Consider the following 72,089-nt stretch of genomic DNA (forward strand, 5'->3'; position numbering starts at 1 on the left):
TGAGGTCCGAAATCGCAGACAAATTGAGGTAATAATAGGAAATATATGCAGGACAATATAAGATATATGTATAGCTTGGAAATTGTAATCGTTGATCGCTCGCTCCCCTCGCTCGTAAGAATCTAGTGCAACCTCACAACCGATCCGACACGTTCGCAAATTTGAAATTAGTCGACTCCTTATCGGATAACGAACGCAAGAGGGATTGATTTAAGGTTAGGCTATAGTTTTCAAGCGAGCGCAGCGAGCGAGGGTCGCGTAAAGGTGTGTCACAAAGCAACGGTTTGGCACTTAGGGACATTGAAATATTCGCACCAGCCCGAGGAGTCGGAAGTCTTTATCGCGTTGCCTACTGACAAAAGTTTACAGTTTATCAATAGTTTTACATAAATAGTAATATTTCCACATAGTACGGTGCAACGTAAGGTCCGAAATCGCTGACAAATTGAGGTAATAACAGGAAATATATGCAAGGCAATATAGGGTATATGTATAGCTTTGAAATTGTAATCGTTGCTCGCTCGCTCCGCTCGCTCGTAAGAATCTAGTGCAACCTCACAACCGATCCGACACGTTCGCAAATTTGAAATTAGTCCCCTCCTTATCGGTTAACGAAAGCAAGAGGGATTGGTTTTAGGTTAGGCTATAGTTATCGGGCGAGCACAGGGAGCGAGGGACGCGTAAGGGTGTGTCACAAACCAACGGTTTGTCACATAGGGTCATTGAAATATTCGCACCAGCCCCAGGAGCCGGAAGTCTTTATCGAATTGCGTACTGACAAAAGTTTACAGTATATCAATATTTGTACATAAATAGTAATATTTCCACATAGTACAGTTGCAACGTGAGGTCCGAAATCGCTGACAAATTATGGTAATAACAGGAAATATATGCACGGCACCATAAGGTATATGTATAGCTTGGAAATTGTAATCGTTGCTCGCTCGCTCCGCTCGCTCGTAAGAATCTAGTCCAACCTCACAACCGATCCGACACGTTCGCAAATTCGAAGTTAGTCCCCTCCTTATCGGTTAACGAAAGCAAGAGGGATTGGTTTTAGGTTAGGCTATAGTTATCGATCGAGCGCAGCGAGCGAGGGACGCATAAAGGTGTGTCACAAACCAACGGTTTGGCACATAGGGACATTGAAATATTCGCACCTGCCCGAGGAGTCGGAAGTCTTTATCGCGTTGCCTACTGACAAAAGTTTACAGTTTATCAATAGTTTTACATAAATAGTAATATTTCCACATAGTACGGTGCAACGTGAGGTCCGAAATCGCTGACAAATTGAGGTAATAACAGGAAATATATGCAAGGCAATATAGGGTATATGTATAGCTTTGAAATTGTAATCGTTGCTCGCTCGCTCCGCTCGCTCGTAAGAATCTAGTCCAACCTCACAACCGATCCGACACGTTCGCAAATTTGAAATTAGTCGCCTCCTTATCGGATAACGAAAGCAAGAGGGATTGGTTTTAGGTTAGGCTATAGTTATCGGGCGAGCACAGGGAGCGAGGGACGCGTAAGGGTGTGTCACAAACCAACGGTTTGTCACATAGGGTCATTGAAATATTCGCACCAGCCCCAGGAGCCGGAAGTCTTTATCGAATTGCGTACTGACAAAAGTTTACAGTATATCAATATTTGTACATAAATAGTAATATTTCCATATATTACAGTTGCAACGTGAGGTCCGAAATCGCTAACAAATTAAGGAATTAACAGGAAATATATGCACGGCACCATAAGGTATATGTATAGCTTGGAAATTGTAGACGTTGCTCGCTCGCTCGTAAGAACCTAGTCCAACCTCACAACCGATCCGACACGTTCGCAAATTTGAAATTAGTCGCCTCCTTATCGGATAACGAACGCAAGAGGGATTGGTTTTAGGTTAGGCTATAGTTATCGGGCGAGCACAGGGAGCGAGGGACGCGTAAGGGTGTGTCACAAACCAACGGTTTGTCACATAGGGTCATTGAAATATTCGCACCAGCCCCAGGAGCCGGAAGTCTTTATCGAATTGCGTACTGACAATAGTTTACAGTATATCAATATTTGTACATAAATAGTAATATTTTCACACAGTACAATGCAACGTGAGGTCCGAAATCGCAGACAAATTGAGGTAATAATAGGAAATATATGCAGGACAATATAAGATATATGTATAGCTTGGAAATTGTAATCGTTGATCGCTCGCTCCCCTCGCTCGTAAGAATCTAGTGCAACCTCACAACCGATCCGACACGTTCGCAAATTTGAAATTAGTCGACTCCTTATCGGATAACGAACGCAAGAGGGATTGATTTAAGGTTAGGCTATAGTTTTCAAGCGAGCGCAGCGAGCGAGGGTCGCGTAAAGGTGTGTCACAAACCAACGGTTTGGCACATAGGGACATTGAAATATTCGCACCTGCCCGAGGAGTCGGAAGTCTTTATCGCGTTGCCTACTGACAAAAGTTTACAGTTTATCAATAGTTTTACATAAATAGTAATATTTCCACATAGTACGGTGCAACGTAAGGTCCGAAATCGCTGACAAATTGAGGTAATAACAGGAAATATATGCAAGGCAATATAGGGTATATGTATAGCTTGGAAATTGTAATCGTTGCTCGCTCGCTCCGCTCGCTCGTAAGAATCGAGTGCAACCTCACAACCGATCCGACAAGTTCGCAAATTTGAAATCAGTCGCCTCCTTATCGGATAACGAAAGCAAGAGGGATTGGTTTTATGTTAGGCTATAGTTATCGGGCGAGCACAGAGAGCGAGGGACGCGTAAGGGTGTGTCACAAACCAACGGTTTGTCACATAGGGTCATTGAAATATTCGCACCAGCCCCAGGAGCCGGAAGTCTTTATCGAATTGCGTACTGACAAAAGTTTACAGTATATCAATATTTGTACATAAATAGTAATTTTTTCACACAGTACAATGCAACGTGAGGTCCGAAATCGCTGACAAATTGAGGTCATGATTGGAAATATATGCAGGACAATATAAGATATATGTATAGCTTGGAAATTGTAATCGTTGATCGCTCGCTCCCCTCGCTCGTAAGAATCTAGTGCAACCTCACAACCGATCCGACACGTTCGCAAATTTGAAATTAGTCGCCTCCTTATCGGATAACGAACACAAGAGGGATTGGTTTTAGGTTAGGCTATAGTTATCCATCGAGCGCAGCGAGCGAGGGACGCATAAAGGTGTGTCACAAATCATCGGTTTGGCACATAGGGACATTGAAATATTCGCACCTGCCCGAGGAGTAGGAAGTCTTTATCGAGTTGCCTACTGACAAAAGTTTACAGTTTATCAATAGTTTTACATAAATAGTAATATTTCCACATAGTACGGTGCAACGTAAGGTCCGAAATCGCTGACAAATTGAGGTAATAACAGGAAATATATGCAAGGCAATATAAGGTATATGTATAGCTTGGAAATTGTAATCGTTGCTCGCTCGCTCCGCTCGCTCGTAAGAATCTAGTCCAACCTCACAACCGATCCGACACGTTCGAAAATTTGAAGTTAGTCCCCTCCTTATCGGATAACGAAAGCAAGAGGGATTGGTTTTAGGTTAGGCTATAGTTATCGGGCGAGCACAGGGAGCGAGGGACGCGTAAGGGTGTGTCACAAACCAACGGTTTGTCACATAGGGTCATTGAAATATTCGCACCAGCCCCAGGAGCCGGAAGTCTTTATGGAATTGCCTACAGACAAAAGTTTACAGTATATCAATATTTGTACATAAATAGTAATATTTTCACACAGTACAGTGCAACGTGAGGTCCGAAATCGCTGACAAATTGAGGTAATAACAGGAAATATATGCAAGGCAATATAAGGTATATGTATAGCTTGGAAATTGTAATCGTTGCTCGCTCGCTCCGCTCGCTCGTAAGAGTCTAGTCCAACCTCCCAACCGATCCGACACGTTCGCAAATTTGAAATTAGTCGCCTCCATATCGGATAACGAAAGCAAGAGGGATTGGTTTTAGGTTAGGCTATAGTTATCGGGCGAGCACAGGGAGCGAGGAACGCGTAAGGGTGTGTCACAAACCAACGGTTTGTCACATAGGGTCATTGAAATATTCGGACCAGCCCCAGGAGCCGGAAGTCTTTATCGAATTGCCTACAGACAAAAGTTTACAGTATATCAATATTTGTACATAAATAGTAATATTTTCACACAGTACAGTGCAACGTGAGGTCCGAAATCGCTGACAAATTGAGGTAATAACAGGAAATATATGCAAGGCAATATAAGGTATATGTATAGCTTGGAAATTGTAATCGTTGCTCGCTCGCTCCGCTCGCTCGTAAGAATCTAGTCCAACCTCACAACCGATCCGACACGTTCGCAAATTTGAAATTAGACTCCTCCTTATCGAATGGCGAACGTAAGAGTTATTGGTTTTAGGTTAGGCTATAGTTTTCAAGCGAGCGCAGCGAGCGAGGGTCGCGTAAAGGTGTGTCACAAACCAACGGTTTGGCACATAGGGACATTGAAATATTCGCACCTGCCCGAGGAGTCGGAAGTCTTTATCGCGTTGCCTACTGACAAAAGTGTGCAGTTTATCAAATTTTTACATAAATAGTAATATTTCCACATAGTACGGTGCAACGTAAGGTCCGAAATCGCTGACAAATTGAGGTAATAACAGGAAATATATGCAAGGCAATATAGGGTATATGTATAGCTTGGAAATTGTAATCGTTGATCGCTCGCTCCCCTCGCTCGTAAGAATCTAGTGCAACCTCACAACCGATCCGACACGTTCGCAAATTTGAAATAAGTCGCCTCCTTATCGGATAACGAACACAAGAGGGATTGGTTTTAGGTTAGACTATAGTTTTCAAGCGAGCGCAGCGAGCGAGGGACGCATAAAGGTGTGTCACAAATCATCGGTTTGGCACATAGGGACATTGAAATATTCGCACCTGCCCGAGGAGTCGGAAGTCTTTATCGAGTTGCCTACTGACAAAAGTTTACAGTTTATCAATAGTTTTACATAAATAGTAATATTTCCACATAGTACGATGCAACGTAAGGTCCGAAATCGCTGACAAATTGAGGTAATAACAGGAAATATATGCAAGGCAATATAGGGTATATGTATAGCTTGGAAATTGTAATCGTTGCTCGCTCGCTCCGCTCGCTCGTAAGAATCTAGTGCAACCTCACAACCGATCCGACACGTTCGCAAATTTGAAATTAGTCGCCTCCTTATCGGATAACGAAAGCAAGAGGGATTGGTTTTAGGTTAGGCTATAGTTATCGGGCGAGCACAGGGAGCGCGGGACGCGTAAGGGTGTGTCACAAACCAACGGTTTGTCACACAGTGTCATTGAAATATTCGCACCAGCCCCAGGAGCCGGAAGTCTTTATCGAATTGCGTACTGACAAAAGTTTACAGTATATCAATATTTGTACATAAATAGTAATATTTCCACATAGTACAGTTGCAACGTGAGGTCCGAAATCGCTGACAAATTAAGGTAATAACAGGAAATATATGCACGGCACCATAAGGTATATGTATAGCTTGGAAATTGTAATCGTTGCTCGCTCGCTCCGCTCGCTCGTAAGAATCTAGTCCAACCTCACAACCGATCCGACACGTTCGCAAATTTGAAGTTAGTCCCCTCCTTATCGGATAACGAAAGCAAGAGGGATTGGTTTTAGGTTAGGCTATAGTTATCGATCGAGCGCAGCGAGCGAGGGACGCATAAAGGTGTGTCACAAATCATCGGTTTGGCACATAGGGACATTGAAATATTCGCACCTGCCCGATGAGTAGGAAGTCTTTATCGAATTGCCTGCAGACAAAAGTTTACAGTTTATCAATAGTTTTACATAAATAGTAATATTTCCACATAGTACAGTTGCAACGTAAGGTCCGAAATCGCTGACAAATTAAGGTAATAACAGGAAATATATGCACGGCACCATAAGGTATATGTATGGCTTGGAAATTGTAATCGTTGCTCGCTCGCTCCGCTCGCTCGTAAGAATCTAGTCCAACCTCACAACCGATCCGACACGTTCGCAAATTTCAAGTTAGTCCCCTCCTTATCGGATAACGAAAGCAAGAGGGATTGGTTTTAGGTTAGGCTATAGTTATCGATCGAGCGCAGCGAGCGAGGGACGCACAAAGGTGTGTCACAAATCATCGGTTTGGCACATAGGGACATTGAAATATTCGCACCTGCCCGAGGAGTAGGAAGTCTTTATCGAGTTGCCTACTGACAAAAGTTTACAGTTTATCAATAGTTGTACATAAATAGTAATATTTCCACATAGGACGGTGCAACGTAAGGTCCGAAATCGCTGACAAATTGAGGTAATAACAGGAAATATATGCAAGGCAATATAGGGTATATGTATAGCTTGGAAATTGTAATCGTTGCTCGCTCGCTCCGCTCGCTCGTAAGAATCTAGTGCAACCTCACAACCGATCCGACAAGTTCGCAAATTTGAAATCAGTCGCCTCCTTATCGGATAACGAAAGCAAGAGGGATTGGTTTTAGGTTAGGCTATACTTATAGGGCGAGCACAGGGAGCGAGGGACGCGTAAGGGTGTGTCACAAATCATCGGTTTGGCACATAGGGACATTGAAATATTCGCACCTGCCCGAGGAGTAGGAAGTCTTTATCGAATTGCCTGCAGACAAAAGTTTACAGTTTATCAATAGTTTTACATAAATAGTAATATTTCCACATAGTACAGTTGCAACGTGAGGTCCGAAATCGCTGACAAATTAAGGTAATAACAGGAAATATATGCACGGCACCATAAGGTATATGTATAGCTTGGAAATTGTAATCGTTGATCGCTCGCTCCCCTCGCTCGTAAGAATCTAGTGCAACCTCACAACCGATCCGACACGTTCGCAAATTTGAAATAAGTCGCCTCCTTATCGGATAACGAACACAAGAGGGATTGGTTTTAGGTTAGGCTATAGTTATCGATCGAGCGCAGCGAGCGAGGGACGCATAAAGGTGTGTCACAAATCATCGGTTTGGCACATAGGGACATTGAAATATTCGCACCTGCCCGTGGAGTAGGAAGTCTTTATCGAGTTGCCTACTGACAAAAGTTTACAGTTTATCAATAGTTTTACATAAATAGTAATATTTCCACATAGTACGGTGCAACGTAAGGTCCGAAATCGCTGACAAATTGAGGTAATAACAGGAAATATATGCAAGGCAATATAAGGTATATGTATAGCTTGGAAATTGTAATCGTTGCTCGCTCGCTCCGCTCGCTCGTAAGAATCCAGTCCAACCTCACAACCGATCCGACACGTTCGAAAATTTGAAGTTAGTCCCCTCCTTATCGGATAACGACTGTAAGAGGGATTGGTTTCAGGTTAGGCTATAGTTATCGGGCGAGCACAGGGAGCGAGGGACGCGTAAGGGTGTGTCACAAACCAACGGTTTGTCACATAGGGTCATTGAAATATTCGCACCAGCCCCAGGAGCCGGAAGTCTTTATGGAATTGCCTACAGACAAAAGTTTACAGTATATCAATATTTGTACATAAATAGTAATATTTTCACACAGTACAGTGCAGCGTGAGGTCCGAAATCGCTGGCAAATTGAGGTAATAACAGGAAATATATGCAAGGCAATATAAGGTATATGTATAGCTTGGAAATTGTAATCGTTGCTCGCTCGCTCCGCTCGCTCGTAAGAATCTAGTCCAACCTCCAAACCGATCCGACACGTCCACAAATTTGAAATATGTCTCCACCTTATGGGATAACGAACGTAAGAGTTATTGGTTTTAGGTTAGGCTATAGTTTTCAAGCGAGCGCAGCGAGCGAGGGTCGCGTAAAGGTGTGTCACAAACCATCGGTTTGGCACATAGGGTCATTGAAATATTCGCACCTGCCCGAGGAGTCGGAAGTCTTTATCGCGTTGCCTACTGACAAAAGTTTACAGTTTATCAATAGTTTTACATAAATAGTAATATTTCCACATAGTACGGTGCAACGTAAGGTCCGAAATCGCTGACAAATTGAGGTAATAACAGGAAATATATGCAAGGCAATATAGGGTATATGTATAGCTTTGAAATTGTAATCGTTGCTCGCTCGCTCCGCTCGCTCGTAAGAATCTAGTGCAACCTCACAACCGATCCGACACGTTCGCAAATTTGAAATTAGTCCCCTCCTTATCGGTTAACGAAAGCAAGAGGGATTGGTTTTAGGTTAGGCTATAGTTATCGGGCGAGCACAGGGAGCGAGGGACGCGTAAGGGTGTGTCACAAACCAACGGTTTGTCACATAGGGTCATTGAAATATTCGCACCAGCCCCAGGAGCCGGAAGTCTTTATCGAATTGCGTACTGACAAAAGTTTACAGTATATCAATATTTGTACATAAATAGTAATATTTCCACATAGTACAGTTGCAACGTGAGGTCCGAAATCGCTGACAAATTATGGTAATAACAGGAAATATATGCACGGCACCATAAGGTATATGTATAGCTTGGAAATTGTAATCGTTGCTCGCTCGCTCCGCTCGCTCGTAAGAATCTAGTCCAACCTCACAACCGATCCGACACGTTCGCAAATTTGAAGTTAGTCCCCTCCTTATCGGTTAACGAAAGCAAGAGGGATTGGTTTTAGGTTAGGCTATAGTTATCGATCGAGCGCAGCGAGCGAGGGACGCATAAAGGTGTGTCACAAACCAACGGTTTGGCACATAGGGACATTGAAATATTCGCACCTGCCCGAGGAGTCGGAAGTCTTTATCGCGTTGCCTACTGACAAAAGTTTACAGTTTATCAATAGTTTTACATAAATAGTAATATTTCCACATAGTACGGTGCAACGTAAGGTCCGAAATCGCTGACAAATTGAGGTAATAACAGGAAATATATGCAAGGCAATATAGGGTATATGTATAGCTTTGAAATTGTAATCGTTGCTCGCTCGCTCCGCTCGCTCGTAAGAATCTAGTGCAACCTCACAACCGATCCGACACGTTCGCAAATTTGAAATTAGTCGCCTCCTTATCGGATAACGAAAGCAAGAGGGATTGGTTTTAGGTTAGGCTATAGTTATCGGGCGAGCACAGGGAGCGAGGGACGCGTAAGGGTGTGTCACAAACCAACGGTTTGTCACATAGGGTCATTGAAATATTCGCACCAGCCCCAGGAGCCGGAAGTCTTTATCGAATTGCGTACTGACAAAAGTTTACAGTATATCAATATTTGTACATAAATAGTAATATTTCCACATAGTACAGTTGCAACGTGAGGTCCGAAATCGCTAACAAATTATGGTAATAACAGGAAATATATGCACGGCACCATAAGGTATATGTATAGCTTGGAAATTGTAGACGTTGCTCGCTCGCTCGTAAGAATCTAGTCCAACCTCACAACCGATCCGACACGTTCGCAAATTTGAAATTAGTCGCCTCCTTATCGGATAACGAACGCAAGAGGGATTGGTTTTAGGTTAGGCTATAGTTATCGGGCGAGCACAGGGAGCGAGGGACGCGTAAGGGTGTGTCACAAACCAACGGTTTGTCACATAGGGTCATTGAAATATTCGCACCAGCCCCAGGAGCCGGAAGTCTTTATCGAATTGCGTACTGACAATAGTTTACAGTATATCAATATTTGTACATAAATAGTAATATTTTCACACAGTACAATGCAACGTGAGGTCCGAAATCGCAGACAAATTGAGGTAATAATAGGAAATATATGCAGGACAATATAAGATATATGTATAGCTTGGAAATTGTAATCGTTGATCGCTCGCTCCCCTCGCTCGTAATAATCTAGTGCAACCTCACAACCGATCCGACACGTTCGCAAATTTGAAATTAGTCGACTCCTTATCGGATAACGAACGCAAGAGGGATTGATTTAAGGTTAGGCTATAGTTTTCAAGCGAGCGCAGCGAGCGAGGGTCGCGTAAAGGTGTGTCACAAACCAACGGTTTGGCACATAGGGACATTGAAATATTCGCACCTGCCCGAGGAGTCGGAAGTCTTTATCGCGTTGCCTACTGACAAAAGTTTACAGTTTATCAATAGTTTTACATAAATAGTAATATTTCCACATAGTACGGTGCAACGTAAGGTCCGAAATCGCTGACAAATTGAGGTAATAACAGGAAATATATGCAAGGAAATATAGGGTATATGTATAGCTTGGAAATTGTAATCGTTGCTCGCTCGCTCCGCTCGCTCGTAAGAATCTAGTCCAACCTCACAACCGATCCGACACATTCGCAAATTTGAAGTTAGTCCCCTCCTTATCGGATAACGAAAGCAAGAGGGATTGGTTTTAGGTTAGGCTATAGTTATCGATCGAGCGCAGCGAGCGAGGGACGCATAAAGGTGTGTCACAAATCATCGGTTTGGCACATAGGGACATTGAAATATTCGCACCTGCCCGAGGAGTAGGAAGTCTTTATCGAGTTGCCTACTGACAAAAGTTTACAGTTTATCAATAGTTTTACATAAATAGTAATATTTCCACATAGTACGGTGCAACGTGAGGTCCGAAATCGCTGACAAATTGAGGTAATAACAGGAAATATATGCAAGGCAATATAAGGTATATGTATAGCTTGGAAATTGTAATCGTCGCTCGCTCGCTCCGCTCGCTCGTAAGAATCTAGTCCAACCTCCCAACCGATCCGACACGTTCGCAAATTTGAAATTAGTCCCCTCCTTATCGAATGGCGAACGTAAGAGATATTGGTTTTAGGTTAGGCTATAGTTTTCAAGCGAGCGCAGCGAGCGAGGGTCGCGTAAAGGTGTGTCACAAACCAACGGTTTGTCACTTAGGGACATTGAAATATTCGCACCAGCCCGAGGAGTTGGAAGTCTTTATCGCGTTGCCTACTGACAAAAGTTTACAGTTTATCAATAGTTTTACATAAATAGTAATATTTCCACATAGTACGGTGCAACGTAAGGTCCGAAATCGCTGACAAATTGAGGTAATAACAGGAAATATATTCAAGGCAATATAAAGTATATGTATAGCTTGGAAATTGTAATCGTTGCTCGCTCGCTCCGCTCGCTCGTAAGAATCTAGTCCAACCTCCAAACCGATCCGACACGTTCGCAAATTTGAAATTAGTCTCCTCCTTATCGAATGGCGAACGTAAGAGACATTGGTTTTAGGTTAGGCTATAGTTTTCAAGCGAGCGCAGCGAGCGAGGGTCGCGTAAAGGTGTGTCACAAACCAACGGTTTGGCACTTAGGGACATTGAAATATTCGCACCAGCCCGAGGAGTCGGAAGTCTTTATCGCGTTACCTACTGACAAAAGTTTACAGTTTATCAATAGTTTTACATAAATAGTAATATTTCCACATAGTACGGTGCAACGTAAGGTCCGAAATCGCTGACAAATTGAGGTAATAACAGGAAATATATGCAAGGCAATATAAGGTATATGTATAGCTTGGAAATTGTAATCGTTGCTCGTTCGCTCCGCTCGCTCGTAAGAATCTAGTGCAACCTCACAACCGATGCGACACGTTCGCAAATTTGAAATTAGTCGCCTCCTTATCGGATAACGAAAGCAAGAGGGATTGGTTTTAGGTTAGGCTATAGTTATCGGGCGAGCACAGGGAGCGAGGGACGCGTAAGGGTGTGTCACAAACCAACGGTTTGTCACATAGGGTCATTGAAATATCCGCACCAGCCCCAGGAGCCGGAAGTCTTTATCGAATTGCCTACAGACAAAAGTTTAGAGTATATCAATATTTGTACATAAATAGTAATATTTTCACATAGTACAGTGCAACGTGAGGTCCGAAATCGCTGACAAATTGAGGTAATAACAGGAAATATATGCAAGGCAATATAAGGTATATGTATAGCTTGGAAATTGTAATCGTCGCTCGCTCGCTCCGCTCGCTCGTAAGAATCTAGTCCAACCTCCCAACCGATCCGACACGTTCGCAAATTTGAAATTAGTCCCCTCCTTATCGAATGGCGAACGTAAGAGATATTGGTTTTAGGTTAGGCTATAGTTTTCAAGCGAGCGCAGCGAGCGAGGGTCGCGTAAAGGTGTGTCACAAACCAACGGTTTGTCACTTAGGGACATTGAAATATTCGCACCAGCCCGAGGAGTTGGAAGTCTTTATCGCGTTGCCTACTGACAAAAGTTTACAGTTTATCAATAGTTTTACATAAATAGTAATATTTCCACATAGTACGGTGCAACGTAAGGTCCGAAATCGCTGACAAATTGAGGTAATAACAGGAAATATATTCAAGGCAATATAAGGTATATATATAGCTTGGAAATTGTAATCGTTGCTCGCTCGCTCCGCTCGCTCGTAAGAATCTAGTCCAACCTCCAAACCGATCCGACACGTTCGCAAATTTGAAATTAGTCTCCTCCTTATCGAATGGCGAACGTAAGAGACATTGGTTTTAGGTTAGGCTATAGTTTTCAAGCGAGCGCAGCGAGCGAGGGTCGCGTAAAGGTGTGTCACAAACCAACGGTTTGGCACTTAGCGACATTGAAATATTCGCACCAGCCCGAGGAGTCGGAAGTCTTTATCGCGTTACCTACTGACAAAAGTTTACAGTTTATCAATAGTTTTACATAAATAGTAATATTTCCACATAGTACGGTGCAACGTAAGGTCCAAAATCGCTGACAAATTGAGGCAATAACAGGAAATATATGCAAGGCAATATAAGGTATATGTATAGCTTGGAAATTGTAATCGTTGCTCGCTCGCTCCGCTCGCTCGTAAGAATCTAGTCCAACCTCACAACCGATCCGACACGTTCGCAAATTTGAAGTTAGTCCCCTCCTTATCGGATAACGAAAGCAAGAGGGATTGGTTTTAGGTTAGGCTATAGTTATCGATCGAGCGCAGCGAGCGAGGGACGCATAAAGGTGTGTCACAAATCATCGGTTTGGCACATAGGGACATTGAAATATTCGCACCTGCCCGAGGAGTAGGAAGTCATTATCGAATTGCCTACAGACAAAAGTTTACAGTTTATCAATAGTTTTACATAAATAGTAATGTTTCCACATAGTACAGTTGCAACGTGAGGTCCGAAATCGCTGACAAATTAAGGTAATAACAGGAAATATATGCACGGCACCATAAGGTATATGTATAGCTTGGAAATTGTAATCGTTGCTCGCTCGCTCCGCTCGCTCGTAAGAATCTAGTCCAACCTCACAACCGATCCGACACGTTCGCAAATTTGAAGTTAGTCCCGTCCTTATCGGATAACGAAAGCAAGAGGGATTGGTTGTAGGTTAGGCTATAGTTATCGATCGAGCGCAGCGAGCGAGGGTCGCGTAAAGGTGTGTCACAAACCAACGGTTTGGCACTTAGGGACATTGAAATATTCGCACCAGCCCGAGGAGTCGGAAGTCTTTATCGCGTTACCTACTGACAAAAGTTTACAGTTTATCAATAGTTTTACATAAATAGTAATATTTCCACATAGTACAGTTGCAACGTGAGGTCGGAAATCGCTGACAAATTAAGGTAATAACAGGAAATATATGCACGGCACCATAAGGTATATGTATAGCTTGGAAATTGTAATCGTTGCTAGCTCGCTCCGCTCGCTCGTAAGAATCTAGTCCAACCTCACAACCGATCCGACACGTTCGCAAATTTGAAATTAGTCGACTCCTTATCGGATAACGAACGCAAGAGGGATTGATTTAAGGTTAGGCTATAGTTATCGATCGAGCGCAGCGAGCGAGGGACGCATAAAGGTGTGTCACAAATCATCGGTTTGGCACATAGGGACATTGAAATATTCGCACCTGCCCGAGGAGTAGGAAGTCTTTATCGAATTGCCTACAGACAAAAGTTTACAGTTTATCAATAGTTTTACATAAATAGTAATGTTTCCACATAGTACAGTTGCAACGTGAGGTCCGAAATCGCTGACAAATGGAGGTAATAACAGGAAATATATGCAAGGCAATATAAGGTATATGTATAGCTTGGAAATTGTAATCGTTGCTCGCTCGCTCCGCTCGCTCGTAAGAATCTAGTCCAACCTCCCAACCGATCCGAAACGTTCGCAAATTTGAAATTAGTCCCCTCCTTATCGAATGGCGAACGTAAGAGATATTGGTTTTAGGTTAGGCTATAGTTATCGATCGAGCGCAGTGAGCGAGGGACGCATAAAGGTGTGTCACAAATCATCGGTTTGGCACATAGGGACATTGAAATATTCGCACCTGCCCGAGGAGTAGGAAGTCTTTATCGCGTTGCCTACTGACAAAAGTTTACAGTTTATCAATAGTTTTACATAAATAGTAATATTTCCACATAGTACGGTGCAACGTAAGGTCCGAAATCGCTGACAAATTGAGGTAATAACAGGAAATATATGCAAGGCAATATAAGGTATATGTATAGCTTGGAAATTGTAATCGTTGCTCGCTCGCTCCGCTCGCTCGTAAGAATCTAGTGCAACCTCACATCCGATCCGACACGTTCGCAAATTTGAAATTAGTCGCCTCCTTATCGGATAACGAAAGCAAGAGGGATTGGTTTTAAGTTAGGCTATAGTTATCGGGCGAGCACAGGGAGCGAGGGACGCGTAAGGGTGTGTCACAAACCAACGGTTTGTCACATAGGGTCATTGAAATATTCGCACCAGCCCCAGGAGCCGGAAGTCTTTATCGAATTGCGTACTGACAAAAGTTTACAGTATATCAATATTTGTACATAAATAGTAATTTTTTCACACAGTACAATGCAACGTGAGGTCCGAAATCGCTGACAAATTGAGGTAATAATAGGAAATATATGCAGGACAATATAAGATAAATGTATAGCTTGGAAATTGTAATCGTTGATCGCTCGCTCCCCTCGCTCGTAATAATCCAGTGCAACATCACAACCGATCCGACACGTTCGCAAATTTGAAATTAGTCGCCTCCTTATCGGATAACGAACGCAAGAGGGATTGGTTTTAGGTTAGGCTATAGTTATCGATCGAGCGCAGCGAGCGAGGGACGCATAAAGGTGTGTCACAAATCATCGGTTTGGCACATAGGGTCATTGAAATATTCGCACCAGCCCCAGGAGCCGGAAGTCTTTATCGAATTGCCTACAGACAAAAGTTTACAGTATATCAATATTTGTACATGAATAGTAATATTTTCACACAGTACAGTGCAACGTGAGGTCCGAAATCGCTGACAAATTGAGGTAATAACAGGAAATATATGCAAGGCAATATAAGGTATATGTATAGCTTGGAAATTGTAATCGTTGCTCGCTCGCTCCGCTCGCTCGTAAGAATCTAGTCCAACCTCCCAACCGATCCGACACGTTCGCAAATTTGAAATTAGTCCCCTCCTTATCGAATGGCGAACGTAAGAGATATTGGTTTTAGGTTAGGCTATAGTTTTCAAGCGAGCGCAGCGAGCGAGGGTCGCGTAAAGATGTGTCACAAACCAACGGTTTGTCACTTAGGGACATTGAAATATTCGCACCAGCCCGAGGAGTCGGAAGTCTTTATCGAATTGCGTACTGACAAAAGTTTACAGTATATCAATATTTGTACATAAATAGTAATATTTTCACACAGTACAATGCAACGTGAGGTCCGGAATCGCTGACAAATTGAGGTAATAATAGGAAATATATGCAGGACAATATAAGATATGTGTATAGCTTGGAAATTGTAATCGTTGCTCGCTCGCTCCGCTCGCTCGTAAGTATCTAGTGCAACCTCACATCCGATCCGACACGTTCGCAAATTTGAAATTAGTCGCCTCCTTATCGGATAACGAAAGCAAGAGGGATTGGTTTTAAGTTAGGCTATAGTTATCGGGCGAGCACAGGGAGCGAGGGACGCGTAAGGGTGTGTCACAAACCAACGGTTTGTTACATAGGGTCATTGAAATATTCGCACCAGCCCCAGGAGCCGGAAGTCTTTATCGAATTGCGTACTGACAAAAGTTTACAGTATATCAATATTTGTACATAAATAGTAATATTTTCACACAGTACAGTGCAACGTGAGGTCCGAAATCGCTGACAAATTGAGGCAATAACAGGAAATATATGCAAGGCAATATAAGGTATATGTATAGCTTGGAAATTGTAATCGTTGCTCGCTCGCTCCGCTCGCTCGTAAGAATCTAGTCCAACCTCCCAACCGATCCGACACGTTCGCAAATTTGAAATTAGTCTCCTCCTTATCGAATGGCGAACGTAAGAGTTATTGGTTTTAGGTTAGGCTATAGTTTTCAAGCGATCGCAGCGAGCGAGGGTCGCGTAAAGGTGTGTCACAAAGCAACGGTTTGGCACTTAGGGACATTGAAATATTCGCACCAGCCCGAGGAGTCGGAAGTCTTTATCGCGTTGCCTACTGACAAAAGTTTACAGTTTATCAATAGTTTTACATAAATAGTAATATTTCCACATAGTACGGTGCAACGTAAGGTCCGAAATAGCTGACAAATTGAGGTAATAACAGGAAATATATGCAAGGCACCATAAGGTATATGTATAGCTTGGAAATTGTAATCGTTGCTCGCTCGCTCCGCTCGCTCGTAAGAATCTAGTCCACCCTCACAACCGATCCGACACGTTCGCAAATTTGAAGTTAGTCCCCTCCTTATCGGATAACGAAAGCAAGAGGGATTGGTTTTAGGTTAGGCTATAGTTATCGATCGAGCGCAGCGAGCGAGGGACACATAAAGGTGTGTTACAAATCATCGGTTTGGCACATAGGGACATTGAAATATTCGCACCTGCCCGAGGAGTAGGAAGTCTTTATCGAATTGCCTACAGACAAAAGTTTACAGTTTATCAATAGTTTTACATAAATAGTAATATTTCCACATAGTACAGTTGCAACGTGAGGTCCGAAATCGCTGACAAATTAAGGTAATAACAGGAAATATATGCACGGCACCATAAGGTATATGTATAGCTTGGAAATTGTAATCGTTGCTCGCTCGCTCCGCTCGCTCGTAAGAATCTAGTCCAACCTCACAACCGATCCGACACGTTCGCAAATTTGAAGTTAGTCCCCTCCTTATCGGATAACGAAAGCAAGAGGGATTGGTTTTAGGTTAGGCTATAGTTATCGATCGAGCGCAGCGAGCGAGGGACGCATAAAGGTGTGTCACAAATCATCGGTTTGGCACATAGGGACATTGAAATATTCGCACCTGCCCGAGGAGTAGGGAGTCTTTATCGCGTTGCCAACTGACAAAAGTTTACAGTTTATCAATAGTTTTACATAAATAGTAATATTTCCACATAGTACGGTGCAACGTAAGGTCTGAAATCGCTGACAAATTGAGGTAATAACAGGAAATATATGCAAGGCAATATAAGGTATATGTATAGCTTGGAAATTGTAATCGTTGCTCGCTCGCTCCGCTCGCTCGTAAGAATCTAGTGCAACCTCACAACCGATCCGACACGTTCGCAAATTTGAAATTAGTCGCCTCCTTATCGGATAACGAAAGCAAGAGGGATTGGTTTTAGGTTAGGCTATAGTTATCGGGCGAGCACAGGGAGCGAGGGACGCGTAAGGGTGTGTCACAAACCAACGGTTTGTCACATAGGGTCATTGAAATATTCGCACCAGCCCCAGGAGCCGGAAGTCTTTATCGAATTGTGTACTGACAAAAGTTTACAGTATATCAATATTTGTACATAAATAGTAATATTTTCACACAGTACAATGCAACGTGAGGTCCGAAATCGCTGACAAATTAAGGTAATAACAGGAAATATATGCACGGCACCATAAGGTATATGTATAGCTTGGAAATTGTAATCGTTGCTAGCTCGCTCCGCTCGCTCGTAAGAATCTAGTCCAACCTCACAACCGATCCGACACGTTCGCAAATTTGAAATTAGTCCCCTCCTTATCGAATGGCGAACGTAAGAGATATTGGTTTTAGGTTAGGCTATAGTTTTCAAGCGAGCGCAGCGAGCGAGGGTCGCGTAAAGGTGTGTCACAAACCAACGGTTTGTCACTTAGGGACATTGAAATATTCGCACCAGCCCGAGGAGTCGGAAGTCTTTATCGCGTTGCCTACTAACAAAAGTTTACAGTTTATCAATAGTTTTACATAAATAGTAATATTTCCACATAGTACGGTGCAACGTAAGGTCCGAAATCGCTGACAAATTGAGGTAATAACAGGAAATATATGCAAGGCAATATAAGGTATATATATAGCTTGGAAATTGTAATCGTTGCTCGCTCGCTCCGCTCGCTCGTAAGAATCTAGTCCAACCTCCAAACCGATCCGACACGTTCGCAAATTTGAAATTAGTCTCCTCCTTATCGAATGGCGAACGTAAGAGACATTGGTTTTAGGTTAGGCTATAGTTTTCAAGCGAGCGCAGCGAGCGAGGGTCGCGTAAAGGTGTGTCACAAACCAACGGTTTGGCACTTAGCGACATTGAAATATTCGCACCAGCCCGAGGAGTCGGAAGTCTTTATCGCGTTACCTACTGACAAAAGTTTACAGTTTATCAATAGTTTTACATAAATAGTAATATTTCCACATAGTACGGTGCAACGTAAGGTCCAAAATCGCTGACAAATTGAGGCAATAACAGGAAATATATGCAAGGCAATATAAGATATATGTATAGCTTGGAAATTGTAATCGTTGCTCGCTCGCTCCGCTCTCTCGTAAGAATCTAGTCCAACCTCACAACCGATCCGACACGTTCGCAAATTTGAAATTAGTCGCCTCCTTATCGGATAACGAAAGCAAGAGGGATTGGTTTTAGGTTAGGCTATAGTTATCGGGCGAGCACAGGGAGCGAGGGACGCGTAAGGGTGTGTCACAAACCAACGGTTTGTCACATAGGGTCATTGAAATATTCGCACCAGCCCCAGGAGCCGGAAGTCTTTATCGAATTGCGTACTGACAAAAATTTACAGTATATCAATATTTGTACATAAATAGTAATATTTTCACACAGTACAATGCAACGTGAGGTCCGAAATCGCTGACAAATTGAGGTAATAATAGGAAATATATGCAGGACAATATAAGATATATGTATAGCTTGGAAATTGTAATCGTTGATCGCTCGCTCCCCTCGCTCGTAAGAATCTAGTGCAACCTCACAACCGATCCGACACGTTCGCAAATTTGAAATTAGTCGCCTCCTTATCGGATAACGAACACAAGAGGGATTGGTTTTAGGTTAGGCTAAAGTTATCGATCGAGCGCAGCGAGCGAGGGACGCATAAAGTTGTGTCACAAATCATCGGTTTGGCACATAGGGACATTGAAATATTCGCACCTGCCCGAGGAGTAGGAATTCTTTATCGAGTTGCCTACTGACAAAAGTTTACAGTTTATCAATAGTTTTACATAAATAGTAATATTTCCACATAGTACAGTTGCAACGTGAGGTCCGAAATCGCTGACAAATTAAGGTAATAACAGGAAATATATGCACGGCACCATAAGGTATATGTATAGCTTGGAAATTGTAATCGCTGCTCGCTCGCTCCGCTCGCTCGTAAGAATCTAGTCCAACCTCACAACCGATCCGGCACGTTCGCAAATTTGAAGTTAGTCCCCTCCTTATCGGATAACGAAAGCAAGAGGGATTGGTTTTAGGTTAGGCTATAGTTATCGATCGAGCGCAGCGAGCGAGGGACGGATGAAGGTGTGTCACAAATCATCGGTTTGGCACATAGGGACATTGAAATATTCGCACCTGCCCGAGAAGTAGGAAGTCTTTATCGAATTGCCTACAGACAAAAGTTTACAGTTTATCAATAGTTTTACATAAATAGTAATATTTCCACATAGTACAGTTGCAACGTGAGGTCCGAAATCGCTGACAAATTAAGGTAATAACAGGAAATATATGCAGGACAATATAAGATATATGTATAGCTTGGAAATTGTAATCGTTGATCGCTCGCTCCCCTCGCTCGTAAGAATCTAGTCCAACCTCACAACCGATCCGACACGTTCGCAAATTTGAAGTTAGTCCCCTCCTTATCGGATAACGAAAGCAAGAGGGATTGGTTTTAGGTTAGGCTATAGTTATCGATCGAGCGCAGCGAGCGAGGGACGCATAAAGGTGTGTCACAAATCATCGGTTTGGCACATAGGGACATTGAAATATTCGCACCTGCCCGAGGAGTAGGGAGTCTTTATCGCGTTGCCTACTGACAAAAGATTACAGTTTATCAATAGTTTTACATAAATAGTAATATTTCCACATAGTACGGTGCAACGTAAGGTCCGAAATCGCTGACAAATTGAGGTAATAACAGGAAATATATGCAAGGCAATATAAGGTATATGTATAGCTTGGAAATTGTAATCGTTGCTCGCTCGCTCCGCTCGCTCGTAAGAATCTAGTGCAACCTCACAACCGATCCGACACGTTCGCAAATTTGAAATTAGTCGCCTCCTTATCGGATAACGAAAGCAAGAGGGATTGGTTTTAGGTTAGGCTATAGTTATCGGGCGAGCACAGGGAGCGAGGGACGCGTAAGGGTGTGTCACAAACCAACGGTTTGTCACATAGGGTCATTGAAATATTCGCACCAGCCCCAGGAGCCGGAAGTCTTTATCGAATTGCGTACTGACAAAAGTTTACAGTATATCAATATTTGTACATAAATAGTAATATTTTCACACAGTACAATGCAACGTGAGGTCCGAAATCGCTGACAAATTGAGGTAATAATAGGAAATATATGCAGGACAATATAAGATATATGTATAGCTTGGAAATTGTAATCGTTGATCGCTCGCTCCCCTCGCTCGTAAGAATCTAGTGCAACCTCACAACCGATCCGACACGTTCGCAAATTTGAAATTAGTCGCCTCCTTATCGGATAACGAACTCAAGAGGGATTGGTTTTAGGTTAGGCTATAGTTATCGATCGAGCGCAGCGAGCGAGGGACGCATAAAGGTGTGTCACAAATCATCGGTTTGGCACATAGGGACATTGAAATATTCGCACCTGCCCGAGGAGTAGGAAGTCTTTATCGAGTTGCCTACTGACAAAAGTTTACAGTTTATCAATAGTTTTACATAAATAGTAATATTTCCACATAGTACAGTTGCAACGTGAGGTCGGAAATCGCTGACAAATTAAGGTAATAGCAGGAAATATATGCACGGCACCATAAGGTATATGTATAGCTTGGAAATTGTAATCGTTGCTAGCTCGCTCCACTCGCTCGTAAGAATCTAGTCCAACCTCACAACCGATCCGACACGTTCGCAAATTTGAAATTAGTCCCCTCCTTATCGAATGGCGAACGTAAGAGATATTGGTTTTAGGTTAGGCTATAGTTTTCAAGCGAGCGCAGCGAGCGAGGGTCGCGTAAAGGTGTGTCACAAACCAACGGTTTGTCACTTAGGGACATTGAAATATTCGCACCAGCCCGAGGAGTCGGAAGTCTTTATCGCGTTGCCTACTGACAAAAGTTTACACTATATCAATATTTGTACATAAATAGTAATATTTTCACACAGTACAATGCAACGTGAGGTCCGAAATCGCTGACAAATTGAGGCAATAACAGGAAATATATGCAAGGCAATATAAAGTTTATGTATAGCTTGGAAATTGTAATCGTTGCTCGCTCGCTCCGCTCGCTCGTAAGAATCTAGTGCAACCTCACAACCGATCCGACACGTTCGCAAATTTGAAATTAGTCGCCTCCTTATCGGATAACGAAAGCAAGAGGGATTGGTTTTAGGTTAGGCTATAGTTATCGGGCGAGCACAGGGAGCGAGGGACGCGTAAGGGTGTGTCACAAACCAACGGTTTGTCACATAGGGTCATTGAAATATTCGCACCAGCCCCAGGAGCCGGAAGTCTTTATCGAATTGCCTATAGACAAAAGTTTACAGTATATCATTATTTGTACATAAATAGTAATATTTTCACTCAGTACAGTGCAACGTGAGGTCCGAAATCGCTGACAAATTGAGGCAATAACAGGAAATATATGCAAGGCAATATAAGATATATGTATAGCTTGGAAATTGTAATCGTTGCTCGCTCGCTCCGCTCGCTCGTAAGAATCTAGTCCAACCTCACAACCGATCCGACACGTTCGCAAATTTGAAGTTAGTCCCCTCCTTATCGGATAACGAAAGCAAGAGGGACTGGTTTTAGGTTAGGCTATAGTTATCGATCGAGCGCAGCGAGCGAGGGACGCATAAAGGTGTGTCACAAATCATCGGTTTGGCACATAGGGACATTGAAATATTCGCACCTGCCCGAGGAGTAGGAATTCTTTATCGAGTTGCCTACTGACATAAGTTTACAGTTTATCAATAGTTTTACATAAATAGTAATATTTCCACATAGTACAGTTGCAACGTGAGGTCCGAAATCGCTGACAAATTAAGGTAATAACAGGAAATATATGCACGGCACCATAAGGTATATGTATAGCTTGGAAATTGTAATCGTTGCTCGCTCGCTCCGCTCGCTCGTAAGAATCTAGTCCAACCTCACAACCGATCCGACACGTTCGCAAATTTGAAGTTAATCCCCTGCTTATCGGATAACGAAAGCAAGAGGGATTGGTTTTAGGTTAGGCTATAGTTATCGATCGAGCGCAGCGAGCGAGGGACGCATAAAGGTGTGTCACAAACCAACGGTTTGTCACATAGGGTCATTGAAATATTCGCACCAGCCCCAGGAGCCGGAAGTCTTTATCGAATTGCGTACTGACAAAAGTTTACAGTATATCAATATTTGTACATAAATAGTAATTTTTTCACACAGTACAATGCAACGTGAGGTCCGAAATCGCTGACAAATTGAGGTAATAATAGGAAATATATGCAGGACAATATAAGATATATGTATAGCTTGGAAATTGTAATCGTTGCTCGCTCGCTCCGCTCGCTCGTAAGAATCTAGTGCAACCTCACAACCGATCCGACACGTTCGCAAATTTGAAATTAGTCGCCTCCTTATCGGATAACGAAAGCAAGAGGGATTGGTTTTAGGTTAGGCTATAGTTTTCAACCGAGCGCAGCGAGCGGGGGTCGCATAAAGGTGTGTCACAAACCAACGGTTTGGCACTTAGGGACATTGAAATATTCGCACCAGCCCGAGGAGTCGGAAGTCTTTATCGCGTTGCCTACTGACACAAGTTTACAGTTTATCAATAGTTTTACATAAATAGTAATATTTCCACATAGTACGGTGCAACGTAAGGTCCGAAATCGCTGACAAATTGAGGTAATAACAGGAAATATATGCAAGGCAATATAGGGTATATGTATAGCTTGGAAATTGTAATCGTTGCTCGCTCGCTCCGCTCGCTCGTAAGAATCTAGTGCAACCGCACAACCGATCCGACACGTTCGCAAATTTGAAATTAGTCGCCTCCTTATCGGATAACGAAAGCAAGAGGGATTGGTTTTAGATTAGGCTATAGTTATCGGGCGAGCACAGGGAGCGAGGGACGCGTAAGGGTGTGTCACAAACCAACGGTTTGTCACATAGGGTCATTGAAATATTCGCACCAGCCCCAGGAGCCGGAAGTCTTTATCGAATTGCGTACTGACAAAAGTTTACAGTATATCAATATTTGTACATAAATAGTAATTTTTTCACACAGTACAATGCAACGTGAGGTCCGAAATCGCTGACAAATTGAGGTAATAATAGGAAATATATGCAGGACAATATAAGATATATGTATAGCTTGGAAATTGTAATCGTTGATCGCTCGCTCCCCTCGCTCGTAAGAATCTAGTGCAACCTCACAACCGATCCGACACGTTCGCAAATTTGAAATTAGTCGCCTCCTTATCGGATAACGAACACAAGAGGGATTGGTTTTAGGTTAGGCTATAGTTATCGATCGAGCGCAGTGAGCGAGGGACGCATAAAGGTGTGTCACAAATCATCGGTTTGGCACATAGGGACATTGAAATATTCGCACCTGCCCGAGGAGTAGGAAGTCTTTATCGCGTTGCCTACTGACAAAAGTTTACAGTTTATCAATAGTTTTACATAAATAGTAATATTTCCACATAGTACGGTGCAACGTAAGGTCCGAAATCGCTGACAAATTGAGGTAATAACAGGAAATATATGCAAGGCAATACAAGGTATATGTATAGCTTGGAAATTGTAATCGTTGCTCGCTCGCTCCGCTCGCTCGTAAGAATCTAGTGCAACCTCACATCCGATCCGACACGTTCGCAAATTTGAAATTAGTCGCCTCCTTATCGGATAACGAAAGCAAGAGGGATTGGTTTTAAGTTAGGCTATAGTTATCGGGCGAGCACAGGGAGCGAGGGACGCGTAAGGGTGTGTCACAAACCAACGGTTTGTCACATAGGGTCATTGAAATATTCGCACCAGCCCCAGGAGCCGGAAGTCTTTATCGAATTGCGTACTGACAAAAGTTTACAGTATATCAATATTTGTACATAAATAGTAATATTTTCACACAGTACAATGCAACGTGAGGTCCGAAATCGCTGACAACTTGAGGTAATAATAGGAAATATATGCAGGACAATATAAGATATATGTATAGCTTGGAAATTGTAATCGTTGATCGCTCGCTCCCCTCGCTCGTAAGAATCTAGTGCAACCTCACAACCGATCCGACACGTTCGCAAATTTGAAATTAGTCGCCTCCTTATCGGATAACGAACACAAGAGGGATTGGTTTTAGGTTAGGCTAAAGTTATCGATCGAGCGCAGCGAGCGAGGGACGCATAAAGCTGTGTCACAAATCATCGGTTTGGCACATAGGGACATTGAAATATTCGCACCTGCCCGAGGAGTAGGAATTCTTTATCGAGTTGCCTACTGACAAAAGTTTACAGTTTATCAATAGTTTTACATAAATAGTAATATTTCCACATAGTACAGTTGCAACGTGAGGTCCGAAATCGCTGACAACTTAAGGTAATAACAGGAAATATATGCACGGCACCATAAGGTATATGTATAGCTTGGAAATTGTAATCGCTGCTCGCTCGCTCCGCTCGCTCGTAAGAATCTAGTCCAACCTCACAACCGATCCGGCACGTTCGCAAATTTGAAGTTAGTCCCCTCCTTATCGGATAACGAACGCAAGAGGGATTGGTTTTAGGTTAGGCTATAGTTATCGATCGAGCGCAGCGAGCGAGGGACGCATAAAGGTGTGTCACAAACCAACGGTTTGGCACTCAGGGACATTGAAATATTCGCACCAGCCCGAGGAGTCGGAAGTCTTTATCGCGTTGCCTACTGACAAAAGTTTACAGTTTATCAATAGTTTTACATAAATAGTAATATTTCCACATAGTACAGTTGCAACGTGAGGTCCGAAATCGCTGACAAATTAAGATAATAACAGGAAATATATGCACGGCACCATAAGGTATATGTATAGCTTGGAAATTGTAATCGTTGCTCGCTCGCTCCGCTCGCTCGTAAGAATCTAGTCCAACCTCAGAACCGATCCGACACGTTCGCAAATTTGAAGTTAGTCCCCTCCTTATCGGATAACGAAAGCAAGAGGGATTGGTTTTAGGTTAGGCTATAGTTATCGATCGAGCGCAGCGAGCGAGGGACGCATAAAGGTGTGTCACAAATCATCGGTTTGGCACATAGGGACACTGAAATATTCGCACCTGCCCGAGGAGTAGGGAGTCTTTATCGCGTTGCCAACTGACAAAAGTTTACAGTTTATCAATAGTTTTACATAAATAGTAATATTTCCACATAGTACGGTGCAACGTAAGGTCCGAAATCGCTGACAAATTGAGGTAATAACAGGAAATATATGCAAGGCAATATAAGGTATATGTATAGCTTGGAAATTGTAATCGTTGCTCGCTCGCTCCGCTCGCTCGTAAGAATCTAGTGCAACCTCAAAACCGATCCGACACGTTCGCAAATTTGAAATTAGTCGCCTCCTTATCGGATAACGAAAGCAAGAGGGATTGGTTTTAGGTTAGGCTATAGTTATCGGGCGAGCACAGGGAGCGAGGGACGCGTAAGGGTGTGTCACAAACCAACGGTTTGTCACATAGGGTCATTGAAATATTCGCACCAGCCCCAGGAGCCGGAAGTCTTTATCGAGTTGCGTACTGACAAAAGTTTACAGTATATCAATATTTGTACATAAATACTAATATTGCACACAGTACAGTGCAACGTGAGGTCCGAAATCGCTGACAAATTGAGGTAATAACAGGAAATATATGCAAGGCAATATAAGGTATATGTATAGCTTGGAAATTGTAATCGTTGCTCGCTCGCTCCACTCGCTCGTAAGAATCTAGTCCAACCTCACCACCGATCCGACACGTTCGCAAATTTGAAATTAGTCGCCTCCTTATCGGATAACGAACACAAGAGGGATTGGTTTTAGGTTAGGCTATAGTTATCGATCGAGCGCAGCGAGCGAGGGACGCATAAAGGTGTGTCACAAATCATCGGTTTGGCACATAGGGACATTGAAATATTCGCACCTGCCCGAGGAGTAGGAAGTCTTTATCGAGTTGCCTGCTGACAAAAGTTTACAGTTTATCAATAGTTTTACATAAATAGTAATATTTCCACATAGTACAGTTGCAACGTGAGGTCGGAAATCGCTGACAAATTAAGGTAATAACAGGAAATATATGCACGGCACCATAAGGTATATGTATAGCTTGGAAATTGTAATCGTTGCTAGCTCGCTCCGCTCGCTCGTAAGAATCTAGTCCAACCTCACAACCGATCCGACACGTTCGCAAATTTGAAATTAGTCCCCTCCTTATCGAATGGCGAACGTAAGAGATATTGGTTTTAGGTTAGGCTATAGTTTTCAAGCGAGCGCAGCGAGCGAGGGTCGCGTAAAGGTGTGTCACAAACCAACGGTTTGTCACTTAGGGACATTGAAATATTCGCACCAGCCCGAGGAGTCGGAAGTCTTTATCGCGTTGCCTACTGACAAAAGTTTACAGTTTATCAATAGTTTTACATAAATAGTAATATTTCCACATAGTACGGTGCAACGTAAGGTCCGAAATCGCTGACAAATTGAGGTAATAACAGGAAATATATGCAAGGCAATATAAGGTATATATATAGCTTGGAAATTGTAATCGTTGCTCGCTCGCTCCGCTCGCTCGTAAGAATCTAGTCCAACCTCCAAACCGATCCGACACGTTCGCAAATTTGAAATTAGTCTCCTCCTTATCGAATGGCGAACGTAAGAGACATTGGTTTTAGGTTAGGCTATAGTTTTCAAGCGAGCGCAGCGAGCGAGGGTCGCGTAAAGGTGTGTCACAAACCAACGGTTTGGCACTTAGGGACATTGAAATATTCGCACCAGCCCGAGGAGTCGGAAGTCTTTATCGCGTTACCTACTGACAAAAGTTTACAGTTTATCAATAGTTTTACATAAATAGTAATATTTCCACATAGTACGGTGCAACGTAAGGTCCAAAATCGCTGACAAATTGAGGCAATAACAGGAAATATATGCAAGGCAATATAAGATATATGTATAGCTTGGAAATTGTAATCGTTGCTCGCTCGCTCCGCTCTCTCGTAAGAATCTAGTCCAACCTCACAACCGATCCGACACGTTCGCAAATTTGAAATTAGTCGCCTCCTTATCGGATAACGAAAGCAAGAGGGATTGGTTTTAGGTTAGGCTATAGTTATCGGGCGAGCACAGGGAGCGAGGGACGCGTAAGGGTGTGTCACAAACCAACGGTTTGTCACATAGGGTCATTGAAATATTCGCACCAGCCCCAGGAGCCGGAAGTCTTTATCGAATTGCGTACTGACAAAAGTTTACAGTATATCAATATTTGTACATAAATAGTAATATTTTCACACAGTACAATGCAACGTGAGGTCCGAAATCGCTGACAAATTGAGGTAATAATAGGAAATATATGCAGGACAATATAAGATATATGTATAGCTTGGAAATTGTAATCGTTGATCGCTCGCTCCCCTCGCTCGTAAGAATCTAGTGCAACCTCACAACCGATCCGACACGTTGGCAAATTTGAAATTAGTCGCCTCCTTATCGGATAACGAACGCAAGAGGGATTGGTTTTAGGTTAGGCTATAGTTATCGGGCGAGCACAGGGAGCGAGGGACGCGTAAGGGTGTGTCACAAACCAACGGTTTGTCACATAGTGTCATTGAAATATTCGCACCAGCCCCAGGAGCCGGAAGTCTTTATCGAATTGCCTACAGACAAAAGTTTACAGTATATCAATATTTGTACATAAATAGTAATATTTTCGCACAGTACAGTGCAACGTGAGGTCCGAAATCGCTGACAAATTGAGGCAATAACAGGAAATATATGCAAGGCAATATAAGATATATGTATAGCTTGGAAATTGTAATCGTTGCTCGCTCGCTCCGCTCGCTCGTAAGAATCTAGTCCAACCTCACAACCGATCCGACACGTTCGCAAATTTGAAGTTAGTCCCCTCCTTATCGGATAACGAAAGCAAGAGGGATTGGTTTTAGGTTAGGCTATAGTTATCGATCGAGCGCAGCGATCGAGGGACGCATAAAGGTGTGTCACAAATCATCGGTTTGGCACATAGGGACATTGAAATATTCGCACCTGCCCGAGGAGTAGGAATTCTTTATCGAGTTGCCTACTGACAAAAGTTTACAGTTTATCAATAGTTTTACATAAATAGTAATATTTCCACATAGTACAGTTGCAACGTGAGGTCCGAAATCGCTGACAAATTGAGGCAATAACAGGAAATATATGCAAGGCAATATAAGGTATATGTATAGCTTGGAAATTGTAATCGCTGCTCGCTCGCTCCGCTCGCTCGTAAGAATCTAGTCCAACCTCACAACCGATCCGACACGTTCGCAAATTTGAAGTTAGTCCCCTCCTTATCGGATAACGAAAGCAAGAGGGATTGGTTTTAGGTTAGGCTATAGTTATCGATCGAGCGCGGCGAGCGAGGGACGCATAAAGGTGTGTCACAAATCATCGGTTTGGCACATAGGGACATTGAAATATTCGCACCTGCCCGAGGAGTAGGAAGTCTTTATCGAATTGCCTACAGACAAAAGTTTACAGTTTATCAATAGTTTTACATAAATAGTAATATTTCCACATAGCACAGTTGCAACGTGAGGTCCGAAATCGCTGACAAATTGAGGTAATAACAGGAAATATATGCAAGGCAATATAAGGTATATGTATAGCTTGGAAATTGTAATCGTTGCTCGCTCGCTCCGCTCGCTCGTAAGAATCTAGTCCAACCTCCAAACCGATCCGACACGTTCGCAAATTTGAAATTAGTCTCCTCCTTATCGAATGGCGAACGTAAGAGACATTGGTTTTAGGTTAGGCTATAGTTTTCAAGCGAGCGCAGCGAGCGAGGGTCGCGTAAAGGTGTGTCACAAACCAACGGTTTGGCACTTAGGGACATTGAAATATTCGCACCAGCCCGAGGAGTCGGAAGTCTTTATCGAATTGCGTACTGACAAAAGTTTACACTATATCAATATTTGTACATAAATAGTAATATTTTCACACAGTACAATGCAACGTGAGGTCCGAAATCGCTGACAAATTGAGGCAATAACAGGAAATATATGCAAGGCAATATAAAGTATATGTATAGCTTGGAAATTGTAATCGTTGCTCGCTCGCTCCGCTCGCTCGTAAGAATCTAGTGCAACCTCACAACCGATCCGACACGTTCGCAAATTTGAAATTAGTCGCCTCCTTATCGGATAACGAAAGCAAGAGGGATTGGTTTTAGGTTAGGCTATAGTTATCGGGCGAGCACAGGGAGCGAGGGACGCGTAAGGGTGTGTCACAAACCAACGGTTTGTCACATAGGGTCATTGAAATATTCGCACCAGCCCCAGGAGCCGGAAGTCTTTATCGAATTGCCTACAGACAAAAGTTTACAGTATATCATTATTTGTACATAAATAGTAATATTTTCACTCAGTACAGTGCAACGTGAGGTCCGAAATCGCTGACAAATTGAGGCAATAACAGGAAATATATGCAAGGCAATATAAGATATATGTATAGCTTGGAAATTGTAATCGTTGCTCGCTCGCTCCGCTCGCTCGTAAGAATCTAGTCCAACCTCACAACCGATCCGACACGTTCGCAAATTTGAAGTTAGTCCCCTCCTTATCGGATAACGAAAGCAAGAGGGACTGGTTTTAGGTTAGGCTATAGTTATCGATCGAGCGCAGCGAGCGAGGGACGCATAAAGGTGTGTCACAAATCATCGGTTTGGCACATAGGGACATTGAAATATTCGCACCTGCCCGAGGAGTAGGAATTCTTTATCGAGTTGCCTACTGACATAAGTTTACAGTTTATCAATAGTTTTACATAAATAGTAATATTTCCACATAGTACAGTTGCAACGTGAGGTCCGAAATCGCTGACAAATTAAGGTAATAACAGGAAATATATGCACGGCACCATAAGGTATATGTATAGCTTGGAAATTGTAATCGTTGCTCGCTCGCTCAGCTCGCTCGTAAGAATCTAGTCCAACCTCACAACCGATCCGACACGTTCGCAAATTTGAAGTTAATCCCCTGCTTATCGGATAACGAAAGCAAGAGGGATTGGTTTTAGGTTAGGCTATAGTTATCGATCGAGCGCAGCGAGCGAGGGACGCATAAAGGTCTGTCACAAACCAACGGTTTGTCACATAGGGTCATTGAAATATTCGCACCAGCCCCAGGAGCCGGAAGTCTTTATCGAATTGCGTACTGACAAAAGTTTACAGTATATCAATATTTGTACATAAATAGTAATTTTTTCACACAGTACAATGCAACGTGAGGTCCGAAATCGCTGACAAATTGAGGTAATAATAGGAAATATATGCAGGACAATATAAGATATATGTATAGCTTGGAAATTGTAATCGTTGCTCGCTCGCTCCGCTCGCTCGTAAGAATCTAGTGCAACCTCACAACCGATCCGACACGTTCGCAAATTTGAAATTAGTCGCCTCCTTATCGGATAACGAAAGCAAGAGGGATTGGTTTTAGGTTAGGCTATAGTTTTCAACCGAGCACAGCGAGCGAGGGTCGCATAAAGGTGTGTCACAAACCAACGGTTTGGCACTTAGGGACATTGAAATATTCGCACCAGCCCGAGGAGTCGGAAGTCTTTATCGCGTTGCCTACTGACACAAGTTTACAGTTTATCAATAGTTTTACATAAATAGTAATATTTCCACATAGTACGGTGCAACGTAAGGTCCGAAATCGCTGACAAATTGAGGTAATAACAGGAAATATATGCAAGGCAATATAGGGTATATGTATAGCTTGGAAATTGTAATCGTTGCTCGCTCGCTCCGCTCGCTCGTAAGAATCTAGTGCAACCGCACAACCGATCCGACACGTTCGCAAATTTGAAATTAGTCGCCTCCTTATCGGATAACGAAAGCAAGAGGGATTGGTTTTAGATTAGGCTATAGTTATCGGGCGAGCACAGGGAGCGAGGGACGCGTAAGGGTGTGTCACAAACCAACGGTTTGTCACATAGGGTCATTGAAATATTCGCACCAGCCCCAGGAGCCGGAAGTCTTTATCGAATTGCGTACTGACAAAAGTTTACAGTATATCAATATTTGTACATAAATAGTAATTTTTTCACACAGTACAATGCAACGTGAGGTCCGAAATCGCTGACAAATTGAGGTAATAATAGGAAATATATGCAGGACAATATAAGATATATGTATAGCTTGGAAATTGTAATCGTTGATCGCTCGCTCCCCTCGCTCGTAAGAATCTAGTTCAACCTCACAACCGATCCGACACGTTCGCAAATTTGAAATTAGTCGCCTCCTTATCGGATAACGAACACAAGAGGGATTGGTTTTAGGTTAGGCTATAGTTATTGATCAAGCGCAGCGAGCGAGGGACGCATAAAGGTGTGTCACAAATCATCGGTTTGGCACATAGGGACATTGAAATATTCGCACCTGCCCGAGGAGTAGGGAGTCTTTATCGCGTTGCCTACTGACAAAAGATTACAGTTTATCAATAGTTTTACATAAATAGTAATATTTTCACACAGTACAATGCAACGTGAGGTCCGAAATCGCTGACAAATTGAGGTAATAATAGGAAATATATGCAGGACAATATAAGATATATGTATAGCTTGGAAATTGTAATCGTTGATCGCTCGCTCCCCTCGCTCGTAAGAATCTAGTGCAACCTCACAACCGATCCGACACGTTCGCAAATTTGAAATTAGTCGCCTCCTTATCGGATAACGAACACAAGAGGGATTGGTTTTAGGTTAGGCTATAGTTATCGATCGAGCGCAGCGAGCGAGGGACGCATAAAGGTGTGTCACAAATCATCGGTTTGGCACATAGGGACATTGAAATATTCGCACCTGCCCGAGGAATAGGAAGTCTTTATCGAGTTGCCTACTGACAAAAGTTTACAGTTTATCAATAGTTTTACATAAATAGTAATATTTCCACATAGTACAGTTGCAACGTGAGGTCGGAAATCGCTGACAAATTAAGGTAATAACAGGAAATATATGCACGGCACCATAAGGTATATGTATAGCTTGGAAATTGTAATCGTTGCTAGCTCGCTCCACTCGCTCGTAAGAATCTAGTCCAACCTCACAACCGATCCGACACGTTCGCAAATTTGAAATTAGTCCCCTCCTTATCGAATGGCGAACGTAAGAGATATTGGTTTTAGGTTAGGCTATAGTTTTCAAGCGAGCGCAGCGAGCGAGGGTCGCGTAAAGGTGTGTCACAAACCAACGGTTTGTCACTTAGGGACATTGAAATATTCGCACCAGCCCGAGGAGTCGGAAGTCTTTATCGAATTGCCTACAGACAAAAGTTTACAGTATATCAATATTTGTACATAAATAGTAATATTTTCACACAGTACAGTGCAACGTGAGGTCCGAAATCGCTGACCAATTGAGGTAATAACAGGAAATATATGCAAGGCAATATAAGGTATATGTATAGCTTGGAAATTGTAATCGTTGCTCGCTCGCTCCGCTCGCTCGTAAGAATCTAGTCCAACCTCCAAACCGATCCGACACGTTCGCAAATTTGAAATTAGTCTCCTCCTTATCGAATGGCGAACGTAAGAGACATTGGTTTTAGGTTAGGCTATAGTTTTCAAGCGAGCGCAGCGAGCGAGGGTCGCGTAAAGGTGTGTCACAAACCAACGGTTTGGCACTTAGGGACATTGAAATATTCGCACCAGCCCGAGGAGTCGGAAGTCTTTATCGTATTGCCTACAGACAAAAGTTTACAGTATATCATTATTTGTACATAAATAGTAATATTTTCACTCAGTACAGTGCAACGTGAGGTCCGAAATCGCTGACAAATTGAGGCAATAACAGGAAATATATGCAAGGCAATATAAGATATATGTATAGCTTGGAAATTGTAATCGTTGCTCGCTCGCTCCGCTCGCTCGTAAGAATCTAGTCCAACCTCACAACCGATCCGACACGTTCGCAAATTTGAAGTTAATCCCCTGCTTATCGGATAACGAACGCAAGAGGGATTGGTTTTAGGTTAGGCTATAGTTATCGGGCGAGCACAGGGAGCGAGGGACGCGTAAGGGTGTGTCACAAACCAACGGTTTGTCACATAATGTCATTGAAATATTCGCACCAGCCCCAGGAGCCGGAAGTCTTTATCGAATTGCCTACAGACAAAAGTTTACAGTATATCATTATTTGTACATAAATAGTAATATTTTCACTCAGTACAGTGCAACGTGAGGTCCGAAATCGCTGACAAATTGAGGCAATAACAGGAAATATATGCAAGGCAATATAAGATATATGTATAGCTTGGAAATTGTAATCGTTGCTCGCTCGCTCCGCTCGCTCGTAAGAATCTAGTCCAACCTCACAACCGATCCGACACGTTCGCAAATTTGAAGTTAATCCCCTGCTTATCGGATAACGAAAGCAAGAGGGATTGGTTTTAGGTTAGGCTATAGTTATCGATCGAGCGCAGCGAGCGAGGGACGCATAAAGGTGTGTCACAAACCAACGGTTTGTCACATAGGGTCATTGAAATATTCGCACCAGCCCCAGGAGCCGGAAGTCTTTATCGAATTGCGTACTGACAAAAGTTTACAGTATATCAATATTTGTACATAAATAGTAATTTTTTCACACAGTACAATGCAACGTGAGGTCCGAAATCGCTGACAAATTGAGGTAATAATAGGAAATATATGCAGGACAATATAAGATATATGTATAGCTTGGAAATTGTAATCGTTGCTCGCTCGCTCCGCTCGCTCGTGAGAATCTAGTGCAACCTCACAACCGATCCGACACGTTCGCAAATTTGAAATTAGTCGCCTCCTTATCGGATAACGAAAGCAAGAGGGATTGGTTTTAGGTTAGGCTATAGTTTTCAACCGAGCGCAGCGAGCGAGGGTCGCATAAAGGTATGTCACAAACCAACGGTTTGGCACTTAGGGACATTGAAATATTCGCACCAGCCCGAGGAGTCGGAAGTCTTTATCGAGTTGCCTACTGACAAAAGTTTACAGTTTATCAATAGTTTTACATAAATAGTAATATTTCCACATAGTACAGTTGCAACGTGAGGTCCGAAATCGCTGACAAATTAAGGTAATAACAGGAAATATATGCACGGCACCATAAGGTATATGTATAGCTTAGAAATTGTAATCGTTGCTCGCTCGCTCCGCTCGCTCGTAAGAATCTAGTCCAACCTCCCAACCGATCCGACACGTTCGCAAATTTGAAATTAGTCCCCTCCTTATCGAATGGCGAACGTAAGAGTTATTGGTTTTAGGTTAGGCTATAGTTTTCAAGCGAGCGCAGCGAGCGAGGGTCGCGTAAAGGTGTGTCACAAACCAACGGTTTGGCACTTAGGGACATTGAAATATTCGCACCAGCCCGAGGAGTCGGAAGTCTTTATCGCGTTGCCTACTGACAAAAGTTTACAGTTTATCAATAGTTTTACATAAATAGTAATATTTCCACATAGTACGGTGCAACGTAAGGTCCGAAATCGCTGACAAATTGAGGTAATAACAGGAAATATATGCAAGGCAATATAGGGTATATGTATAGCTTGGAAATTGTAATCGTTGCTCGCTCGCTCCGCTCGCTCGTAAGAATCTAGTGCAACCTCACAACCGATCCGACACGTTCGCAAATTTGAAATTAGTCGCCTCCTTATCGGATAACGAAAGCAAGAGGGATTGGTTTTAGGTTAGGCTATAGTTATCGGGCGAGCACAGGGAGCGAGGGACGCGTAAGGGTGTGTCACAAACCAACGGTTTGTCAAATAGGGTCATTGAAATATTCGCACCAGCCCCAGGAGCCGGAAGTCTTTATCGAATTGCGTACTGACAAAAGTTTACAGTATATCAATACTTGTACATAAATAGTAATTTTTTCACACAGTACAATGCAACGTGAGGTCCGAAATCGCTGACAAATTGAGTAAATAATAGGAAATATATGCAGGACAATATAAGATATATGTATAGCTTGGAAATTGTAATCGTTGATCGCTCGCTCCCCTCGCTCGTAAGAATCTAGTGCAACCTCACAACCGATCCGACACGTTCGCAAATTTGAAATTAGTCGCCTCCTTATCGGATAACGAACACAAGAGGGATTGGTTTTAGGTTAGGCTATAGTTATCGATCGAGCGCAGCGAGCGAGGGACGCATAAAGGTGTGTCACAAATCATCGGTTTGGCACATAGGGACATTGAAATATTCGCACCTGCCCGAGGAGTAGGAATTCTTTATCGAGTTGCCTACTGACAAAAGTTTACAGTTTATCAATAGTTTTACATAAATAGTAATATTTCCACATAGTACAGTTGCAACGTGAGGTCGGAAATCGCTGATAAATTAAGGTAATAACAGGAAATATATGCACGGCACCATAAGGTATATGTATAGCTTGGAAATTGTAATCGTTGCTCGCTCGCCCCGCTCGCTCGTAAGAATCTAGTCCAACCTCACAACCGATCCGACACGTTCGCAAATTTGAAGTTAGTCCCCTCCTTATCGGATAACGAAAGCAAGAGGGATTGGTTTTAGGTTAGGCTATAGTTATCGGGCGAGCACAGGGAGCGAGGGACGCGTAAGGGTGTGTCACAAACCAACGGTTTGTCACATAGGGACATTGAAATATTCGGACCAGCCCCAGGAGCCGGAAGTCTTTATCGAATTGCCTACAGACAAAAGTTTACAGTATATCAATATTTGTACATAAATAGTAATATCTTCACACAGTACAGTGCAACGTGAGGTCCGAAATCGCTGACAAATTGAGGTAATAACAGGAAATATATGCAAGGCAATATAAGGTATATGTATAGCTTGGAAATTGTAATCGTTGCTCGCTCGCTCCGCTCGCTCGTAAGAATCAAGTCCAACCTCCCAACCGATCCGACACGTTCGCAAATTTGAAATTAGTCCCCTCCTTATCGAATGGCGAACGTAAGAGATATTGGTTTTAGGTTAGGCTATAGTTTTCAAGCGAGCGCAGCGAGCGAGGGTCGCGTAAAGGTGTGTCACAAACCAACGGTTTGGCACTTAGGGACATTGAAATATTCGCACCAGCCCGAGGAGTCGGAAGTCTTTATCGCGTTGCCTACTGACAAAAGTTTACAGTTTATCAATAGTTTTACATAAATAGTAATATTTCCACATAGTACGGTGCAACATAAGGTCCGAAATCGCTGACAAATTGCGGTAATAACAGGAAATATATGCAAGTCAATATAAGGTATATGTATAGCTTGGAAATTGTAATCGTTGCTCGCTCGCTCCGCTCGCTCGTAAGAATCTAGTCCAACCTCACAACCGATCCGACACATTCGTAAATTTGAAGTTAGTCCCCTCCTTATCGGATAACGAAAGCAAGAGGGATTGGTTTTAGGCTAGGCTATAGTTATCGGGCGAGCACAGGGAGCGAGGGACGCGTAAGGGTGTGTCATAAACCAACGGTTTGTCACATAGTGTCATTGAAATATTCGCACCAGCCCCAGGAGCCGGAAGTCTTTATCGAATTGCGTACTGACAAAAGTTTACAGTATATCAATATTTGTACATAAATAGTAATATTTTCACACAGTACAATGCAACGTGAGGTCCGAAACCGCTGACAAATTGAGGTAATAACAGGAAATATATGCAAGGCAATATAAGGTATATGTATAGCTTGGAAATTGTAATCGTTGCTCGCTCGCTCCACTCGCTCGTAAGAATCTAGTCCAACCTCACCACCGATCCGACACGTTGGCAAATTTGAAATATGTCTCCTCCTTATCGAATAGCGAAGGTAACAGGGATTGGTTTTAGGTTAGGCTACAGTTTACGAGCGAGCACAGCTAGCGACGGACGCGTAAAGGTGTGTCACTAACCAACAGTTTGGCACATAGGGACATTGAAATATTCGCACCTGCCCGAGGAGTAGGAAGTCTTTATCGAGTTGCCTACTGACAAAAGTTTACAGTTTATCAATAGTTTTACATAAATAGTAATATTTCCACATAGTACAGTTGCAACGTGAGGTCCGAAATCGCTGACAAATTAAGGTAATAACAGGAAATATATGCACGGCACCATAAGGTATATGTATAGCTTGGAAATTGTAATCGTTGCTCGCTCGCTCCGCTCGCTCGTTAGAATCTAGTCCAACCTCACAACCGATCCGACACGTTCGCAAATTTGAAATTAGTCGCCTCCTTATCGGATAACGAACACAAGAGGGATTGGTTTTAGGTTAGGCTATAGTTATCGATCGAGCGCAGCGAGCGAGGGACGCATAAAGGTGTGTCACAAATCATCGGTTTGGCACATAGGGACATTGAAATATTCGCACCTGCCCGAGGAGTAGGAAGTCTTTATCGAGTTGCCTACTGACAAAAGTTTACAGTTTATCAATAGTTTTAAATAAATAGTAATATTTCCACATAGCACAGTTGCAACGTGAGGTCCGAAATCGCTGACAAATTAAGGTAATAACAGGAAATATATGCACGGCACCATAAGGTATATGTATAGCTTGGAAATTGTAATCGTTGCTCGCTCGCTCCGCTCGCTCGTAAGAATCTAGTCCAACCTCACAACCGATCCGACACGTTCGCAAATTTGAAATTAGTCGCCTCCTTATCGGATAACGAACGCAAGAGCGATTGGTTTTAGGTTAGGCTATAGTTATCGGGCGAGCACAGGGAGCGAGGGACGCGTAAGGGTGTGTCACAAACCAACGGATTGGCACTTAGGGACATTGAAATATTCGCACCCGCCCGAGGAGTCGGAAGTCTTTATCGCGTTGCCTACTGACAAAAGTTTACAGTTTATCAATAGTTTTACATAAATAGTAATATTTCCACATAGTACAGTGCAACGTGAGGTCCGAAATCGCTGACAAATTGAGGTAATAACAGGAAATATATGCAAGGCAATATAAGGTATATGTATAGCTTGGAAATTGTAATCGTTGCTCGCTCGCACCGCTCGCTCGTAAGAATCTAGTCCAACCTCCCAACCGATCCGACACGTTCGCAAATTTGAAATTAGTCCCCTCCTTATCGAATGGCGAACGTAAGAGATATTGGTTTTAGGTTAGGCTATAGTTTTCAAGCGAGCGCAGCGAGCGAGGCTCGCGTAAAGGTGTGTCACAAACCAACGGATTGGCACTTAGGGACATTGAAATATTCGCACCCGCCCGAGGAGTCGGAAGTCTTTATCGCGTTGCCTACTGACAAAAGTTTACAGTTTATCAATAGTTTTACATAAATAGTAATATTTCCACATAGTACGGTGCAACGTAAGGTCCGAAATCGCTGACAAATTGAGGTAATAACAGGAAATATATGCACGGCAATATAAGGTATATGTATAGCTTGGAAATTGTAATCGTTGCTCGCTCGCACCGCTCGCTCGTAAGAATCTAGTCCAACCTCCCAACCGATCCGACACGTTCGCAAATTTGAAATTAGTCCCCTCCTTATCGAATGGCGAACGTAAGAGATATTGGTTTTAGGTTAGGCTATAGTTTTCAAGCGAGCGCAGCGAGCGAGGGTCGCGTAAAGGTGTGTCACAAACCAACGGTTTGGCACTTAGGGACATTGAAATATTCGCACCCGCCCGAGGAGTCGGAGGTCTTTATCGCGTTGCCTACTGACAAAAGTTTACAGTTTATCAATAGTTTTACATAAATAGTAATATTTCCACATAGTACGGTGCAACGTAAGGTCCGAAATCGCTGACAAATTGAGGTAATAACAGGAAATATATGCACGGCACCATAAGGTATATGTATAGCTTGGAAGTTGTAATCGTTGCTCGCTCGTTCCGCTCGCTCGTAAGGTTCTAGTCCAACCTCACAACCGATCCGACACGTTCGCAAATTTGAAATTAGTCGCCTCCTTATCGGATAACGTACGCAAGAGGGATTGGTTTTAGGTTAGGCTATAGTTATCGATCGAGCGCAGCGAGCGAGGGACGCATAAAGGTGTGTCACAAATCATCGGTTTGCCACATAGGGACATTGAAATATTCGCACCTGCCCGAGGAGTAGGAAGTCTTTATCGAGTTGCCTACTGACAAAAGTTTACAGTTTATCAATAGTTTTACATAAATAGTAACATTTCCACATAGTACAGTTGCAACGTGAGGTCCGAAATCGCTGACAAATTAATGTAATAACAGGAAATATATGCACGGCACCATAAGGTATATGTATAGCTTGGAAATTGTAATCGTTGCTCGCTCGCTCCGCTCGCTCGTAAGAATCTAGTCCAACCTCACAACCGATCCGACACGTTCGCAAATTTGAAATTAGTCGCCTCCTTATCGGATAACGAACGCAAGAGGGATTGGTTTTAGGTTAGGCTATAGTTATCGGGCGAGCACAGGGAGCGAGGGACGCGTAAGGGTGTGTCACAAACCAACGGTTTGTCACATAGGGTCATTGAAATATTCGCTCCAGCCCTAGGAGCCGGAAGTCTTTATCGAATTGCCTGCAGACAAAAGTTTACAGTATATCAATATTTGTACATAAATAGTAATATTTTCACACAGTACAGTGCAACGTGAGGTCCGAAATCGCTGACAAATTGAGGTAATAACAGGAAATATATGCATGGCAATATAAGGTATATGTATAGCTTGGAAATTGTAATCGTTGCTCGCTCGCACCGCTCGCTCGTAAGAATCTAGTCCAACCTCCCAACCGATCCGACACGTTCGCAAATTTGATATTAGTCCCCTCCTTATCGAATGGCGAACGTAAGAGATATTGGTTTTAGGTTAGGCTATAGTTTTCAAGCGAGCGCAGCGAGCCAGGGTCGCGTAAAGGTGTGTCACAAACCAACGATTTGGCACTTAGGGACATGGAAATATTCGCACCAGCCCGAGGAGTCGGAAGTCTTTATCGCGTTGCCTACTGACAAAAGTTTACAGTTTATCAATAGTTTTACATAAATAGTAATATTTCCACATAGTACAGTTGCAACGTGAGGTCCGAAATCGCTGACAAATTAAGGTAATAACAGGAAATATATGCACGGCACCATAAGGTATATGTATAGCTTGGAAATTGTAATCGTTGCTCGCTCGCTCTGCTCGCTCGTAAGAATCTAGTCCAACCTCACAACCGATCCGACACGTTCGCAAATTTGAAATTAGTCGCCTCCTTGTCGGATAACGAACGCAAGAGGGATTGGTTTTAGGTTAGGCTATAGTTATCGGGCGAGCACAGGGAGCGAGGGACGCGTAAGGGTGTGTCACAAACCAACGGTTTGTCATATAGGGTCATTGAAATATTCGCACCAGCCCCAGGAGCCGGAAGTCTTTATCGAATTGCCTACAGACAAAAGTTTACAGTATATCAATATTTGTACATAAATAGTAATATTTTCACACAGTACCGTGCAACGTGAGATCCGAAATCGCTGACAAATTGAGGTAATAACAGGAAATATACGCATGGCAATATAAGGTATATGTATAGCTTGGAAATTGTAATCGTTGCTCTCTCGCACCGCTCGCTCGTAAGAGTCTAGTCCAACCTCCCAACCGATCCGACACGTTCGCAAATTTGATATTAGTCCCCTCCTTATCGAATGGCGAACGTAAGAGATATTGGTTTTAGGTTAGGCTATAGTTTTCAAGCGAGCGCAGCGAGCCAGGGTCGCGTAAAGGTGTGTCACAAACCAACGATTTGGCACTTAGGGACATTGAAATATTCGCACCAGCCCGAGGAGTCGGAAGTCTTTATCGCGTTGCCTACTGACAAAAGTTTACAGTTTATCAATAGTTTTACATAAATAGTAATATTTCCACATAGTACGGTGCAACGTAAGGTCCGAAATCGCTGACAAATTGAGGTAATAACAGGAAATATATGCAAGGCAATATAAGGTATATGTATAGCTTGGAAATTGTAATCGTTGCTCGCTCGCTCCGCTCGCTCGTAAGAATCTAGTCCAACCTCCCAACCGATCCGACACATTCGCAAATTTCAAATTAGTCTCCTCCTTATCGAATGGCGAACGTAAGAGTTATTGGTTTTAGGTTAGGCTATAGTTTTCAAGCGAGCGCAGCGAGCGAGGGTCGCGTAAAGGTGTGTCACAAACCAACGGTTTGGCACTTAGGGACATTGAAATATTCGCACCAGCCCGAGGAGTCGGAAGTCTTTATCGCGTTGCCTACTGACAAAAGTTTACAGTTTATCAATAGTTTTACATAAATAGTAATATTTCCACATAGTACGGTGCAACGTAAGGTCCGAAATCGCTGACAAATTGAGGTAATAACAGGAAATATATGCAAGGCAATATAGGGTATATGTATAGCTTGGAAATTGTAATCGTTGCTCGCTCGCTCCGCTCGCTCGTAAGAATATAGTGCAACCTCACAACCGATCCGACACGTTCGCAAATTTGAAATTAGTCGCCTCCTTTTCGGATAACGAAAGCAAGAGGGATTGGTTTTAGGTTAGGCTATAGTTATCGGGCGAGCACAGGGAGCAAGGGACGCGTAAGGGTGTGTCACAAACCAACGGTTTGTCACATAGGGTCATTGAAATATTCGCACCAGCCCCAGGAGCCGGAAGTCTTTATCGAATTGCGGACTGACAAAAGTTTACAGTATATCAATATTTGTACATAAATAGTAATATTTTCACACAGTACAATGCAACGTGAGATCCGAAATCGCAGACAAATTGAGGTAATAATAGGAAATATATGCAGGACAATATAAGATATATGTATAGCTTGGAAATTGTAATCGTTGATCGCTCGCTCCCCTCGCTCGTAAGAATCTAGTGCAACCTCACAACCGATCCGACACGTTCGCAAATTTGAAATTAGTCCCCTCCTTATCGAATGGCGAACGTAAGAGATATTGGTTTTAGGTTAGGTTATAGTTATCGATCGACCGCAGCGAGCGAGGGACGTATAAAGGTGTGTCACAAATCATCGGTTTGGCACATAGGGACATTGAAATATTCGCACCTGCCCGAGGAGTAGGAAGTCTTTATCGAGTTGCCTACTGACAAAAGTTTACAGTTTATCAATAGTTTTACATAAATAGTAATACTTCCACATAGTACAGTTGCAACGTGAGGTCCGAAATCGCTGACAAATTAAGGTAATAACAGGAAATATATGCACGGCACCATAAGGTATATGTATAGCTTGGAAATTGTAATCGTTGCTCGCTCGCTCCGCTCGCTCGTAAGAATCTATTCCAACCTCACAACCGATCCGACACGTTCGTAAATTTGAAATTAGTCGCCTCCTTATCGGATAACGAACGCAAGAGGGATTGGTTTTAGGTTAGGCTATAGTTATCGGGCGAGCACAGGGATCGAGGGACGCGTAAGGGTGTGTCACAAACCAACGGTTTGTCACATAGGGTCATTGAAATATTCGCACCAGCCCCAGGAGCCGGAAGTCTTTATCGAATTGCCTACAGACAAAAGTTTACAGTTTATCAATAGTTTTACATAAATAGAAATATTTCCACATAGTACGGTGCAACGTAAGGTCCGAAATCGCTCACAAATTGAGGTAATGACAGGAAATATATGCAAGGCAATATAGGGTATATGCATAGCTTGGAAATTGTAATCGTTGCTCGCTCGCTCCGCTCGCTCGTAAGAATCTAGTGCAACCTCACAACCGATCCGACACGTTCGCAAATTTGAAATTAGTCGCCTCCTTATCGGATAACGAACGCAAGAGGGATTGGTTTTAGGTTAGGCTATAGTTATCGATCGAGCGCTGCGAGCGAGGGACGCATAAAGGTGTGTCACAAATCATCGGTTTGCCACAAAGGGACATTGAAATATTCGCACCTGCCCGAGGAGTAGGAAGTCTTTATCGAGTTGCCTACTGACAAAAGTTTACAGTTTATCAATAGTTTTACATAAATAGTAATATTTCCACATAGTACAGTTGCAACGTGAGGTCCGAAATCGCCGACAAATTAAGGTAATAACAGGAAATATATGCACGGCACCATAAGGTATATGTATAGCTTGGAAATTGTAATCGTTGCTCGCTCGCTCCGCTCGCTCGTAAGAATCTAGTCCAACCTCACAACCGATCCGACACGTTCGCAAATTTGAAATTAGTCGCCTCCTTATCGGATAACGAACGCAAGAGGGATTGGTTTTAGGTTAGGCTATAGTTATCGGGCGAGCACAGGGAGCGAGGGACGCGTAAGGGTGTGTCACAAACCAACGGTTTGTCACATAGGGTCATTGAAATATTCGCACCAGCCCCAGGAGCCGGAAGTCTTTATCGAATTGCCTACAGACAAAAGTTTACAGTATATCAATATTTGTACATAAATAGTAATATTTTCACACAGTACAGTGCAACGTGAGGTCCGAAATCGCTGACAAATTGAGGTAATAACAGGAAATATATGCATGGCAATATAAGGTATATGTATAGCTTGGAAATTGTAATCGTTGCTCGCTCGCACCGCTCGCTCGTAAGAATCTAGTCCAACCTCCCAACCGATCCGACACGTTCGCAAATTTGATATTAGTCCCCTCCTTATCGAATGGCGAACGTAAGAGATATTGGTTTTAGGTTAGGCTATAGTTTTCAAGCGAGCGCAGCGAGCGAGGGTCGCGTAAAGGTGTGTCACAAACCAACGGTTTGGCACTTAGGGACATTGAAATATTCGCACCAGCCCGAGGAGTCGGAAGTCTTTATCGCGTTGCCTACTGACAAAAGTTTACAGTTTATCAATAGTTTTACATAAATAGTAATATTTCCACATAGTACGGTGCAACGTAAGGTCCGAAATCGCTGACAAATTGAGGTAATAACAGGAAATATATGCAAGGCAATATAGGGTATATGTATAGCTTGGAAATTGTAATCGTTGCTCGCTCGCTCCGCTCGCTCGTAAGAATATAGTGCAACCTCACAACCGATCCGACACGTTCGCAAATTTGAAATTAGTCGCCTCCTTTTCGGATAACGAAAGCAAGAGGGATTGGTTTTAGGTTAGGCTATAGTTATCGGGCGAGCACAGGGAGCAAGGGACGCGTAAGGGTGTGTCACAAACCAACGGTTTGTCACATAGGGTCATTGAAATATTCGCACCAGCCCCAGGAGCCGGAAGTCTTTATCGAATTGCGGACTGACAAAATTTTACAGTATATCAATATTTGTACATAAATAGTAATATTTTCACACAGTACAATGCAACGTGAGATCCGAAATCGCAGACAAATTGAGGTAATAATAGGAAATATATGCAGGACAATATAAGATATATGTATAGCTTGGAAATTGTAATCGTTGATCGCTCGCTCCCCTCGCTCGTAAGAATCTAGTGCAACCTCACAACCGATCCGACACGTTCGCAAATTTGAAATTAGTCCCCTCCTTATCGAATGGCGAACGTAAGAGATATTGGTTTTAGGTTAGGTTATAGTTATCGATCGACCGCAGCGAGCGAGGGACGCATAAAGGTGTGTCACAAATCATCGGTTTGGCACATAGGGACATTGAAATATTCGCACCTGCCCGAGGAGTAGGAAGTCTTTATCGAGTTGCCTACTGACAAAAGTTTACAGTTTATCAATAGTTTTACATAAATAGTAATACTTCCACATAGTACAGTTGCAACGTGAGGTCCGAAATCGCTGACAAATTAAGGTAATAACAGGAAATATATGCACGGCACCATAAGGTATATGTATAGCTTGGAAATTGTAATCGTTGCTCGCTCGCTCCGCTCGCTCGTAAGAATCTATTCCAACCTCACAACCGATCCGACACGTTCGTAAATTTGAAATTAGTCGCCTCCTTATCGGATAACGAACGCAAGAGGGATTGGTTTTAGGTTAGGCTATAGTTATCGGGCGAGCACAGGGATCGAGGGACGCGTAAGGGTGTGTCACAAACCAACGGTTTGTCACATAGGGTCATTGAAATATTCGCACCAGCCCCAGGAGCCGGAAGTCTTTATCGAATTGCCTACAGACAAAAGTAGACAGTTTATTAATAGTTTTACATAAATAGAAATATTTCCACATAGTACGGTGCAACGTGAGGTCCGAAATCGCTGACAAATTGAGGTAATGACAGGAAATATATGCAAGGCAATATAGGGTATATGCATAGCTTGGAAATTGTAATCGTTGCTCGCTCGCTCCGCTCGCTCGTAAGAATCTAGTGCAACCTCACAACCGATCCGACACGTTCGCAAATTTGAAATTAGTCGCCTCCTTATCGGATAACGAACGCAAGAGGGATTGGTTTTAGGTTAGGCTATAGTTATCGATCGAGCGCTGCGAGCGAGGGACGCATAAAGGTGTGTCACAAATCATCGGTTTGCCACAAAGGGACATTGAAATATTCGCACCTGCCCGAGGAGTAGGAAGTCTTTATCGAGTTGCCTACTGACAAAAGTTTACAGTTTATCAATAGTTTTACATAAATAGTAATATTTCCACATAGTACAGTTGCAACGTGAGGTCCGAAATCGCCGACAAATTAAGGTAATAACAGGAAATATATGCACGGCACCATAAGGTATATGTATAGCTTGGAAATTGTAATCGTTGCTCGCTCGCTCCGCTCGCTCGTAAGAATCTAGTCCAACCTCACAACCGATCCGACACGTTCGCAAATTTGAAATTAGTCGCCTCCTTATCGGATAACGAACGCAAGAGGGATTGGTTTTAGGTTAGGCTATAGTTATCGGGCGAGCACAGGGAGCGAGGGACGCGTAAGGGTGTGTCACAAACCAACGGTTTGTCACATAGGGTCATTGAAATATTCGCACCAGCCCCAGGAGCCGGAAGTCTTTATCGAATTGCCTACAGACAAAAGTTTACAGTATATCAATATTTGTACATAAATAGTAATATTTTCACACAGTACAGTGCAACGTGAGGTCCGAAATCGCTGACAAATTGAGGTAATAACAGGAAATATATGCATGGCAATATAAGGTATATGTATAGCTTGGAAATTGTAATCGTTGCTCGCTCGCACCGCTCGCTCGTAAGAATCTAGTCCAACCTCCCAACCGATCCGACACGTTCGCAAATTTGATATTAGTCCCCTCCTTATCGAATGGCGAACGTAAGAGATATTGGTTTTAGGTTAGGCTATAGTTTTCAAGCGAGCGCAGCGAGCCAGGGTCGCGTAAAGGTGTGTCACAAACCAACGATTTGGCACTTAGGGACATTGAAATATTCGCACCAGCCCGAGGAGTCGGAAGGCTTTATCGCGTTGCCTACTGACAAAAGTTTACAGTTTATCAATAGTTTTACATAAATAGTAATATTTCCACATAGTACGGTGCAACGTAAGGTCCGAAATCGCTGACAAATTGAGGTAATAACAGGAAATATATGCAAGGCAATATAAGGTATATGTATAGCTTGGAAATTGTAATCGTTGCTCGCTCGCTCCGCTCGCTCGTAAGAATCTAGTCCAACCTCCCAACCGATCCGACACGGTCGCAAATTTGAAATTAGTCTCCTCCTTATCGAATGGCGAACGTAAGAGTTATTGGTTTTAGGTTAGGCTATAGTTTTCAAGCGAGCGCAGCGAGCGAGTGTCGCGTAAAGGTGTGTCACAAACCAACGGTTTGGCACTTAGGGACATTGAAATATTCGCACCAGCCCGAGGAGTCGGAAGTCTTTATCGCGTTGCCTACTGACAAAAGTTTACAGTTTATCAATAGTTTTACATAAATAGTAATATTTCCACATAGTACGGTGCAACGTAAGGTCCGAAATCGCTGATAAATTGAGGTAATAACAGGAAATATATGCACGGCACCATAAGGTATATGTATAGCTTGGAAATTGTAATCGTTGCTCGCTCGCTCCGCTTGCTCGTAAGAATCTAGTCCAACCTCACAACCGATCCGACACGTTCGTAAATTTGAAATTAGTCGCCTCCTTATCGGATAACGAACGCAAGAGGGATTGGTTTTAGGTTAGGCTATAGTTATCGGGCGAGCACAGGGAGCGAGGGACGCGTAAGGGTGTGTCACAAACCAACGGTTTGTCACATAGGGTCATTGAAATATTCGCACCAGCCCCAGGAACCGGAAGTCTTTATCGAATTGCCTACAGACAAAAGTTTACAGTATATCAATATTTGTACATAAATAGTAATATTTTCACACAGTACAGTGCAACGTGAGGTCCGAAATCGCTGACAAATTGAGGTAATAACAGGAAATATATGCAAGGCAATATAAGGTATATGTATAGCTTGGAAATTGTAATCGTTGCTCGCTCGCTCCGCTCGCTCGTAAGAATCTAGTCCAACCTCCCAACCGATCCGACACGTTCGCAAATTTGAAATTAGTCCCCTCCTTATCGAATGGCGAACGTAAGAGATATTGGTTTTAGGTTAGGCTATAGTTTTCAAGCGAGCGCAGCGAGCGAGGGTCGCGTAAAGGTGTGTCACAAACCAACGGTTTGTCACATAGGGTCATTGAAATATTCGCACCAGCCCCAGGAGCCGGAAGTCTTTATCGAATTGCCTACAGACAAAAGTTTACAGTTTATCAATAGTTTTACATAAATAGTAATATTTCCACATAGTACAGTGCACGTAAGGTCCGAAATCGCTGACACATTGAGGTAATAACAGGAAATATATGCAAGGCAATATAAGGTATATGTATAGCTTGGAAATTGTAATCGTTGATCGCTCGCTCCCCTCGCTCGTAAGAATCTAGTCCAACCTCACAACCGATCCGACACGTTCGCAAATTTGAAATTAGTCGCCTCCTTATCGGATAACGAACGCAAGAGGGATTGGTTTTAGGTTAGGCTATATTTATCGAGCGAGCGCAGCGAGCGAGGGACGCATAAAGGTATGACACAATCCATCGGTTTGGCACATAGGTACATTGAAATATTCGCACCTGCCCGAGGAGTAGGAAGTCTTTATCGAGTTGCCTACTGACAAAAGTTTACAGTTTATCAATAGTTTTACATAAATAGTAATATTTCCACATAGTACAGTGCACGTAAGGTCCGAAATCGCTGACAAATTGAGGTAATAACAGGAAATATATGCAAGGCAATATAAGGTATATGTATAGCTTGGAAATTGTAATCGTTGATCGCTCGCTCCCCTCGCTCGTAAGAATCTAGTCCAACCTCACAACTGATCTGACACGTTCGCAAATTTGAAATTAGTCGCCTCCTTATCGGATAACGAACGCAAGAGGGATTGGTTTTAGGTTAGGCTATAGTTATCGGGCGAGCACAGGGAGCGAGGGACTCGTAAGGGTGTGTCACAAACCAACGGTTTGTCACATAGGGTCATTGAAATATTCGCACCAGCCCCAGGAGCCGGAAGTCTTTATCGAATTGCGGACTGACAAAAGTTTACAGTATATCAATATTTGTACATAAATAGTAATTTTTTCACACAGTACAATGCAACGTGAGGTCCGAAATCGCTGACAAATTGAGGTAATAATAAGAAATGTATGCAGGACAATATAAGATATATGTATAGCTTGGAAATTGTAATCGTTGATCGCTCGCTCCCCTCGCTCGTAAGAATCTAGTGCAACCTCACAACCGATCCGACACGTTCGCAAATTTGAAATTAGTCCCCTCCTTATCGAATGGCGAACGTAAGAGATATTGGTTTTAGGTTAGGCTATAGTTATCGATCGAGCGCAGCGAGCGAGGGACGCATAAAGGTGTGTCACAAATCATCGGTTTGGCACATAGGGACATTGAAATATTCGCACCTGCCCGAGGAGTAGGAAGTCTTTATCGAGTTGCCTGCTGACAAAAGTTTACAGTTTATCAATAGTTTTACATAAATAGTAATACTTCCACATAGTACAGTTGCAACGTGAGGTCCGAAATCGCTGACAAATTAAGGTAATAACAGGAAATATATGCACGGCACCATAAGGTATATGTATAGCTTGGAAATTGTAATCGTTGCTCGCTCGCTCCGCTCGCTCGTAAGAATCTAGTCCAACCTCACAACCGATCCGACACTTTCGTAAATTTGAAATTAGTCGCCTCCTTATCGGATAACGAACGCAAGAGGGATTGGTTTTAGGTTAGGCTATAGTTATCGGGCGAGCACAGGGAGCGAGGGACGCGTAAGGGTGTGTCACAAACCAACGGTTTGTCACATAGGGTCATTGAAATATTCGCACCAGCCCCAGGAACCGGAAGTCTTTATCGAATTGCCTACAGACAAAAGTTTACAGTATATCAATATTTGTACATAAATAGTAATATTTTCACACAGTACAGTGCAACGTGAGGTCCGAAATCGCTGACAAATTGAGGTAATAACAGGAAATATATGCAAGGCAATATAAGGTATATGTATAGCTTGGAAATTGTAATCGTTGCTCGCTCGCTCCGCTCGCTCGTAAGAATCTAGTCCAACCTCCCAACCGATCCGACACGTTCGCAAATTTGAAATTAGTCCCCTCCTTATCGAATGGCGAACGTAAGAGATATTGGTTTTAGGTTAGGCTATAGTTTTCAAGCGAGCGCAGCGAGCGAGGGTCGCGTAAAGGTGTGTCACAAACCAACGGTTTGTCACATAGGGTCATTGAAATATTCGCACCAGCCCCAGGAGCCGGAAGTCTTTATCGAATTGCCTACAGACAAAAGTTTACAGTTTATCAATAGTTTTACATAAATAGTAATATTTCCACATAGTACAGTGCATGTAAGGTCCGAAATCGCTGACAAATTGAGGTAATAACAGGAAATATATGCAAGGCAATATAAGGTATATGTATAGCTTGGAAATTGTAATCGTTGATCGCTCGCTCCCCTCGCTCGTAAGAATCTAGTCCAACCTCACAACCGATCCGACACGTTCGCAAATTTGAAATTAGTCGCCTCCTTATCGGATAACGAACGCAAGAGGGATTGGTTTTAGGTTAGGCTATATTTATCGAGCGAGCGCAGCGAGCGAGGGACGCATAAAGGTATGACACAATCCATCGGTTTGGCACATAGGGACATTGAAATATTCGCACCAGGCCGAGGAGTCGGAAGTCTTTATAGAGTTGCCTACAGACAAAAGTTTACAGTTTATCAATAGTTTTACATAAATAGAAATATTATCACACAGTACAGTGCAACGTGAGGTCCGATATCGCTGACAAAATTAGGAAATGACTGGAAATATATGCAAGGCAATATAAGGTATATGTATAGCTTGGAAATTGTAATCGTTGCTCGCTCGTTCCGCTCGCTCGTAAAAATCTAGTCCAACCTCGCAGCCGATCTGACACGTTCGCAAATTTGAAATATGTCTCCTCCTTATCGGATAACGAACGCAAGAGGGATTCGTTTTACGTTAGGCTATAGTTTTCGAGCGAGCGCAGCGAGCGGCCGACGCGTAAAGGTGTGTCACGAACCAACGGTTTGGCTCATAGGGACATTGAAATATTCGCACCAGGCCGAGGAGTCGGAAGTCTCTATAGAGTTGCCTACAGACAAAAGTTTACAGTTTATCAATAGTTTTACATAAATAGACATATTTTCACACGGTACAGTGCAACGTGAGGTCCGAAATCGCTGACAAAATTAGGTAATAATAGGAAATATATGTAGGACAATATAAGATATATGTGTAACTTGGAAATTTTAATCGTTGCGCGCTCGCTCCGCTCGCTCGTAAAAATATAGTCCAACCACACAACCGATCCGACACGTTTGCAAATTTGAAATTAGTCGCCTCCTAATCGGATAACGGACGCAAGAGGTATTGGTTTTAGGCTAGGCTATAGTTATCGGGCGAGCACAGCGAGCGAGGGACGCATAAAGGTGTGTCACAATCCATCGGTTTGGCACATAGGTACATTGAAATATTCGCACCTGCCCGAGGAGTAGGAAGTCTTTATCGAGTTGCCTACTGACAAAAGTTTACAATTTATCAATAGTTTTACATAAATAGTAGTATTTCCACATAATACAGTGCACGTAAGGTCCGAAATCGCTGACAAATTGAGGTAATAACAGGAAATATATGCAAGGCAATATAAGGTATATGTATAGCTTGGAAATTGTAATCGTTGATCGCTCGCTCCCCTCGCTCGTAAGAATCTAGTCCAACCTCACAACCGATCTGACACGTTCGCAAATTTGAAATTAGTCGCCTCCTAATCGGATAACGAACGCAAGATGGATCGGTTTTAGGCTAGGCTATAGTTATCGGGCGAGCACAGCGAGCGAGGGACGCATAAAGGTGTGTCACAATCCATCGGTTTGGCACATAGGTACATTGAAATATTCGCACCTGCCCGAGGAGTAGGAAGTCTTTATCGAGTTGCCTACTGACAAAAGTTTACAGTTTATCAATAGTTTTACATAAATAGTAATATTTCCACATAGTACAGTTGCAACGTGAGGTCCGAAATCGCTGACAAATTAAGGTAATAACAGGAAATATATGCATGGCACCATAAGGTATATGTATAGCTTGGAAATTGTAATCGTTGCTCGCTCGCTCCGCTCGCTCGTAAAAATCTAGTCCAACCTCACAACCGATCCGACACGTTCACAAATTTGAAATTAGTCGCCTCCTTATCGGATAACGAACGCAAGAGGGATTCGTTTTACGTTAGGCTATAGTTTTCGAGCGAGCGCAGCGAGCGGCCGACGCGTAAAGGTGTGTCACGAACCAACGGTTTGGCTCATAGGGACATTGAAATATTCGCACCAGGCCGAGGAGTCGGAAGTCTCTATAGAGTTGCCTACAGACAAAAGTTTACAGTTTATCAATAGTTTTACATAAATAGACATATTTTCACACGGTACAGTGCAACGTGAGGTCCGAAATCGCTGACAAAATTAGGTAATAATAGGAAATATATGTAGGACAATATAAGATATATGTGTAACTTGGAAATTTTAATCGTTGCGCGCTCGCTCCGCTCGCTCGTAAAAATATAGTCCAACCACACAACCGATCCGACACGTTTGCAAATTTGAAATTAGTCGCCTCCTAATCGGATAACGGACGCAAGAGGTATTGGTTTTAGGCTAGGCTATAGTTATCGGGCGAGCACAGCGAGCGAGGGACGCATAAGGGTGTGTCACAATCCATCGGTTTGGCACATAGGTACATTGAAATATTCGCACCTGCCCGAGGAGTAGGAAGTCTTTATCGAGTTGCCTACTGACAAAAGTTTACAATTTATCAATAGTTTTACATAAATAGTAATATTTCCACATAATACAGTGCACGTAAGGTCCGAAATCGCTGACAAATTGAGGTAATAACAGGAAATATATGCAAGGCAATATAAGGTATATGTATAGCTTGGAAATTGTAATCGTTGATCGCTCGCTCCCCTCGCTCGTAAGAATCTAGTCCAACCTCACAACCGATCTGACACGTTCGCAAATTTGAAATTAGTCGCCTCCTAATCGGATAACGAACGCAAGATGGATCGGTTTTAGGCTAGGCTATAGTTATCGGGCGAGCACAGCGAGCGAGGGACGCATAAAGGTGTGTCACAATCCATCGGTTTGGCACATAGGTACATTGAAATATTCGCACCTGCCCGAGGAGTAGGAAGTCTTTATCGAGTTGCCTACCGACAAAAGTTTACAGTTTATCAATAGTTTTACATAAATAGTAATATTTCCACATAGTACAGTTGCAACGTGAGGTCCGAAATCGCTGACAAATTAAGGTAATAACAGGAAATATATGCATGGCACCATAAGGTATATGTATAGCTTGGAAATTGTAATCGTTGCTCGCTCGCTCCGCTCGCTCGTAAAAATCTAGTCCAACCTCACAACCGATCCGACACGTTCACAAATTTGAAATTAGTCGCCTCCTTATCGGATAACGAACGCAAGAGGGATTGGTTTTAGGTTAGGCTATAGTTATCGGGCGAGCACAGCGAGCGAGGGACGCGTAAAGGTGTGTCACGAACCAACGGTTTGGCACATAGCGACATTGAAATATTCGCACCTGCCCGAGGAGTAGGAAGTCTTTATCGAGTTGCCTGCTGACAAAAGTTTACAGTTTATCAATAATTTTACATAAATAGTAATATTTCCACATAGTACAGTTGCAACGTGAGGTCCGAAATCGCTGACAAATTAAGGTAATAACAGGAAATATATGCACGGCACCATAAGGTATATGTATAGCTTGGAAATTGTAATCGTTGCTCGCTCGCCCCGCTCGCTCGTAAGAATCTAGTCCAACCTCACAACCGATCCGACACGTTCGCAAATTTGAAATTAGTCGCCTCCTTATCGGATAACGAACGCAAGAGGGATTGGTTTTAGGTTAGGCTATAGTTATCGGGCGAGCACAGGGAGCGAGGGACGCGTAAGGGTGTGTCACAAACCAACGGTTTGTCACATAGGGTCATTGAAATATTCGCACCAGCCCCAGGAGCCGGAAGTATTTATCGAATTGCGTACTGACAAAAGTTTAGAGTATATCAATATTTGTACATAAATAGTAATATTTTCACACAGTACAGTGCAACGTAAGGTCCGAAATCGCTGACAAATTGATGTAATAATAGGAAATATATGCAGGACAATATAAGATATATGTATAGCTTGGAAATTGTAATCGCTGCTCGCTCGCTCCGCCCGCTCGTAAAAATCTAGGCCATCCTCCCAACCGATCCGACACGTTCGCGAAATTTGAAATTAGTCCCCTCCTTATCGAATGGCGAACGTAAGTGATATTGGTTTTAGGTTAGGCTATAGTTTTCAAGCCAGCGCAGCGAGCGAGGGTCGCGTAAAGGTGTGTCACAGACCAACGGTCTGGCACTTAGCGACATTGAAATATTCGCACCTGCCCGAGGAGTAGGAAGTCTTTATCGAGTTGCCCGCTGACAAAAGTTTACAGTTTATCAATAGTTTTACATAAATAGTAATATTTCCACATAGTACAGTTGCAACGTGAGGTCCGAAATCGTTGACAAATTAAGGTAATAACAGGAAATATATGCACGGCACCATAAGGTATATGTATAGCTTGGAAATTGTAATCGTTGCTCGCTCGCTCCGCTCGCTCGTAAGAATCTAGTCCAACCTCACAACCGATCCGACACGTTCGCAAATTTGAAATTAGTCGCCTCCTTATCGGATAACGAACGCAAGAGGGATTGGTTTTAGGTTAGGCTATAGTTATCGGGCGAGCACAGGGAGCGAGGGACGCGTAAGGGTGTGTCACAAACCAACGGTTTGTCACATAGGGTCATTGAAATATTCACTCCAGCCCGAGGAGGCGGAAGTCTTTATCACGTTGCCTACTGACAAAAGCTTACAGTTTATCAATAGTTTTACATAAATAGTAATATTTCCACATAGCACAGTGCACGTAAGGTCCGAAATCGCTGACAAATTGAGGTAATAACAGGAAATATATGCAAGGCAATATAAGGTATATGTATAGCTTGGAAATTGTAATCGTTGATCGCTCGCTCCCCTCGCTCGTAAGAATCGAGTCCAACCGCACAACCGATCCGACACGTTCGCAAATTTGAAATTAGTCGCCTCCTTATCGGATAACGAACGCAAGAGGGATTGGTTTTAGGTTAGGCTATATTTATCGAGCGAGCGCAGCGAGCGAGGGACGCATAAAGGTGTGTCACAGACCAACGGTCTGGCACTTAGCGACATTGAAATATTCGCACCTGCCCGAGGAGTAGGAAGTCTTTATAGAGTTGCCTACAGACAAAAGTTTACAGTCTATCAATAGTTTTACATAAATAGTAATATTGTCACATAGTACAGTGCAACGTGAGGTCCGCAATCGCTGACAAATTGAGGTAATAACAGGAAATATATGCAAGGCAATATAAGGTATATGTATAGCTTGGAAATTGTAATCGATGCTCGCTCGCTCCGCTCGCTCGTAAGAATCTAGTCCAACCTCACAACCGATCCGACACGTTCGCAAATTTGAAATTAGTCGCCTCCTTATCGGATAACGAACGCAAGAGGGATTGGTTTTAGGTTAGGCTATAGTTATCGATCGAGCGCAGCGAGCGAGGGACGCATAAAGGTGTGTCACAAATCATCGGTTTGGCACATAGGGACATTGAAATATTCGCACCTGCCCGAGGAGTAGGAAGTCTTTATCGAGTTGCCTACTGACAAAAGTTTACAGTTTATCAATAGTTTTACATAAATAGTAATATTTCCACATAGTACAGTTGCAACGTGAGGTCCGAAATCGCTGACAAATTAAGGTAATAACAGGAAATATATGCATGGCACCATAAGGTATATGTATAGCTTGGAAATTGTAATCGTTGCTCGCTCGCTCCGCTCGCTCGTAAGAATCTAGTCCAACCTCACAACCGATCCGACACGTTCGCAAATTTGAAATTAGTCGCCACCTTATCGGATATCGTACGCAAGAGGGATTGGTTTTAGGTTAGGCTATAGTTATCGAGCGAGCGCAGCGAGCGAGGGACGCATAAAGGTGTGTCATGAACCAACGGTTTGTCACATAGGGACATTGAAATATTCGCACCAGCCCGAGGAGCCGGAAGTGTTTAACGAATTGCCTACTGACAAAAGTATACAGTTTATCAATAGTTTTTCATTCATAGCAATATTTTCACACGGTACAGTGCAACGTGAGGTCCGAAATCGCTGACAAAATTAGGTAATAACACGAAATATATGCAAGGCTATATAAGGTATATGTATAGCTTGGAAATTGTGATCGTTGCTCGCTCGCTCCGCTCGCTCGAAAAAATCTAGTCCAACCTCACAACCGTTCCGACACGCTCCCAAACTTGAAATAAGTCGCCTCCACATCGAATGACGAACGCAAGAGGGATTGGTTTTAGGTTAGGCTATTGTTTCCGAGTGAGCACAGCGAGCGAGGGACGCGTAAATGTGTGTCACAACCCAACGGTTTGGCACATGGGGACATTGAAATATTCGCACCAGCCCGAGGAGCCGGAAGTCTTTATCCTATTGCTTACTGACAAAAGTTTAGAGTTTACCAATAGTTTCACATAAATAGTACAATTTCCACATAGTAAAGTGCAATGTGATGTCCGAAATCGCTGACAAAATTAGGTAATAACACCACATATATGCGAGGCAATATAAGGTATATGTATAGTTTGGAAATTGTGATCGTTGTTCGCTCGCTCCGCTCGCTCGTAAAAATCTAGTCCAACCTCACAACCGATACGACACGGTCCCAAACTAGAAATAAGTCGCCTCCTCATTGAATGACGAACGCAAAAGGGATTGGTTTTAGGTTAGGCTATAGTTTTCGAGCGAGCACGGCGAGCGAGGGACGCGTAAAGGTGTGTCACAATCCAACGGTTTGGCACATGGGGACATTGAATTATTCGCACCAGCCCGAGGATCCGGAAGGCTTTATCGAATTGCCTGCTGACTAAAGTTTAGAGTTTATCAACAGTTTCACTAAAATAGTACTATTTCCACATAGTAAAGTGCAATGTGATGTCAGAAGTGCCTGACAAAATTACGTAATATCACGAAATATATGCAAGGCAATATAAGGTATATGTATAGCTTGGAAATTGTAATCGATGCTCGCTCGCTCCGCTCGCTCGTAAGAATCTAGTCCAACCTCACAACCGATCCGACACGTTCGCAAATTTGAAATTAGTCGCCTCCTTATCGGATAACGAACGCAAGAGGGATTGGTTTTAGGTTAGGCTATAGTTATCGATCGAGCGCAGCGAGCGAGGGACGCATAAAGGTGTGTCACAAATCATCGGTTTGGCACATAGGGACATTGAAATATTCGCACCTGCCCGAGGAGTAGGAAGTCTTTATCGAGTTGCCTACTGACAAAAGTTTACAGTTTATCAATAGTTTTACATAAATAGTAATATTTCCACATAGTACAGTTGCAACGTGAGGTCCGAAATCGCTGACAAATTAAGGTAATAACAGGAAATATATGCATGGCACCATAAGGTATATGTATAGCTTGGAAATTGTAATCGTTGCTCGCTCGCTCCGCTCGCTCGTAAGAATCTAGTCCAACCTCACAACCGATCCGACACGTTCGCAAATTTGAAATTAGTCGCCACCTTATCGGATATCGTACGCAAGAGGGATTGGTTTTAGGTTAGGCTATAGTTATCGAGCGAGCGCAGCGAGCGAGGGACGCATAAAGGTGTGTCATGAACCAACGGTTTGTCACATAGGGACATTGAAATATTCGCACCAGCCCGAGGAGCCGGAAGTGTTTAACGAATTGCCTACTGACAAAAGTATACAGTTTATCAATAGTTTTACATAAATAGACATATTTTCACACGGTACAGTGCAACGTGAGGTCCGAAATCGCTGACAAAATTAGGTAATAACACGAAATATATGCAAGGCTATATAAGGTATATGTATAGCTTGGAAATTGTGATCGTTGCTCGCTCGCTCCGCTCGCTCGAAAAAATCTAGTCCAACCTCACAACCGTTCCGACACGCTCCCAAACTTGAAATAAGTCGCCTCCACATCGAATGACGAACGCAAGAGGGATTGGTTTTAGGTTAGGCTATTGTTTCCGAGTGAGCACAGCGAGCGAGGGACGCGTAAATGTGTGTCACAACCCAACGGTTTGGCACATGGGGACATTGAAATATTCGCACCAGCCCGAGGAGCCGGAAGTCTTTATCCTATTGCTTACTGACAAAAGTTTAGAGTTTACCAATAGTTTCACATAAATAGTACAATTTCCACATAGTAAAGTGCAATGTGATGTCCGAAATCGCTGACAAAATTAGGTAATAACACCACATATATGCGAGGCAATATAAGGTATATGTATAGTTTGGAAATTGTGATCGTTGTTCGCTCGCTCCGCTCGCTCGTAAAAATCTAGTCCAACCTCACAACCGATACGACACGGTCCCAAACTAGAAATAAGTCGCCTCCTCATTGAATGACGAACGCAAAAGGGATTGGTTTTAGGTTGGGCTATAGTTTTCGAGCGAGCACGGCGAGCGAGGGACGCGTAAAGGTGTGTCACAATCCAACGGTTTGGCACATGGGGACATTGAATTATTCGCACCAGCCCGAGGATCCGGAAGGCTTTATCGAATTGCCTGCTGACTAAAGTTTAGAGTTTATCAACAGTTTCACTAAAATAGTACTATTTCCACATAGTAAAGTGCAATGTGATGTCAGAAGTGCCTGACAAAATTACGTAATATCACGAAATATATGCAAGGCAATATAAGGTATATGTATAGCTTGGAAATTGTATCGTTGCTCGCTCGCTCCGCTCGCTCGAAAAACTCTAGTCCAACCTCACAACCGTTCCGACACGCTCCCAAATTAGAAATAAGTCGCCTCCTTATCGAATAACGCACGCGAGAAGGATTGGTTTTAGTTTAGGCTACAGTTTTCGAGCGAGAACGGCGAGCAAGGGACGCGTAAAGGTGTGTCATTATCCAACGGTTTGGCACATGGGGACATTGAAATATTCGCACCAGCCCGAGGAGCCGAAAGTCTTTATCCCATTGCCTACTGACAAAAGTTTAGAGTTTATCAACAGTTTCACTAAAATAGTACTATTTCCACATAGTAAAGTGCAATGTGATGTCAGAAGTGCCTGACAAAATTACGTAATATCACGAAATATATGCAAGGCAATATAAGTTACATGTATAGCTTGGAAATTGTGATCGTTGCTCGCTCGCTCCGCTCGCTTGCAAAAATCTAGACCAATCTCACATCCGATCCGACACGTTCGCAAATTTGAAATAAGTCGCCTCCACATCGAATGACGAACGCAAGAGGGAGTGGTTTTAGGTTAGGCTATAGTTCTCGAGCGAGCACAGCGAGCGAGGGACGCGTAAAGGTGTGTCACAATCCAACGGTTTGGCACATGGGGACATTGAAATATTCGCACCAGACCGAGGATCCGGAAGGCTTTAACGAATTGCCTACTGACAAAAGATTTGAGTTTATCAATAGTTTCACATAAATAGTACTATTTCCACATAGTAAAGTGCAATGTGATGTCCGAAATGGCTGACAATATTAGGTAATAACACGAAATATATGCAAGGCAATATAAGTTACATGTATAGCTTGGAAATTGTGATCGTTGCTCGCTCGCTCCGCTCGCTCGTAAAAATCTAGTCCAATCTCACATCCGATCCGACACGTTCGCAAATTTGAAATAAGTCGCCTCCACAACGAATGACGAACGCAAGAGGGATTGGTTTTAGGTTGGGCTATAGTTTTCGAGCGAGGGACGCGTAAAGGTGTGCCACAATCCAACGGTTTGGCACATGGGGACATTGAAATATTCGCACCAGCCCTAGGAATCGGAAGTCTTTATCCTATTGCCTACTGACAAAAGTTTTCAGTTTATCAATAGTTCCACATAAATAGTACTATTTCCACATAGTAAAGTGCAATGTGATGTCCGAAATGGCTGACAAAATTAGGTAATAACACGAAATATATGCAAGGCAATATAAGTTACATGTATAGCTTGGAAATTGTGATCGTTGCTCGGTCGCTCCGCTCGCTCGCAAAAATCTAGTCCAACCTCACAACCGTTCCGGCACGCTCCCAAATTAGAAATAAGTCGCCTCCTTATCGAATAACGCACGCGAGAAGGATTGGTTTTAGTTTAGGCTACAGTTTTCGAGCGAGAACGGCGAGCAAGGGACGCGTAAAGGTGAGTCATTATCCAACGGTTTGGCACATGGGGACATTGAAATATTCGCACCAGCCCCAGGAGCCGGAAGTCTTTATCCTATTGCCTACTGACAAAAGTTTTCAGTTTATCAATAGTTCCACATAAATAGTACTATTTCCACATAGTAAAGTGCAATGTGATGTCCGAAATGGCTGACAAAATTAGGTAATAACACGAAATATATGCAAGGCAATATAAGTTACATGTATAGCTTGGAAATTGTGATCGTTGCTCGCTCGCTCCGCTCGCTCGTAAAAATTTAGTCCAATCTCACATCCGATCCGACACATTAGCAAATTTGAAATAAGTCGCCTGCACATCGAATGACGAACGCAAGAGGGATGGTTTTAGGTTAGGCTATAGATTTCGAGCAAGCACAGCGAGCGAGGGACGCGTAAAGGTGTGCCACAATCCAACGGTTTGGCACATGGGGACATTGAAATATTCGCACCAGCCCTAGGAGCCGGAAGTCTTTATCCTATTGCCTACTGACAAAAGTTTTCAGTGTATCAATAGTTCCACATAAATCGTACTATTTCCACATAGTAAAGTGCAATGTGATGTCCGAAATGGCTGACAAAATTAGGTAATAACACGAAATATATGCAAGGCGATATAAGTTACATGTATAGCTTGGAAATTGTGATCGTTGCTCGCTCGCTCCGCTCGCTCGTAAAAATCTAGTCCAACCTCACAACCGATCCGACACTTTCCCAAACTAGAAATTAGTCGCCTCCTCATTGAATGACGAACGCAAAAGGGATGGTTTTAGGTTAGGCTATAGATTTCGAGCAAGCACAGCGAGCGAGGGACGCGTAAAGGTGTGCCACAATCCAACGGTGTGGCACATGGGGACATAGAAATATTCGCACCAGCCCTAGGAGCCGGAAGTCTTTATCCTATTGCCTACTGACAAAAGTTTTCAGTTTATCAATAGTTCCACATAAATAGTACTATTTCCACATAGTAAAGTGCAATGTGATGTCCGAAATGGCTGACAAAATTAGGTAATAACACGAAATATATGCAAGGCAATATAAGTTACATGTATAGCTTGGAAATTGTGATCGTTGCTCGCTCGCTCCGCTCGCTCGTAAAAATCTAGTCCAACCTCACAACCGATCCGACACGTTCCCAAACTAGAAATTAGTCGCCTCCTCATTGAATGACGAACGCAAAAGGGATTGGTTTTAGGTTAGGCTATAGTTTTCGAGCGAGCACGGCGAGCGAGGGACGCGTAAAGGTGTGTCACAATCCAACGGTTTGGCACATGGGGACATTGAATTATTCCCACCAGCCCGAGGATCCGGAAGGCTTTATCGAATTGCCTGCTGACTAAAGTTTACAGTTTATAAATAGTTTCACATAAATAGTACTATTTCCACATAGTACAGTGCAACATGAGGTCCGAAATCGCTGACAAAATTACGTAATAACACGACATATATGCAAGGCAATATAAGGTATATGTATAGCTTGGAAATTGTATCGTTGCTCGCTCGCTCCGCTCGCTCGAAAAACTCTAGTCCAACCTCACAACCGTTCCGACACGCTCCCAAATTAGAAATAAGTCGCCTCCTTATCGAATAACGCACGCGAGAAGGATTGGTTTTAGTTTAGGTTACAGTTTTCGAGCGAGAACGGCGAGCGAGGGACGCGTAAAGGTGTGTCACAATCCAACGGTTTGGCACATGGGGACATTGAAATATTCGCACCAGCCCGAGGAGCCGGAAGTCTTTATCCTATTGCCTACTGACAAAAGTTTAGAGTTTATGAATAGTTTCACTTAAATAGTACTATTTCCACATAGTAAAGTGCAATGTGATGTCAGAAGTGCCTGACATATTACGTAATATCACGAAATATATGCAAGGCAATATGAGGTATATGTATAGTTTGGAAATTGTGATCGTTGCTCGCTCGCTCCGCTCGCTCGCAAAAATTTAGTCCAATCTCATAACCGATCCGACACGTTCCCAAACTAGAAATAAGTCGCCTCCTCATTGAATGACGAACGCAAGTGGGATTGGTTTTAGGTTGGGCTATAGTTTTCGAGCGAGAACGGCAGGCGATGGACACGTAGAGGTGTGTCACAATCCAACGGTTTGGCACATGGTTGACATTGGAATATTCGCACCAGCCCGAGGAGCCGGAAATCTTTATCCTATTGCCTACTGACTAAAGTTTACAGTTTATCAATGGTTTCACATAAATAGTACTATTTCCACATAGTAAAGTGCAATGTGATGTCCGAAATGGCTGACAAAATTAGGTAATAACACGAAATATATGCAAGGCAATATAAGTTACATGTATAGCTTGGAAATTGTGATCGTTGCTCGCTCGCTCCGCTCGCTCGTAAAAATCTAGTCCAACCTCACAACCGATCCGACACGTTCCCAAACTTGAAATAAGTCGCCTCCTCATTGAATGGCGAACGCAAGAGGGATTGGTTTTATGTTAGGCTACAGTTTTCGAGCGAGAACGGCGAGCGAGGGACGCGTAAAGGTGTGTCATTATCCAACGGTTTGGCACATGGGGACATTAAAATATTCGCACCAGCCCGAGGAGCCTGAAGTCTTTATCCCATTGCCTACTGACAAAAGTTTAGTGTTTATCAACAGTTTCACTTAAATAGTACTATTTCCACATAGTAAAGTGCAATGTGATGTCAGAAGTGCCTGACGAAATTACGTAATATCACGAAATATATGCAAGGCAATATGAGGTATATGTATAGTTTGGAAATTGTGATCGTTGCTCGCTCGCTCCGCTCGCTCGTAAAAATTTAGTCCAATCTCACACCCGATCCGACATGTTCGCAAATTTGAAATAAGTCGCTTCCACATCGAATGACGAACGCAAGAGGGAGTGGTTTTAGGTTAGGCTATAGTTTTCGAGCGAGCACAGCGAGCGAGGGACGCGTAAAGGTGTGTCACAATCCAACGGTTTGGCACATGGGGACATTGAATTATTCGCACCAGCCCGAGGATCCGGAGGGCTTTATCGAATTGCCTGCTGACTAAAGTTTACAGTTTATAAATAGTTTCACATAAATAGTACTATTTCCATATAGTACAGTGCAACATGAGGTCCGATATCGCTGACAAAATTACGTAATAACACGACATATATGCAAGGCAATATAAGGTATATGTATAGCTTGGAAATTGTATCGTTGCTCGCTCGCTCCGCTCGCTCGAAAAACTCTAGTCCAACCTCACAACCGTTCCGACACGCTCCCAAATTAGAAATAAGTCGCCTCCTTATCGAATAACGCACGCGAGAAGGATTGGTTTTAGTTTAGGTTACAGTTTTCGAGCGAGAAAGGCAGGCGATGGACACGTAGAGGTGTGTCACAATCCAACGGTTTGGCACATGGTTGACATTGGAATATTCGCACCAGCCCGAGGAGCCGGAAATCTTTATCCTATTGCCTACTGACTAAAGTTTACAATTTATCAATGGTTTCACATAAATAGTACTATTTCCACATAGTAGAGTGCAATGTGATGTCAGAAGTGCCTGACGAAATTACGTAATATCACGAAATATATGCAAGGCAATATGAGGTATATGTATAGTTTGGAAATTGTGATCGTTGCTCGCTCGCTCCGCTCGCTCGTAAAAATTTAGTCCAATCTCACACCCGATCCGACACGTTCGCAAATTTGAAATAAGTCGCTTCCACATCGAATGACGAACGCAAGAGGGAGTGGTTTTAGGTTAGGCTATAGTTTTCGAGCGAGCACAGCGAGCGAGGGACGCGTAAAGGTGTGTCACAATCCAACGGTTTGGCACATGGGGACATTGAAATATTCGCACCAGACCGAGGATCCGGAAGGCTTTATCGAATTGCCTACTGACAAAAGTTTTCAGTTTATCAATAGTTTCACATAAATAGCAATATTTCCCCATAGTACAGTGCAACATGAGGTCCGAAATCGCTGACAAAATTAGTAATAACACGACATATATGCAAGGCAATATAAGGTATATGTATAGCTTGGAAATTGTGATCGTTACTCGCTCGCTCCGCTCGCTCGTAAAAATTTAGTCCAATCTCACATCCGATCCGACACGTTCGCAAATTTGAAATAAGTCGCCACCACAGCGAATGACGAACGCAAGAGGGATTGGTTTTAGGTTGGGCTATAGTTTTCGAGCGAGAACGGCAGGCGATGGACACGTAGAGGTGTGTCACAATCCAACGGTTTGGCACATGGGGACATTGAAATATTCGCACCAGCCCGAGGAGCCGGAAGTCTTTATCCTATTGCCTACTGACAAAAGTTTTCAGTTTATCAATGGTTTCACATAAATAGTACTATTTCCACATAGTAAAGTGCAATGTGATGTCCGAAATTGCTGACAAAATTAGGTAATAACACGAAATATATGCAAGGCAATATAAGTTACATGTATACCTTGGAAATTGTGATCGTTGCTCGCTCGCTCCGCTCGCTCGTAAAAAACTAGTCCAACCTCACAACCGATCCGACACGTTCCCAAACTTGAAATAAGCCGCCTCCTCATTGAATGACGAACGCAAGAGGGATTGGTTTTAGGTTCGGCTATAGTTTTCGAGCGAGGGACGCGTAAAGGTGTGCCACAAACCAACGGTTTGGCACATGGGGAAATTGAAATATTCGCACCAGCCCTAGGAGCCGGAAGTCTTTATCCTATTGCCTACTGACAAAAGTTTTCAGTTTATCAATTGTTCCACATAAATAGTACTATTTCCACATAGTAAAGTGCAATGTGAAGTCCGAAATGGCTGACAATATTAGGTAATAACACGAAATATATGCAAGGCAATATAAGTTACATGTATAGCTTGGAAATTGTGATCGTTGCTCGCTCGCTCCGCTCGCTCGTAAAAATTTAGTCCAATCTCACATCCGATCCGACACATTAACAAATTTGAAATAAGTCGCCTGCACATCGAATGACGAACGCAAGAGGGATGGTTTTAGGTTAGGCTATAGATTTCGAGCAAGCACAGCGAGCGAGGGACGCGTAAAGGTGTGCCACAATCCAACGGTGTGGCACATGGGGACATAGAAATATTCGCACCAGCCCTAGGAGCCGGAAGTCTTTATCCTATTGCCTACTGACAAAAGTTTTCAGTTTATCAATAGTTCCACATAAATAGTACTATTTCCACATAGTAAAGTGCAATGTGATGTCCGAAATGGCTGACAAAATTAGGTAATAACACGAAATATATGCAAGGCAATATAAGTTACATGTATAGCTTGGAAATTGTGATCGTTGCTCGCTCGCTCCGCTCGCTCGTAAAAATCTAGTCCAACCTCACAACCGATCCGACACGTTCCCAAACTAGAAATTAGTCGCCTCCTCATTGAATGACGAACGCAAAAGGGATTGGTTTTAGGTTAGGCTATAGTTTTCGAGCGAGCACGGCGAGCGAGGGTCGCGTAAAGGTGTGTCACAATCCAACGGTTTGGCACATGGGGACATTGAATTATTCCCACCAGCCCGAGGATCCGGAAGGCTTTATCGAATTGCCTGCTGACTAAAGTTTACAGTTTATAAATAGTTTCACATAAATAGTACTATTTCCACATAGTACAGTGCAACATGAGGTCCGAAATCGCTGACAAAATTACGTAATAACACGACATATATGCAAGGCAATATAAGGTATATGTATAGCTTGGAAATTGTATCGTTGCTCGCTCGCTCCGTTCGCTCGAAAAACTCTAGTCCAACCTCACAACCGTTCCGACACGCTCCCAAATTAGAAATAAGTCGCCTCCTTATCGAATAACGCACGCGAGAAGGATTGGTTTTAGTTTAGGTTACAGTTTTCGAGCGAGAACGGCGAGCGAGGGACGCGTAAAGGTGTGTCACAATCCAACGGTTTGGCACATGGGGACATTGAAATATTCGCACCAGCCCGAGGAGCCGGAAGTCTTTATCCTATTGCCTACTGACAAAAGTTTAGAGTTTATGAATAGTTTCACTTAAATAGTACTATTTCCACATAGTAAAGTGCAATGTGATGTCAGAAGTGCCTGACATATTACGTAATATCACGAAATATATGCAAGGCAATATGAGGTATATGTATAGTTTGGAAATTGTGATCGTTGCTCGCTCGCTCCGCTCGCTCGCAAAAATTTAGTCCAATCTCATAACCGATCCGACACGTTCCCAAACTAGAAATAAGTCGCCTCCTCATTGAATGACGAACGCAAGAGGGATTGGTTTTAGGTTGGGCTATAGTTTTCGAGCGAGAACGGCAGGCGATGGACACGTAGAGGTGTGTCACAATCCAACGGTTTGGCACATGGTTGACATTGGAATATTCGCACCAGCCCGAGGAGCCGGAAATCTTTATCCTATTGCCTACTGACTAAAGTTTACAGTTTATCAATGGTTTCACATAAATAGTACTATTTCCACATAGTAAAGTGCAATGTGATGTCCGAAATGGCTGACAAAATTAGGTAATAACACGAAATATATGCAAGGCAATATAAGTTACATGTATAGCTTGGAAATTGTGATCGTTGCTCGCTCGCTCCGCTCGCTCGTAAAAATCTAGTCCAACCTCACAACCGATCCGACACGTTCCCAAACTTGAAATAAGTCGCCTCCTCATTGAATGGCGAACGCAAGAGGGATTGGTTTTATGTTAGGCTACAGTTTTCGAGCGAGAACGGCGAGCGAGGGACGCGTAAATGTGTGTCATTATCCAACGGTTTGGCACATGGGGACATTGAAATATTCGCACCAGCCCGAGGAGCCTGAAGTCTTTATCCCATTGCCTACTGACAAAAGTTTAGTGTTTATCAACAGTTTCACTTAAATAGTACTATTTCCACATAGTAAAGTGCAATGTGATGTCAGAAGTGCCTGACGAAATTACGTAATATCACGAAATATATGCAAGGCAATATGAGGTATATGTATAGTTTGGAAATTGTGATCGTTGCTCGCTCGCTCCGCTCGCTCGTAAAAATTTAGTCCAATCTCACACCCGATCCGACATGTTCGCAAATTTGAAATAAGTCGCTTCCACATCGAATGACGAACGCAAGAGGGAGTGGTTTTAGGTTAGGCTATAGTTTTCGAGCGAGCACAGCGAGCGAGGGACGCGTAAAGGTGTGTCACAATCCAACGGTTTGGCACATGGGGACATTGAAATATTCGCACCAGACCGAGGATCCGGAAGGCTTTATCGAATTGCCTACTGACAAAAGTTTTCAGTTTATCAATAGTTTCACATAAATAGCAATATTTCCCCATAGTACAGTGCAACATGAGGTCCGAAATCGCTGACAAAATTAGTAATAACACGACATATATGCAAGGCAATATAAGGTATATGTATAGCTTGGAAATTGTGATCGTTACTCGCTCGCTCCGCTCGCTCGAAAAACTCTAGTCCAACCTCACAACCGTTCCGACACGCTCCCAAATTAGAAATAAGTCGCCTCCTCATTGAATAACGCACGCGAGGAGGATTGGTTTTATGTTAGGCTACAGTTTTCGAGCGAGAACGGCGAGCAAGGGACGCGTAAAGGTGTGTCATTATCCAACGGTTTGGCACATGGGGACATTGAAATATTCGCACCAGCCCGAGGAGCCGGAAGGCTTTATCCTATTGCCTACTGACAAAAGTTTTCAGTTTATTAATAGTTTCACATAAATAGCAATATTTCCACATAGTACAGTGCAACATGAGGTCCGAAATCGCCCACAAAATTACGTAATATCACGAAATATATGCAAGGCAATATAAGTTACATGTAGAGCTTGGAAATTGTGATCGTTGCTCGCTCGCCCCGCTCGCTCGTAAAAATCTAGTCCAACCTCACAACCGATGCGACACGTTCCCAAACTAGAAATAAGTCGCCTCCTCATTGAATGAAGAACGCAAGAGGGATTAGTTTTAGGTTAGGCTATAGTTTTCGAGCGAGCACGGCGAGCGAGGGACGCGTAAAGGTGTGTCACAATCCAACGGTTTGGCACATGGGGACATTGAATTATTCGCACCAGCCCGAGGATCCGGAGGGCTTTATCGAATTGCCTGCTGACTAAAGTTTACAGTTTATAAATAGTTTCACATAAATAGTACTATTTCCATATAGTACAGTGCAACATGAGGTCCGATATCGCTGACAAAATTACGTAATAACACGACATATATGCAAGGCAATATAAGGTATATGTATAGCTTGGAAATTGTATCGTTGCTCGCTCGCTCCGCTCGCTCGAAAAACTCTAGTCCAACCTCACAACCGTTCCGACACGCTCCCAAATTAGAAATAAGTCGCCTCCTTATCGAATAACGCACGCGAGAAGGATTGGTTTTAGTTTAGGTTACAGTTTTCGAGCGAGAACGGCAGGCGATGGACACGTAGAGGTGTGTCACAATCCAACGGTTTGGCACATGGTTGACATTGGAATATTCGCACCAGCCCGAGGAGCCGGAAATCTTTATCCTATTGCCTACTGACTAAAGTTTACAATTTATCAATGGTTTCACATAAATAGTACTATTTCCACATAGTAAAGTGCAATGTGATGTCCGAAATGGCTGACAAAATTAGGTAATAACACGAAATATATGCAAGGCAATATAAGTTACATGTATAGCTTGGAAATTGTGATCGTTGCTCGCTCGCTCCGCTCGCTCGTAAAAATCTAGTCCAACCTCACAACCGATCCGACACGTTCCCAAACTTGAAATAAGTCGCCTCCTCATTGAATGGCGAACGCAAGAGGGATTGGTTTTATGTTAGGCTACAGTTTTCGAGCGAGAACGGCGAGCGAGGGACGCGTAAAGGTGTGTCATTATCCAACGGTTTGGCACATGGGGACATTGAAATATTCGCACCAGCCCGAGGAGCCTGAAGTCTTTATCCCATTGCCTACTGACAAAAGTTTAGAGTTTATCAACAGTTTCACTTAAATAGTACTATTTCCACATAGTAAAGTGCAATGTGATGTCAGAAGTGCCTGACGAAATTACGTAATATCACGAAATATATGCAAGGCAATATGAGGTATATGTATTGTTTGGAAATTGTGATCGTTGCTCGCTCGCTCCGCTCGCTCGTAAAAATTTAGTCCAATCTCACACCCGATCCGACACGTTCGCAAATTTGAAATAAGTCGCTTCCACATCGAATGACGAACGCAAGAGGGAGTGGTTTTAGGTTAGGCTATAGTTTTCGAGCGAGCACAGCGAGCGAGGGACGCGTAAAGGTGTGTCACAATCCAACGGTTTGGCACATGGGGACATTGAAATATTCGCACCAGACCGAGGATCCGGAAGGCTTTATCGAATTGCCTACTGACAAAAGTTTTCAGTTTATCAATAGTTTCACATAAATAGCAATATTTCCCCATAGTACAGTGCAACATGAGGTCCGAAATCGCTGACAAAATTAGTAATAACACGACATATATGCACGGCAATATAAGGTATATGTATAGCTTGGAAATTGTGATCGTTACTCGCTCGCTCCGCTCGCTCGTAAAAATTTAGTCCAATCTCACATCCGATCCGACACGTTCGCAAATTTGAAATAAGTCGCCTCCACAGCGAATGACGAACGCAAGAGGGATTGGTTTTAGGTTGGGCTATAGTTTTCGAGCGAGAACGGCAGGCGATGGACACGTAGAGGTGTGTCACAATCCAACGGTTTGGCACATGGGGACATTGAAATATTCGCACCAGCCCGAGGAGCCGGAAGTCTTTATCCTATTGCCTACTGACAAAAGTTTTGAGTTTATCAATGGTTTCACATAAATAGTACTATTTCCACATAGTAAAGTGCAATGTGATGTCCGAAATTGCTGACAAAATTAGGTAATAACACGAAATATATGCAAGGCAATATAAGTTACATGTATACCTTGGAAATTGTGATCGTTGCTCGCTCGCTCCGCTCGCTCGTAAAAAACTAGTCCAACCTCACAACCGATCCGACACGTTCCCAAACTTGAAATAAGCCGCCTCCTCATTGAATGACGAACGCAAGAGGGATTGGTTTTAGGTTGGGCTATAGTTTTCGAGCGAGGGACGCGTAAAGGTGTGCCACAAACCAACGGTTTGGCACATGGGGAAATTGAAATATTCGCACCAGCCCTAGGAGCCGGAAGTCTTTATCCTATTGCCTACTGACAAAAGTTTTCAGTTTATCAATTGTTCCACATAAATAGTACTATTTCCACATAGTAAAGTGCAATGTGATGTCCGAAATGGCTGACAATATTAGGTAATAACACGAAATATATGCAAGGCAATATAAGTTACATGTATAGCTTGGAAATTGTGATCGTTGCTCGGTCGCTCCGCTCGCTCGCAAAAATCTAGTCCAACCTCACAACCGTTCCGACACGCTCCCAAATTAGAAATAAGTCGCCTCCTTATCGAATAACGCACGCGAGATGGATTGGTTTTAGTTTAGGCTACAGTTTTCGAGCGAGAACGGCGAGCAAGGGACGCGTAAAGGTGTGTCATTATCCAACGGTTTGGCACATGGGGACATTGAAATATTCGCACCAGCCCTAGGAGCCGGAAGTCTTTATCCTATTGCCTACTGACAAAAGTTTTCAGTTTATCAATAGTTCCACATAAATAGTACTATTTCCACATAGTAAAGTGCAATGTGATGTCCGAAATGGCTGACAAAATTAGGTAATAACACGAAATATATGCAAGGCAATATAAGTTACATGTATAGCTTGGAAATTGTGATCGTTGCTCGCTCGCTCCGCTCGCTCGTAAAAATTTAGTCCAATCTCACATCCGATCCGACACATTAACAAATTTGAAATAAGTCGCCTGCACATCGAATGACGAACGCAAGAGGGATGGTTTTAGGTTAGGCTATAGATTTCGAGCAAGCACAGCGAGCGAGGGACGCGTAAAGGTGTGCCACAATCCAACGGTGTGGCACATGGGGACATAGAAATATTCGCACCAGCCCTAGGAGCCGGAAGTCTTTATCCTATTGCCTACTGACAAAAGTTTTCAGTGTATCAATAGTTCCACATAAATAGTACTATTTCCACATAGTAAAGTGCAATGTGATGTCCGAAATGGCTGACAAAATTAGGTAATAACACGAAATATATGCAAGGCAATATAAGTTACATGTATAGCTTGGAAATTGTGATTGTTGCTCGCTCGCTCCGCTCGCTCGTAAAAATCTAGTCCAACCTCACAACCGATCCGACACGTTCCCAAACTAGAAATTAGTCGCCTCCTCATTGAATGACGAACGCAAAAGGGATTGGTTTTAGGTTGGGCTATAGTTTTCGAGCGAGCACGGCGAGCGAGGGACGCGTAAAGGTGTGTCACAATCCAACGGTTTGGCACATGGGGACATTGAATTATTCCCACCAGCCCGAGGATCCGGAAGGCTTTATCGAATTGCCTGCTGACTAAAGTTTACAGTTTATAAATAGTTTCACATAAATAGTACTATTTCCACATAGTACAGTGCAACATGAGGTCCGAAATCGCTGACAAAATTACGTAATAACACGACATATATGCAAGGCAATATAAGGTATATGTATAGCTTGGAAATTGTATCGTTGCTCGCTCGCTCCGCTCGCTCGAAAAACTCTAGTCCAACCTCACAACCATTCCGACACGCTCCCAAATTAGAAATAAGTCGCCTCCTTATCGAATAACGCACGCGAGAAGGATTGGTTTTAGTTTAGGTTACAGTTTTCGAGCGAGAACGGCGAGCGAGGGACGCGTAAAGGTGTGTCACAATCCAACGGTTTGGCACATGGGGACATTGAAATATTCGCACCAGCCCGAGGAGCCGGAAGTCTTTATCCTATTGCCTACTGACAAAAGTTTAGAGTTTATGAATAGTTTCA

The sequence above is a fragment of the Bombus terrestris genome, unplaced genomic scaffold (assembly GCF_910591885.1).
Source record: "Bombus terrestris unplaced genomic scaffold, iyBomTerr1.2, whole genome shotgun sequence".
In the NCBI taxonomy this organism is placed as follows: Eukaryota; Metazoa; Arthropoda; class Insecta; order Hymenoptera; family Apidae; genus Bombus; species Bombus terrestris.